General features: G+C 37.5%; 1 protein-coding gene across 2 annotated transcripts; it reads left to right on the top strand.

Moving 5' to 3' along the window:
• The first annotated feature begins 19,803 nt into the window (after positions 1–19,803).
• On the top strand, positions 19,804–71,711 carry LOC121314710 (SH3 and cysteine-rich domain-containing protein-like). 2 transcript variants are annotated; one of them, XM_041248271.1, is made up of 11 exons: positions 19,804–20,519; positions 28,712–28,985; positions 40,456–40,556; positions 45,061–45,142; positions 45,285–45,403; positions 50,158–50,245; positions 63,162–63,229; positions 63,997–64,091; positions 67,754–67,805; positions 68,099–68,236; positions 70,839–71,711. In XM_041248271.1, exons 1-11 carry the CDS (start codon positions 20,427–20,429, stop codon positions 70,935–70,937), a joined length of 1,209 nt encoding a protein of 402 aa, XP_041104205.1. In that variant the 5' UTR covers positions 19,804–20,426; the 3' UTR covers positions 70,938–71,711. The 2 variants fall into 2 exon arrangements, with proteins under 2 accessions (XP_041104205.1, XP_041104204.1); XM_041248270.1 differs by having other exon boundaries at positions 19,804–20,540.
• The last annotated feature ends 378 nt before the right edge of the window (positions 71,712–72,089 follow it).

Genomic DNA, 72,089 nt, shown 5'->3' with positions numbered 1-72,089 from the left:
AGAAGTAGACAGGACGTCTGCAAAAACAGAAGAACAAGTGAATTGTACTCTTGTGCCATGCAAAGAGAGAGCATAGCAACTGAATGGACTCTGTGTGTGTGTAATTAAAGGCTAAGCTGGGTATGTAACTTAACCATCAGACACTCTGCATATAGAAATAAATCCTCCAATGGAAAGCTGTGACAGAAATATTATGAATCTTGGTTAGTCTAGAAGAAGACGAGACTCTTTAAGAACGTATTGATGTGGAAGACAAGACATTTTAAGAACGCATTGACCCAGAAGGGAAACAAAGTAGCAGCTGCAGATTGTAGAGACAGCTGCACTCGTTTACCAAGGGGTCATGCGTGTCTGTGTTTCTTCTTGCACTTCATCACCTCTACACCTGTTCTCAATCAGCAGCCAAAGTAACTCAACGCCGTCAGTTAATTCTTGGTCAAGCTGACCATTCTCCACCGCCATAACGGCAGAGACCCACCGGGTATGGTTCAGGGAGTACCAAAGATCCCTAGAGACACACCCCAGGGTGGTTGCGGAGCAGTTATGTGACCACATGGTACACTGGCTGATCCCTGAGAAGAAAACCAACCTGCAAATGGGGGAAGCAGTGGTTGTGGAGCAGGTCTGCCATGTGGTCGGCACTGATACCCACACCTGGATACGGCGCCACAACCTCGAAACCCTGGAAGACACTGTGAAACTGGCCGAGGATTTTGAGGACTCCCTAGTCTCCGCCCGGACAGGATACTGTAGGTTCCAACCCTTCGGAACAGCCGACCCTTACCTCTCTCTCCTCCACCACCACCACCATCAGTCCCGGGACCCAGACCTCTAAGACCGCCAACCCCAATTGGCCCCCTTGCCTCCTCTTCACAGAAAGGTTACCACACCCAGTTATTCTGGGCCGAGACTGGCCAAAATTCAAAGAATGAACCCTTTGCAGTCCATTTATTCAGCGGTTGTCAGGTGTGTCAGGTCCAATTTATTTTCACATGTGCTGTTTTGTTTTTTTTTCAGAGTAAAACAGGTTGAAAACACATTGTATGGCAAAACAACATCAGTACTGCATCTCCAGCCAAGCCCCACCCCTTGTTTGCTGTATTTTTCACATACCTCTTTATAGCATACTGATAGATTCTCTCCTGATCACTTGTTTTATCACCAAACTCCTCAATAATGCGATCCAAGTCATTATTTTATTACTATAACATCTCCAAAAGCTTTTTAAATGTCCGTGATAGTCTTTGAGCGCTGGATGCGGAAGCAGCTATCTCCTTTATTTGTGTCCATCTTATCTCTGTGGTGCAGCTGCTAGCTTTATTGCTCACACGCCCCCCGACATAGTCCGACATAGGACTGCAAAGGGTTAATGCAAATAATGGCAGTCTCAACCGCACACGTAAATGTGGCAGAATAAAAAGAAAAGGGAACGAATTGGCGATGTGTTTCCCTTTCAAGCTGAAATGTTTTCTCCTTTTTTTCCGTCCTAGAAAAACGAATAAAGAGAGAAGGACCACAAATATCTCAATATACTGGACATGTGGTACTCTTGGACATAGTGTGGGGCCAACATAATAACCCGTCACTAGTGCACGCTTGGGGGCAGGTCCGGTCTATTGAAGGTAAGGATGTTGATGGCGCTGGGGCGCTAGTATATCCATATCCGCTAGGATAACCTTTAACTCAATTATTGGTTCCCCTGACTTGTCAGATCGAGGTCATGAGGCTAGTGCATGATATCCCTTTTGCGGGGCACCTTGGAGCTCCTGCCTTGCTATAGGGCATTTGATACTATTAAGCGTAAACTGTGGCAGGCCCCCAGTCTCATCACACCTGATTTCACCAAGAGATTCATCCTCCACATTGATGCGTCGGACGTGAGTTTGGGTGGAGTCTTGTCCCAAAAGGTGGATGTAGTAGAAAACCCGATACTGTATCTCAGTAAAAAGATGCTACCTCGGGAGTGCAACTACTCCGTGGTCGAAAAGGAGTGTTTGGTCATTAAATGGGCTACTCACTCTTTACGATACTACCTGCAGGGACATTCATTTGATCTCCTCACAGATCACGCCCCACTCAAGTGGTTAAGCACAATGAAGGATAGCAATGCCCAGGTAAACCACAATGTGCACATTGCAGGGAAAGACCATCAAAATGTGGATAGATCCTTCGGCTCCACTCTGAGCGGTGGGATATGTGACAGAAATATAATGATCTTGGTTGTAAATCTCTCTCCCAACCTGTGAGGGCGCTAAGCAGCGAAAGTAGAGTCCATGGGAGGGGCTGGCCTGATAGAAGGGAAGGGAAACGACATAGCAGCTGCAGATTGTAGAGACAGCTGTACTTGTTTACCAAGGGGTCATGCGTGACAGCATAAAAGGGGACAGAGAATCGAAATCTATGCCTTCGCTTGGGTTTTGAAACTAGAAGGGCCGTGAGAGTCCCAGTGAAACCTGTTACAAAGAATATTCATGAGTATTTTGTTTGTTTGTGTTTGTTAGCAATTGTCTGTGTTTGTAAACCACCAGACGGCTAACACGTAACCGGAGCTGTCACCTTGGTCCAGCACAAAGTCGGAGCAACACTGCACCACAGTCGCTATAATAAATTGTTATCACCCACCATGAGCACTACTGCACGCACTCAGACTGGTGACTGTGCCCAGTATTATTGTGGGGCGGATAACATGCATTTATTATTTGGGCTGCAATCCCTGTCTTTTCTAACTCTGTGCATTACACATTTGTGTGCATTACCAGAGCCTATTGTTTGGTCACCAGACTGGGAGTTATAAATTAAAGACCCCTTTCCTAAATGGATTACAGTTTCCTGTCTGTGTTTGTTCTTGCACTGCATTACCTCTGCACCTGTTCTCAATCAGCAGCCACTTTGCCACACGAGCACATGACTGTTTGAGAGGCAAACTCACAAACACTCCTAAGGTCTTTGAAGACCTTCCTAAAGCATTATTGTGCATTGTAAACTACAACGATATACAAATTGTCTTTAAAAAAAGGTTCAGAATTATATTCATAAGGGGCTCCCTCTAATCTTGAGCTAAAGATTGTGCTGTATTCAGGTATCAATTTTTACTTTAGCAATCTGGATTCAGGTGGTGATTAATAATTCATTATTAATTAAAGATTTTCAATTTATATAAGCATATTATCAAAGTCCTTCATGAGGTATCTCCATATTCATGTGATTTCTTGCACGAACGCATCTATTGGTAAATCTGCTCCATAGCCATTGTAGGCCTTGAAATTAAGTCCCTTAATTTACTGCATTGAATAATAAAAAGAGCAGTGATTTGATTCCTGTACTATTGCAACTGGGGAGCCTCAAGACTGTCATTATATTATTTGCTTATTTAGCAGACACCTTTATCCAAGGTGACTTACAGAGACTACAGCTAGGCTTCTGGGTGGGACTGATCAGATGACACATCTTGCAGTTATGCTTGTCTGCTGGTCTTCATTAATCTGGTCCTACCTGACCACTCCACTCTGTCATTGCTACCTCTTTTACCTACATACACATTGACAGACAGGATCCCAACTAAATCTTGCCCACCACTTCACCCATTTTTCCATGCTAAACCTTCAGTGATAGTAAAAGCAACCCAAAACATAAAACAGCAGAGGAACCCTCACAATATATTAACAACTCAGTACACTTCAAGGTTTTGTATTGTATTTCTACACCAACAAGGCATGGAAATCTAGACCACTTTTATGAACTGGCCACAGCTGCACTTCCCAGATACAAAACTATAAACACTGTAAAATTGTTTACATTTAGTGTCTGCTGATTCCTCGATTTGTATGGTGAACTGTAATTAGTTTTCTTGATGATATGACTATTTCAGTTTTCAAAGTACTAGTGCTGTGTAAACCCTGATAAAGGTTTACAATAGTAAAAGCTTAGCAAAGAGGACAGAAAGCATATTGAAAGCATAGTAAAGCATAGCTAAGCATTGCGAAGCTCAGAGATTTGGTAAACTATGGTAAATGCATAGTATAACCATGAGAAAAACATGGGGAAACTGCAAAAATTACTGTGCAAATTGACAGTGGAAAAGTTTTATAAGGGTACACACATGCTATATAGACATAAACCATGTATATTATTTCAAAATAATTCAATATCTAACATTGGTTTAATAATATTGCTGATCCAATCAAACAACATATTAATTGCCTGCCACTATAAAACTGTATTATTGTAAACAATAAGAACACAAACAATCTTTTAATTTAACCTTGCTTTTGGAAACACAGTAAAACCTGCACTCTCTCCCTTATCTTTGAGCAGTACTATACATCCGTATATGTGCAACTCATTACCCTGTATGCATGCAAATTAGTCTATGTTAGGAGTTTCAAAATGCAGAAGAATCTATTCAGGTATTATTGGACAGACAGAATAAAATCAATGTCCATGTTTCCAAATTACATTTCACCCTCCTTGTGACTAACTCAATATATAGACCAGCATCCCAGTAAAACCAATAACCCAATTCAACTCAAGCAAAACTGAGAATCAATTAAAGAAACAATAGCACTTCAAGCAATAAATAATGTAATAACATTGTATAATGTAATAACATGGTAATAACCTTCTGCTTTTAGATGGCAACTTCATAGTGCAACTAAGCTTTCACAGTGTTTGTAATTTTAAAAAAAGTGTATATAGAAAAATCATATTATCTATTAATCTTAGTCTAAAATGGGACAGCTGTTTGTGTTAAAATCTAACAAGAAACACAAATACCTCCCTTTCCTTGCATGCATCTCCCTAGTCTATAAAAAGAAATATGTTCTCATTAGATCCCAATCAACCTTGAGGCAGGAAAATAAAGATGTTCTCTTAAAATATTTGACAGATCTGTCATACTGGTGCACATTATCCACAAAGACTGTTTAGCTATTACCAGAGTTGGGGTAATTAAGTAAGTTAGTCTCGTTACCTGTTCTCTGTTGTACACTTACATTAGTGGTCTTTTCATCTTTAACCTTGACGCTCCAGACTGCTCTAAGGTTGGTGCCTCAGTACAGATGACGCAATCTCTTCCAGGATGTCTCACAGCAGTAATAAGCAGTGGAACAGTCTTTCTGAGCCTTGTATTTGAATAAGGTTAGGCACTAGGAACAAAAAGGAACATAGTATCTCTACACACCAATTCTGATGATACACTTTTGAGATTAGTCTCATACTTGACTGTACATTCCACTTTTATTAATTTGTTTGCTTGCTTACAGTGGTGGTCACATTTATTGCATCACTCCATAATTTTTACATTTGCTGCTTTATCACCATGTAGTTCATTTTTCTATAGACCTTTTTTTGGTTTTTGCATTACGGGGGGCAAACCTTGTCACCTGGTACATTATTCTGACTTACAAAAATTTTCTTTCAAAAAGGATCCAAATAGAAAATAACTGTTTTCATTAGTCATAAATACTTCAATATCCTGTGTTTTAAAGATGCAACTGAAAAATAATTAATTGATCATTCAATCAATCAATTAATCAATTAGTTCATCAATCAATGAATCAATCATTTAGCTTTATATAGTGCCCCCTACACATTTAGTCCCAGGGCTCTTTGCATCATCATAGAACAAAAGCCCCATCAAATAACATGGTTTTAATCTTCGATTTGAACATGGATATGGAGGAGGTGCCTCTGATATCACTAGGGAGAGAATTCCAAAACAAAGGATCTACATGGCTAAATGCTATTGCGCCAAATGTGTTAGTATGACTAGAAGGCAGTGGTGAAGTTCTGCCGGTACTCACCGGTACTCAGTACCAGGACTTATTTTAATGCCGGTACTGGGTACCGCTACTTTTCAACTCGTCCCTTCAATCTTAATTGGCGTCGCTATCCAGATTCATCACAGTCCATGCTCCTTGCTTTCTTATTGCTGCTTCTGTTTCTGTTAGCTGTTATTGGACAGTGTTACTGTCAGTATAATAACTGCATGTTGATTGGTTGAGCTTTCATTTTGATCAGATTTAATTTTATTCTACGTCACTTTAGCAGTGTAATGTGAAAACAGCGGCATTGAGTAATATTATTTTTTTACTAGTGCGGAGAAATGATCTGAATATTTACCGCCGTATCATGTATAAAGGATTTCGCAGCCTCGCAAACAATAACAAACTTTATCCATTGCACAGCCGTGAGACTCTCAACATTGTGAAAAACTGTGAATTTCACAGGTAAACCTTGAGATTTGACATCAATGATAACCGTGAATGTTTTGTTTGTTTGTCATGTCTAATAATACTTGTTTGTTCTTGTTAGACGGATAACACAATCTGGAGCTGTCACTTAAGGCTAGCACCAAACCCGGAAAACACTGCACAACTGTTCACAAATAAATTGTATTTCACCACTCGCACTTTAGCACTCACTCTGGACTTGTGATCTGTGATTGATTGTGTTTATTGTTTCAGGACTAAACCCTGTGGATTTAACTGAACAATACACATCGTTGTGTATAGCTAGTTCTCATTATTATTTACTGTTGTCAAGTGACTTTGGATTACAATTAAAACCATCATTTCACCAGTAACTTTGTTGTTTATCATTCTCTTGAACACTGCATCACCTCTACACCTGCACACTGCAAAACACTTTGCCACAATCGTGTACTGACATGTATACATTTTTTAAGTATTTATTCATTGTCATTCAAATTGGCATTTTGTTTTACGTTTATTTTAACCACAGATCTGCTCCACTCGGCAGGGATGAGTACCTGTACAAAGCCTTAGCAGGCTGCCCTAAGATGTAGCTGACATTTAAAAATGAATTTCACTCTCTTCCCTAGCCAAGCTCTCAAATATAGTATACAGTGGTCAGGAAAACATATTTATCATTCTGTAATGCAGCTTTGGTGTAGTGTGTTTTTGTAAAAGACCTTCATGAAAAAAGAGTAGCATATAAAAAACAAAACCATGAAATCAGCTTGTCAGAATCAAGAACCAGAGTCAACCCTTTAAAGGTCAAGTGCAAGTATCATTATTCATTGACTGACTCAGACTTTAATCATCTTGTCATAGTACCAGTACAATATGTAATCAGCTACAAATGAGCCACTAACTTCTTAAATTTCAGTGTAGACTGCACAATTCAATAGCAGACACATACTATGCTAAAGTCATAACGTATCAGTAGTTTTATGGTTTTTTTTGTTTTTTTTTATGCATACACATTTAAAGTGCCCAATTATTTTATCCATGTTCTTCAAAATCTAGAATGGCCAATTATATTCCTTCGCCGTAACAACTCTTATAACAGCTCAGGAGCAGCAAGGCAATTGCTTCTTTACACTCTGGAGCTTGACAGGAGATGTCAGCAAGCTAAATGCCCCTGCAGGTGTCTGCTTGAGCTCACCGGGTGCCTGGCCCCTAAAGTCATTTGTAACACTATGCATAGAAATATAGCTTGATGATTTTGCCTTAATAACCTGTATGGTAAGCCAAATTATCATTTAGAGATATCTCTAAACATTTTATGATATTTCTAAATAATTTCCAGATATCTTAAAATAGATGGATAAATAAGATATCTGTAAAGATTTATAGATATATATAAATATCTAATAATATTAATAATATAGATTATATATATATTATATATATATATATATCTATATATATATATATATATATATATATATAAATATATATATTATTATATTATATATTAATCTGGTCAGGAGAATGTCAGGGGGCATTTGATACTACAAGCATAGACTTTGCCAGCTATCAAATCCATATGGTTTACAGATATCTAATGTCTATAGATTATATATATATATATATATATATTATATATATATTATATATATATATATATATATATATATATATATATATATATATGTAGATATCTGTAAACCATGTGGATTTTGATAGCTGGCAAAGTCTATGCTTGATAGTATCAAATGCCCCCTGACATTCTCCTGACCATTTAATCAAACTGAGGTGAGATCGACTAAGGGATTGACCACTGTGGAATACTCAGGGATAAATCTTTGGGAATAACCGGCCAACCCAAACAGAGAACCCACCTGGGATTTAGTTTTGGGGATTGCCACGTTCATAAAAGCATGAACTTGGTGACAACGGGTTTTACCCATTCATTTCCCATCATAAATCTCGCATATTGAGTTTCTGGTTTGTCAGCCGTGCTACCCTTAGAGGCTGAAGGACGACTGTAATCCTAGCCAGATGCTCTCGCCAGGTGGAGCTGTAAATAACCACATAGTCAATACATGCTGCCGCATACCCACAATGACCTGATCCATCAGTCTCTGAAAGGCAGCAGGCACACCATGTAGCCCAAAAGGCATGGTTATGAAGTGGAACAGACTGCACACCTCACTCCTGGAAGGTTCAATCACCCCAAGTTCCAATTGTATTTTAGGCTCAGCTCACTGCTACTACCCCTGCGCTGATTCAAGTGTGTGCCGTCAGCCGATCACTTCTTTTCACTCTGAGCTACAGCATCAGAGGACAAACGAGGAGACCTTGGCTGACCTAAGCCCTCCCCTCCTGAGCGGCGCTCAGCCAATTTGTGTCGTCCCCTGGGAGCTTCCATCCATGGTCAGCAGTGGAATAGCCTGGACTTGAACCAGCAACCTCCAGGCTATAGGGCACATCCTGCACTCCACGTGGGGCGCCTTTACCAGTTGCGCCATTTGGGAGCCTCTCGATCAGGTTGTTTAATTTCATGATTCACATTTAATGTAGCCCAAATCACCTCATATGGCTCCTGCCATTTAGCACACAGTTTCAATTCCGACATGGGAAGGAGCAACAATACTTTATCTCCTGACAAAAAGGTTAGAATCTGTGTATTTTTATTGTACTGCTGCTCTTGCCGGCGCTGAGCCAATTTTAAATTGTCCTGTGCCAATTGACCAAGCAAATCTAGATGATTTCTAAGTAGGAGCACATTCTTCACCACATTTGTGGACAAGCATCTGTGCTCCTCCCATCCCTCTCCCATCAGATCGAGGATCCCGCAAGGCTGTCAGCCATACTAGAGCTCAAAGGGAGAGAAACTTGTCAAACTGTGGCATCTCTCTCACAGAAAAAAGGAGGTAGGGAAGAAACATTGCCCAATGTTTTTGCTCCTGAATTACAAAACATCTCAGCATCTGCTTCAAAGTTTGATTGAAACTATTCACCAAACCATCTGTCTGCGGATGATAAACATTGGTGTGGATGAGATGTATTTTTTGTATTTAAAATACTTGCTATAATCCTTGAGACAAGAAGTTCATTCCACGATCAGTCAATATCTCTTTGGGGATCCCTACTCTGGCTTTAATCTGCACTAGTTATTTTACAGATGCACTCAATAGAATTGCTTCTGGGTATCGCGTTACATAATCTACCACCATTAATATATGCGAATACCCAGAATCAGAAGGTAGCAAAAGGCCTACAATGTCCATCGCAATACGTTCAAAGGGAGTGGAAATAATTGGCAGTAGAACTAAAGGGGTGGGGCGAACTAGACCCGACGCTATTCGCTGGCAGTCTGGGCATGTGGCTACATATTTCAACACATCATTATAAAGTCCTACCCAATAAAATCAAGCCAATATGTGTTCTGTAGTTTTATCAACTCCGAGGTGTCCTGAAAAAGAGATGTCACGTGGGAGCCTCATGATCTCTGACTGATAAGGCTGGGGAATCATTAATTGTATTACAGGCTGTCCTGTGCCCATGGCAGGGTTCACCCTATATAGCAATTGCCCTTTTATAATGAAATGTGGATATAATAGAGCGCCTTCAACTTCCTTACCTTTAATAGACCGGACCTGCCCCTTTCCCTGGAAATGAATTGTCAGGCCATCCATTCTGGGGCACTATGTTCCTTTACACAGTGCACTCACAGGTCGGGAGGGAGATTTCTCTGTCATAAACTTCCCGACCTGTGAGTCCGCTGTTTAAAGGGACTCTGTCACAAACCTCAAAAAGAATTGCAAGATGATCAGAAATAGTAAGGTCAGTATCTTTGCCGTTGAGGATGTTGTTCACATCAACCAAGAGAGGTGGGGAAGACCGGTTGTCTCTGCATTGGTCAAAGGCCGCCAATGCACAGTTTTAATAGACACCAGTGACTTCATTACTTCGTTCTCCAGAGAAACCCTCTTCGTCACAATACTCATCAGGGAAATTAGTGAAATTAAAAGCATTTAAGATGCTGGAACCCAGGGAGTCTCTTCCCATTACATTTCAGTTATGAAAACTAAAGATAAAGTGGAAATGCACGCTGTTAAAGTTACCTAGTGAACAGAGTATGAATGGTGCAGATTTTATGGCTAAGCTGAGCTTTTTGAGATGTCATAGTAGGATTTTATTGAGGTCTATTCAGAGATAGCCGCCCTGCTATTTGGAAATGGACGCAATGGAAATAGATTCCGATTCACACACAGGCTGTAATAACATTGAAAATGAAGAAACAAGTGGATATAAGCATATACTATTTCATGAACTAAATGCATTAGGGACGTTTTTTCCTTATTACTGATAATAATGGAATGAATAGCTAATATTTTATTGATAAATATTTATTGTAAAGTCATAGTATAATGCATTTTTATGCATGTTTATACATATCTTTAGAATATATATATATATATATATATTATAGAAATATATATTATATATTATATATATTATATAGTATAATATAGGATAATATATATATCACAAACTTTTTTTTCGCTTTTGAAACACTTTGTACAGTTTCTGAATCACTTTAGACTATGTTCCCTAGTGTGTTATTGACAAAAGGACACCATATATTGTGTGAAACATTATTGTGTTGAAAAAAAAAGCGAAAACTTTGTACGGTTTCTGAATCACTTTATAATGTTCCCCAGAGTGTTCTGAAAAAAGGACACCATTTCTAAGATGCTGCTGTAAGAAATAGATTTTGAGTGAATAATTATAGGAAGAGAGTCAACTATAGCCAAAAAACGTCTGGTCTGGGGGAGCATCCCTCTGAAAAGGCTTGGTCCTGAAAGGGTTATACTGCAGCTTCTAATTGAGTCTGTAATTTCTGCCAGTAACAACTTGGGCCGTAACGTTATCCTGTCACATGTATCATATTAATCAACTGAAACAATTTAACAAAATGGAAACTGTTTAGATGACGTGAATATTGTGTTGTTTCAGGTGACTCATGATGGTTGTGCAGATACTGATACTTCTCTCCCTGGTGACAACCAAAGCATCTACCCAGCAACGGGGTTATGGTGGTCAACGACCAGAAGCTGATCCTCCACCAAAGAGCGGACTTGTCACCTCTCCTGTCCCTGGATGGATAGCCAACAGTGTTCAATATATGCATATTCCTGTTGTGCTAAATTTATCCAATTGGCATTATTTAATGTTTGATCAATGTAAAGTGAAGATCTGAATTATCTGAATGTAGTATGATTTAACTGAATTGTTTCTGTGCGATGTAGAAAATCATGATTTTGGTAACCTGTTTAATACCACATTTAAATATGCTATGAGGGGATGGCATCTTGGAATAGGCAGATTACAGGATTGACAGGTAAAACTCAACCAATTAATATGGAAACAAGCTGTAGAAGAGGAGCAGTGGCAGAAGGTCTGGTCCAGTGTCACCTGTGCGCCTCTGCCCTCCCAGAGAAAGGTAACTGTGCTTTTTCTCTTTATTAGATTGCTGATGTGTTTATAGTTTATGTAACTGCATTTTCATTCTGTATACTGGAGTCCTGTAACCTACTGTGTTGGGATTAAATAAGTCTTTACATTTTACTAATTGGCTGTAATATTTTATTCCCAGGAACTATAAGAATTATAAATTAAACTAACAAAACCCAGTCTTGGTCAATCAATCCTAAAGCTGTCAATCAGTTGCCAAACCAATCAATTCAATCCTATTTATTATTTTTCCTATTCCAATTTCAATTTAATTACATGTTTTTGTTTTCACATTTTGAGCAGTTAAAATGCAATTAATTACAGTACATTTAGAAACACTCATTAAGATCACACAGGTGAGGCTAAGTAACATCACAAATGTTGCAAAACACCAACAGGAAATCAAAATGAAATATAGAGAATGTAAATGTGTATGCCTGTGGCAAAGTGGTTTGTAGTGCACAGGTGTAGAGGTGATGCTGTGTTCAGTACCAACAATCCAACAACAGTTCAATGATGAAAAACGGCTTTATTATTTGCTTTTCAATAATAACTATACACAGCGATGTGTAAAGTCAGTAAAACCATGGGGTTCAGTCCTGAAATAATAATAAAGCACACTATACAGACACAGTCACGGATCCCAACAATGAGTGCTCCTTGTGTAAGCGATGAATTATACAGTAACAGTGAAACAGTAGTGCAGTGCAGTCCGGGGTTGATGCTGGCAAGACAGCTCCCAGATAGTTTAGCCATCCAACAATGACTAATACCAACAGTTAATAGACAGACAGTACAACACTAAACACTCGTGGTTATACGCCTCTCGGTCAGTCCATAACCATAACAGAGGAACAGATTGCTTGGCTACATCCCCTGATATACTTTCTGTCCCGCCCCCTTCGGTAGAGAGTGCAATCACGTATCCTCCAATTCATGACTGACACATCGCCTACCGCATTAGGGCGATGACTTCTGGTATTGTGGCTCTGCCCCCTTCCTGGATGGCCGACTTCCATCTGACCCTAGAATGAACTGTCAAACCATCCAGTCAGGGACACACTATTCCTGTTATACAAAGCGCCCTCACAGGTTGGCAGGGAGATTGCTGACTCGGATTCATTCACTTTCTGTCACAATGCCTCATTGTGGTAACTTGTTATAAAAAGAATAATGCATATAAAGTAAATACTGTAGTATTAATGTTATAGTATGTGATAGTATTGTGGGCCTTTTAAAATAACTGCTGTTGGTTTGTTCCCAATAATGTACCCATGGGTGAAACAAATGTCCATTACACAGCCAAATCTGTAGTGTTACTATTCCAAGGCTATAGTGTTGTTTTAACAGTAAATGTTTGAATTTCATCACTTACCCACAGTTTTGTTTTCCCCTTGCATGAACAGAAGCAGAGGTAAAAAAAAATATATATATATTAAAAAATCGATTGTAGTTATGTAAAAAATTTAATAAAAATTGAAAAAAATGCAAGTTTTATGTCCCACAGAGTGGTATTAAGGTAAGACTTGTACAAGGTGCATTTATTTTTCACCAGAAACCAATGTAACTGTTAAATATATAAGTACATTACAAGTGTTTGTGTATTTATGTAGACAAAAAAAAAAATATGAATTTACATTAATTTACCTCACTCTTTTTACAGTAAATATAGGAAGCATTCCAACGTATTTTTTTGTCACTATCTTTGAAATCCTAGTAGCCTACTTCGTCTTCAGTGACAGGTCTTTTCCATTGGTAGGTGTTGGCATCCTGGGCATTTTGTTGATTAGAGCAATACCAATAACACAGCTTGCTGTGTTTTAAGTGGATGAAATTGACATGAGTATGAGTTTGATCATACTAGGGGCAAAAGGAGATGACAGAAACGTGGCATTTGAATTACTTATTTTTAATGAAGTGTTTAAATCATTGCAATGTTAAATTGACCCATGTTTTCAGTTGTGGAAAGACATTATTTGTTTTATTGTTTCGTATAATCAGAGGTGTTCTAAATTGAGACTAAGGGGTCTCTTTTTGCTGAAGCACAACATCGTTTTCGCCTATTCTTGGATGTTAATTTTTTTTTGTTTTTGCTTTTCAATATATTATGAGCATTGTGCACCCAATAAGAAACCAGTTTGCCTGTCACCTCACTGTTGCTACTGATTTGAAAAATTCCAAATTCTTTTTTTTTGGTCTGAATAAGTGTAATTATTTTTTTGAATGATAGTACGATGGCACATGGGAGTGAGAGGCCTGTGAAAGTAGAAATGGCTGATGCAGTAGAGTCTATGCGTTTTTGGCGCAAGTCCATACCTTGAGCTGCAGCTGATTTAAATACTAGGAATGGGTAGAGGATGGATTAGGAATATACCACCAAAGCAGGCTCTACTAGAGGGAGTTAAGAGTAACGTTTACTATCCCAGACATTCACAGTGCTGCATCAACAAGTGAATAGTGTACTTTAGGGTTTAAAGTGGCAGATATTAAGGTCTTCTCCAACCTTCTGCACATCTAAGTCAATGAGTCTGACTAGTGAAATGGGGAACCATGGAGTTTCTGGGGAGTTGTTATCACAAATAATTGTGCAGTTGTGGCAATAAATTGGTGAATCAATTGTTCCCAGTTAATTAACAATAGATTAATTGAAGATGTGAAGTCTCCAAAGTATGTTAGCTCCCATGTTCCTAACTATGGCAGTTCAAATGAGAACAGTGGTAGTGCTGGCCATGCTAAGTCACAAACACTTGATTTGTCAAAAGCTAAACTGGTTGTGAAATCTGATGTGAAGGAAACACCATCGTTCCGTGGTGATGGAAGTGATAAATGTAATGTTTCTGAGTGGGAGGAAATAATGCAAAACTATCTGCTGAGGAAAGATTTAGATGTGCAAATTATGGAAAAACTAATGGGCAAATCAAAAGATGTTGTGACAATTGCAATCAGAAATAGCAATGTAGATTTGCAAACAAACCCTGAAGCTATCTTTGGCATACTGAGGCAGAATTTTGGTGATGCAATTTCATCCACAACTCCTCCAGCTGATTTCTATGCCACTTTGCCTCAATCAGGTGAAAGTGCATTTGATTATTGGATTAGGGTAATAAATCGATGGGCCTTGCGATTGACAGTTTGCAAAGGAAGGGTAGGAAAGTTTATGACCCAAGATTAGAGGTTGCAATGCTGTTTATTAGACACTGCTCTGATCCACAGCTGGCCAGCACTACTAAGACCAGACCACTGGACAAGTGGACAGTTCATGAAGTACAGAACATGCTAGACAGCCACCAAAGGGAACTAAGGTTAAAATGTAAATTGCATGATTGGGGTGCGTGAGGCGTGTGAGTAAAAATGGATTTTCCAGACAGTGATTTACGTGTAAAAATTAAAATTTTATTTCATATTACACGGAAAAAAAAAGAAAAATAATAAAGAAGGATGTGAGGGAGGGAGTGCTGGAGTAATCAAAAATAAAGGAACGGAAGCCTCTTAGTCCTCTTCGCGCTCTGCTTAAATCCAAAAATAAAACAAAAAGGAATAAAAACAGAAAAGAGCCAAGTTAGTAAGGCCTCCGTTCGTGACACAGTCCAAAACTCCCACGTACTTCCCTCCAGCCTTTTTTCCCCCGCCTCTATTCCTTAGGACCAACCCCGAACACAGTAGCACGTTCCCTTTAGTTTGCAAACCCCGCCCCGGTAGTCAGTGGATCACCAATCCCAAACTGACAGGTATCCTTAATTTCACTTGACTCCAGTGGCTGGAATTTACATACTCGTACTTCCACCCCTCACCAAGGTGCCACCCCTCAAAAAGATGACTTTTGTCATGGTCACAAGACCTTGGTAAGGGAAGTCCCGAGTTGGTTTGATGCCTTCTACTGTTGGGAGGCTGAATTGCAGACCGAAACCCCTTTGACTCATCACAGGGTGCAACAAAGATTCAGAGTAATCTTGCTGTTGAGACTAGGCCAGTCAGCAAGCAATTAACAGACAGGGCACCAGAAGAGGTTAATGTACAATCAGAACAAGAGAAGTATTCACAGCCTAATGCCAGGCAGTCCTCCAATGAGGATGGCACACTGACTAAGTTAGTTGAACTGCTCACAAAGGCTCTTTCAAATGGAAATGACAAAATCAGATCTCCAAACCAAAACTGGAAGTCCAGACCAAGGCATCATTGTTAGATTTGTGATGGAAGTGATCATAGCACCAAAGCACATTGTATGCGTAACAATCTTTTTTTCACATGCTTCTCACCAGACCAGAGTGAGATCGGGAGAGTGGCAGATTTCTGAGCTTGATGGCCAACCTGGTGTGATGGAGGGGAGATCATATTCCAGACAGAGAGGAGATGGTCAAGTTGAGGAAGACAGCCCCACAGTGAGCATGTGTTATGGGGTAAGCTCAGACAAAGCCTCAATATCAGTTGGTAGCACTGTTGTGCTTTAGCCTTCAGCTACTGGACCTGTTAAAAGAAGCGTGCTGGTGGGTCGAGTTGTAACACCTTTATGGGGAGACGGATGGGTATCTGTAAAAGTAATTAACCCTTTAGATGAGCCACCAACTTTGAGACGCAACTCAAAAATTGCAGATGTCCATGGTTTTATTGCTTTAGAAGACTTTGACTGGGGACCCAGTACTGACAACTAGGTATGCACTGAATCCAGGATTTGGTTTTGGATTCAGCCTAAACACCTACTCCGAATCCTATACAGGCCCAGCGGCAGCATGAAAGTTGTGGGGTGGGGCATCCACTTATTTAGGACGGGTTAATTTTGGAAAAAACAAATCAGTAAGCTTGTATTCTCTACTATTTTACTTCACTGTGATGACAATAAATAAAGAAATCATATGACATAACATTATGAACTATCCACACAGCACGAATTACCACAACTCTTTCCGGAAAAAGTTTTTTTTTTCTTTTAAATTATTATTATTACCGCATAAGCAACAATGTGGTGTCGAATACAATCATACAGTGAGCAGGCGCTGTACAGAGATCAATAAACAGATTCCCACACATGACAAATTACTGCAAAATAACGAATGTACATATAATGCTTACTTTCACCTGACTATTCAATACTGAATATAAAAAGCACACTCGCTTGTAAACAATCCCACAAGGTGACTATACAAAGGGGTTTTCCAAACACCAGAAGCAAACAGACATCTTTTTAATAATAATAATAATAATAATAATAATAATAATAATAATATATATTATTATTATTATTATTATTATTATTGTGCTTCACAATGATTTATCCTAGATGTTTTATTTAAGCGATAGTGCCCGTCTTTCTCTCCTGAATCTATATATGAATAGAGCTATATTTCTCAACTGTCCACGTCTCGCTTTGTTGTTGTTGAAAGATGCTTTGACTGTGCTCCAGTCAATCTGTGATTGGCTTTCGTCAATTGGTTGGTTGCTTTCGTCAATGCAAAGTATTGATTGGCTGATTTTTGTGGATAATAAGATTAATTTGGACCAATTGTGTCTTTGTTTAGTATTTACTGTCCAATAAATGTACACTACACTTTAAAATACAGCAAGTCAAAAAGAAAAAGCTAGAACTTGCATGGATTGAAATGGAAGCTGATTGGCTGAGAGTACTGAATTGTTTTCCCATAACGCCGAGCCTGATCCTATATCCACTCTGATGCATATCCATTTTAATACATCTCTGCAATGTGTGCAGTTCTTCTTTTAGGGCATTTAGGTAATTTGTTCTTCATAGCTCTCAAATAGGGTTATCAACAGGCTCCAGAATCTCGGGACACTTTGAGCCTGGTCAATTATGTAAAACAATTATATAAAACAATTCAATTAATTTAACGACAGTTCACACAATTCACACTCACTTTACTGAATGCATTGCAGTTTAGAGAGGTGAGTTACAAAACCTGACTTTCCTTAAAGTCCCGGAGCCTGTTGGCAACTCTACTCTCAGATCAGGTGACACAGGTTGAAACGTCATTAAAGAAAATACTGGGTTATGGCAAAGATGCAGCTCTCCTTTCATGTAAAGGTAAAGTAAACGGTTCTGTATTTTTTTTTTTTATTTAGTAGTCTCCAATTAATTTTACCCTGTTTTTCTCCCAATCCAATTGTATTTAGGATCAGCTCACCACTACCACCCCTGTCCTCTGAAGCATGTGCCATCAGCTGATCACTTCTTTTCACTCTGCAGGCATGTCATGCAGCCAACTCCGAGTGACAGCATCTGAGAACAAAGCAGCTCTGGGCAGCTTATAGGCAAGACTGCTGGCACACATTCCACGAGAGGTGTGGCTACGCCATTGGCCCTCTTCCGAGGTGCCTCCATGGCTGAAATTTGAGATGCGGCTAGCTGGGCTACCCCCGAGGAGGTCACTGAGGGAAGGGGGCCTATTGGCAGCTTTGCCATAGGAGCTCAGTGACGCCTACCAATAGGCAGGAGTGTATCCCATAACGATGATGGTGGACATCTTCTCTTTCAGAGAACCAGGTTTACGGTAGGTAAACTAGCATTATTCGCTTCCGTCGCTCGCATCCAGTGTGGATACAGCTAAACAAGGTTGTAAAATAATTCATTGAACCTGTTAAGAAGCAATTAACTAATTTAGGACCAGCTTGGATTATAGACCAAGACTGGAAAGGATCTCGAGGGCCAGATTTGAGTACCACTGCATCTTACAATGCTGATTGCATTTGTTGTTCTTGGCTACATTTTACATGCAATTATATTGACTCTAAAATAGGGGGCCAAATGTCACATACGTCTGTGCTAATAGAAACTGTGACATTTGAATCATTACTACATTAATGACACAAGCTTTAAAATGTTTTAGAAATGGGTGAATGTTAACCTAATAGAAATGCTAATTTAAGCAATGTATATTGAGCATTGTCCAGTTGTTCTTTGTATTCTGTACTGGAAGTGATGGAATAAAGCCAGAATATCTTGAGGCTATTATGAGGAGAAATGTTGTGAGTATCATTCTCTTTTCTGAAAGTATATGTACATCTTATGTTTTTTAGTTTTCTTTTACATTTTTTAGACGCTTGAAAAAGCTAGCCTTTTCCTGCAGGCACAACTTTCATGCAGGACAGGTTTTAGTGTGGCCACCTCTAATATGAAAAAATAAAAACGCTGATCATTTAATACATTACAGTGTACTCTAGGAACATATGAATTGCCACAATACTATATAGTGTTGAGTGTCCTACAGAGTGTTAAGGAAAAACGACGGCCAGTGGCACTCAGTGTTGATTTTAAACAATGTGTAGTGTTCATACAACACTGAAAGTGTAAAAAAAAAACCTAAAAACTATCACGTTTTTTGAAAGTGTCACTTTAACACTATGCAGATTGGGACAAGATATTCACGGCTAGTGTTGATTTTAACTCTATTATAGTTATTCCAACACTGGCAAATTTGCTGTGTACACTTTATACCTACTTCATAACATTGTCCCACACATCATCTGTAGGACTGATGCAGTATTATTCTTCTACATTTGTATCTTTGGTATTATGTGCTTATTCTCCCATTATATTACTCTATAATGATTATTTTCTTGTTATATGCCTTCCACAACAGAACACTAAATTGTAAAACCACCTAAGTGGAAGTGTTAATATATATATAATAAGTGGAAAAGGTAATATATCTCAATATTTGTAATATTGACTGTACTACAGAAAATACCGGTATCTAATATAAACTGAACACAACTACGGTATATGTTAGCTTACGTAGTAATAAAAAAAGATACGTATAAAAATAACAATTTAAAAAATCGACTATAAGTATTTCTTGATCACTTCGTGTAATATATGCTTTATGCTGCACAGTAAACAGATAATAAACTATAGTATTATTCTATGTAATACCAATACAGTTATATATACTTTGTTTTATCTTAATATTATGTAACACTATATTCCAGAAAATACTGTGGTACTCAATTGGGTGTGCTGAAGTTTACAGTATTTGGGGAGGTTGTCGTGCTTGCAGAAGGTTCTTTTGCCGGTTTCCAAAGAAACAGCCCCTCCCTACTGAGCTATATCATATATTTGGCAGAATCACACAGGAAAAAAGTCGCTGCCTTCCTGAACTGGTCAATTTATCAGAATGCAAGCTCAGTGAAGTGGGTAGTCGCTGGAGTTGTGAAAACCTTGATCGCACCGCACAGAAGCACTGGTAGGATTTCTAAAATAAATAAATAAATAACATGCAATAACAAAACCAAAGCATATCTATTAAAAAGAAAAAAAAAGAAGGAAAAAACATAAAATACGTGAAAGGTATAAATAAAAAGCGACCCGTCACTGAACTAAAGTGTACCCATTGTGTGTTTCGAAAACAGTAATTAAATAAGACAGGATTGTGAAAACGCTTAACTTTTTTTCCTCTTTGGAAGACGAGTTTAATGAAGTAAAAAGAAAAGATAAACATAGAAGCAACCCATTCCAGTGGCTGTGTGAGCGTCTCTCCGCCCAAGAAAGCAGGCTTCTGAAGTGGGTAGGGAATTTCGTCTTCAATGAGATGCTTTCGGGTTTAAGTTGAAGGCATTGGAACTCAGCAGTTAAACCTGGTACAGTACTGAACTGTTGGAACAACCACAATGTAATGTAAAAAGGACAGAACCTCGTGGACGTTTAAGAAGGCGAGGCATCATAGAACAAGTCGGTGTGGTGATTGGGTTTTGTTTTTCAAAAATCAAAAAATGATTCCACCAAGCAACATGTTAGAAGATGCAGACACCATAGAAAAAAACGAACATGAGCAGACGGAGCAGCCAGAGTCACCGACATCAACAGTAAGTCAACAGGAATCTAAGGTAACGTGTGTTTTCCCTCAGCCAAGCTCCCCCTTTTCAGGACACAAGGATTCCCCTTTGACGTAAAACATATTGTTAATAATAATTATGTATTCCATATACCGATAAACAAACTGTGTTTAATTACAAATATATGCAGAAGGGTATATTGTAGGAGTTGTGCTTTCCAATGTAATAGAGTACTACATTGTATTTTTGTGCCACATACACAAACACGATGCTTTTAAATGTTTGTGCTACGAAAATGCTTATATACCGTATATATATATATATATATATATATATATATATATATATATATATATATATATATCTATTCCGGGCGAGTGCCCCTGATGGTCACCAGTGCATATGGTGCGCCCAGATAACTCTGTTACTATAGACATTGTGTACTAACTGACATGACCGTACGTGTTTTTTTTAAAAAAAGTTTAATGGTTAATTCATCATAATGCATTTTATATTATGTACTTGTGAAGGCGCGGTGTCAGATTTTGTTTAGCAAATTTGTTTAAAGGTTCCAGAGATGGTGGTGTTTTTAAAAGAGCTTATACGATTTTAAAATAGTTTTTACATATTATGAGTGTGCTGTATACCCCATGTTGGAAATGCAGATATATTGCAGATGTTTACTATACAATAATATTAGTATAACACTATTTTTCGCCACCAAACTTTATAAAGATGTAATGTACTTAATGAATAAGTTAAACTCAATAATAAAATCTGTATAAAAAGAATACGTTTTTTAAAGTGTCAGTCAGTGGTAACATGGTAATCAAGCTTCTCAGAGTGCTCATCGCAGATTTTAAGGTGGGGGAAACTCTTGCACCTACAGCAAACAAACAGAACTACTGTCTGCTTTCTGATACCATAGCATGGCTGTGCAAAGAATAGCTCTTGAGCTCTATGGCTCATTGAGCTTCACAATATAGCTCTTTTGAAGTATGCCACATAAGATTTAATGGGTTTGAACTGTGAGGATAATATGTAGCCTTGGGTAATAGCAAGTAAAGTCACAATGCAGCAAAACTAATGTTTAAACATTGTTTACACAATTGTTGGTATGTGTCTACTATGTTTATTCTTCAATCAATAATAGTTATTACCATATTACTGTGAAACTATAAGCCACATGTTAAAACACATGTCATAAATCTTTAATTGGTAAATATTGCATCAACATATTTTAGCTTTATTCTAATTGGTAATGTGATATTAGATTGCATTAACTTTAGTGTTTCAATAGGTGCAAATTCAATGGGTGCTAAATACACTTTGGATTATATTGTAGTTAATTAAAGATTATGTCACAAAAACGGTGGTAGTAGCCTCATTAACATGCAAATCACACATTTTAATACGTTCAGTTCTGATGAAGAGAATCTAGTCCAGGACTGAAGCATTTCAATAGATTAAGGTTTAATTACCAAAAAAAAAAAAGATGTGCATGTCTCTTTTGTAGCTTTTAGTCTTTTTTGTGTTATTTAATGATATAATGGGGGTTATTTTCAAAGGAGATCTGCTGGAGGATCACATTATTTCGATCAGTTTTTTTTTGTTGTTTTTGTTTTGTCTGCACCCCTGTTTTTCCCACCGATTTCAGTATTTTCTAAAGCGGTGGAAAACACAGCGGGACTCTATCTACTAGTTTGGTTCATTAGTTATTCTGACAGTTTCTTTTGGTGGAATACGTAATGGTCTAAGATCTAAGATCTGTGTAAACTGTAAAATGTAAACTTCCACCAGTTAGCTTGCCAGCTTCAGCACAGTCAGCATGACTATCCGCCAGTAAAAAACAATGACAGCAAGCAGACCGAGTCTCCCTGGCATTCAAGGAGGATCATATGTTAGAAGCAGCTGTGTATGTGTGCATGCGTGAGTATTACGACCCCAGGCTGAAATACAATCCCATTGCAATAAACACAATTCACTTTACTTCAAGCCTATATTATTCTCTTTACCTCAGCACTACCGTCTCTCGCTGCGCCTCTGAACACACTAACCCTTTCACCACCCGTGATCACCTTATTTCTATACCTGTGGCTGGAGCCTCAATTAATTATTTAAACATGTATTCAATTGACAGCTCCAGCCACATTCCTACATGTGTTTGCAGGGAGGATTTTAACTCCCTCCCTGCCACCCAATACTCCCCACATAAACAACCCCCTGCCTCAGCAGTCTCCCTGCCACACTGCCACACAATGACAATGAGTTTATTTTAGGTATGGTCATTTTTTGTTAGTCAGGGCTGGAGTTTAGCTTTTGACTCCAGAGTAAAAACTAAGGCAGAGATCAAGGTATGTGCTTATAATAAGGATGATTGAGTTGTGAATTTGTGGAATTTTAATTTAACAATAAAAACTACTGTATGATTATTTTAGCAGCAACAGTAACCCTTGCAAAATCCTTTAATGTCTCTATAGTATCATCATATAAAACTTTTAAGTTCATGTGTGGCATTTTCTCATAATCAAACATGGATACTGCAATGACTTAAGGGCATGAAGCATATTCAGAGAGATATAAAATTTAAGTTAACTTTGAAATGAGCAGCCTGGCAAATGAAAGTGCACAGTCGATCTGGTGGTTGACAGTCATTTAAACGAATGAGAGCATTCTAGCGCTGCTTCAGCCAATGAGATCTGTCAGGACAGGATGAAATGACTGAGGGTGAAACTACACTAGCCTATTAAGGAACCACTGATTTGACTGACAGTGACCCCTAGCCATTCAGAGCGGAATGGAGACGGGACAGACGGCAAATGTAAAAACTACACAGACGAGATGATTTTTTAAATAATTATTTTTGGTAAGAAAATAAAAAATAGCGAGTGGTTTTACCGACGTTTATCGTATATAATTGTATTTCAGTCAAACTCATATTTTTGGGGAATTCGATGTTTAACCAGCTTTACTGATTACAATCGAAAAGTAGCAAGCCTACTCATAATGCATCAGAGTAGAAAAATGCAACATGTCTAAGACTTTTGCACAGCAGTGTATATATATATATATATATATATATATATATATATATATATATATATATATATATATATATATATATATATATGTGGAAGGGTGGTGGGTAATTCACTGACACAGGAGACAGACAGGTGAATTTGGCAACACCGCACAGGTGCCCAGTTTTATTTCAGGGTGCTGTTTTTTCTTTAGTCCCGCAGATGGCGCTGTGGGTCCGTGGTCTGATTTACCAACGATGGTAAACAGAACCACGGGCATACCAAGCGATGGTACACAATACCGGCGCCCTTGCAGGTGCTTCGAAACAATAATTCAAAACAGAAGGCACAAAGAAACAGGGAAAATAAAACAGTAACAAAAACTACAAAGAAAAGGTGCTGCACTTTGCAGCGATATCCCGGTCGCCGCTGCCCGTGCGACCCGGATCACCGTCCTACACTGCCGGCTCACTAGCCTGCTCTGATATACTAATCAGGGGTCTGCCCAAGGGTTCCCCGCCCTCAATGTCTCGCTCTGAACCTCCGTTTCTTTCTCTCCCACTGGTTCTCGGTCGTTGACCAGCGCTTCCGCACTCTCGGCGCGTTTAACAGGGCAGATCTGAGGAAACAACAGAGCGTTAATTTATAGGGCTAACAATCTCCCAAGACGCGCCTCTCAGCCATTCAGAGAGGGGGAAAGTCCACACACCCACTTTCCCACCTCCCCGTGTCACTGCCATGACTCACAGGCGGTTGTTGGACGACTGCCGCCCTCTTCCTGCAGCCCGTGAACACGCCAACAGAGTCAGCACAGATCTCCCCCTGTTACAATATATATATATATATATATATATATATATATATATATATATATATATATATATATATATATATATATATATAATTTAATGATTTATGTTTTATCTTCTTTCTAATAGTATTTTATAGCCATTTCAGGGGTAATAATAGCAATTAAAATTATTTCAAAATCTATTACTGGCATGCACCTTCATTTCTACATCTGGAGTTGAAGGGGTTAATAGTGGGTAGGGCTACATAATTGTCTCCATTGGCACTGGCAGGGATAGCCAACATTATCAGACTTTATACCATGCTCAGAATGTAACACCGGACAGCTGCTTCTTTCAGGGATGATAACCCTGTCAATAGTCAGGATATTTACACAGCATACAACATGCTCTGAGGCAGAGTGGGTTGAACATCCACTGGAACTTGTTATCATGCATCTGCCACAATGGGTGCTGGACAGGAGGGTAAGCAAACACTCAGCACCCTCAGCCAGTGATAAGAAGCCAGTAAACTATCAATGATGCTCTATAATGACTGGCTTGGGTGAATATCCTCTTTTGAAGACCAGTTTTTTTTTTTGTTTTGTTTTATCTGTTAGCATTCTGCAGGAAAGGAAAATGCCTTTTTATTGATTTGTATTTACCTTTCTATGGTATGGTGTTTGCAGTGAGTTTGAGTGGCTCTTGGTTTTGTTGCTCCAATATTGAGTGATTACAATTTTTCTTTAAATCAGTTTTGAGCTTCAGTGTCTGGAGAATTTTATGTGCTTGGACTAACAGCCTTCCTCATTCCATTCAAATCTTATGACAATGTAACCTTTCAACTTTGACAGCTCCACCTACTCTCTCTATTTAGTTATATGTAGAGTGCCTAACAGAGTTGAGAAGTCACATTGTCATGAATTTTCAAAGCCAGGAAATGACAGTTTTAGAGATGAATGATAATGGGACTGGTTACAGTAAAAATAGGGGTGTTCAGATATTTGGATTTTCCTAGTAATTCCCTTTAAGATGTTTTATGTTGTTAGGTTATCAAACTAGCTGTTTGATTCCTAATATTAACCTAGCTGCATAATTCCTAATGTTTAGTGTTTATGCTTTTGAAAAAAAAAAGTACATTTACAAAGTTTGACATACAAAATAGTTTCCAGTGAATCCGTGTCTGGTCTTTGTTTCATAGTCACCTGGAGCAAGAAACGAGAAGGATATTTAAATACCCAAACCTGTGTCTAAGCTTTTTTTTTTATTTTTTTTTTACTAGTTTTAGTTGCACTTTAAAGTAGGACCAAAACTACATGGTAATGAGTCATAATTTATGGCAGTGACATTAATCATTGCACTGATTAACAAGTGAACTATTAAGTGTGGAAAAGTGTTCCATAAATAAACAGTTTGATCATTCGAGGAAGCAGATTTCTTAGTCAGATTCCACACAATTTCATCTGGAAATCCAAACACAGCATTTACTATAGTGTTTTTGTTCAAAACCTGGTTGAGTTCACCATGGCGATGTAATGACGAGCAGGCAGATTTGATGTTAATCCAGGCTAGAAGGCAGTATAGAGAGTTCAGACATGGATTGTGGGTACAAGCGCAGAGAACATTTATTTTAGTAGTCAAATGCTGAAGCTCTTCAGTTCCATTCTGTAACATAATATATTTAGTTTTTAGTCACTTAGCAAATGTTTTTATCCAAAGTGAATTACAAAGACCTAGGTGTGAACTATTCAGAGTCAGGTACTTATCCCACTAGTTAACCCACGTTACTCCGGATACACCCGAGGCATGTCTGCATAGCGCTCCGCCCTCCTCGCAGCTAGCAGAGTACGACTTATATATGGCACTATATGAACTATATACTGTACTGTACTTAGCGGTACAGTGACCAATTAGTAAAGGGCTATTACAACGTACTAAAATGGTTTTTTTTTAGAAGGGTCATTGAAAGTGTACCCCACCTCCCCTAAAAAACACAATTTATTTCAATCTAGTTCAGTTTATCAGTATAATATTTCTTAAATGCTCAGAACCCAAATGTTTTTTCTATTTACAATTAGGACTAACTTATTTTCTATATTCACCACCCCTGCCATCATTCTTCTATTGATTCAGGTTTGTCTGTATATATGTCTCTCATTTTTTAAAATTTTACTAAGGAAAACCTGCTGTTGAAAATAAAAAATACAAATCCTGTAGCCTATGTTAATACTTTTAATTAAATACTGGATATAAAAATCATCAGAATCTCTTTATGGACAAATTCTTAGGTAAAAAAAGTAGGTTGTATAAAAGAAGAGAGAGAAAGGATTACAACATCTCTCAGTAGCAGTGCTTCTTCTCTTTTGCAGCTCAAGATAACAGTCTGCCAGAAAAATGAAGATCGAAAATATATTTTCAGTACAATAAATAATTGAGACAAAAAATATTAAATTATTGCTCAAACCCTGCACCTTGTCTCAGTTTAAAACATATTTCCTCAAGTAGAAATATCAGTCTTTTTTGTTGTTGTTTTTTTTCTCATATTGCTGCGGTTTCCAAGACACCTAACTCATTGACTTCCTCCTGCAGTGGCCTCTGCTTATAAATAATGTATTGTCTAGGTCCTGAAATGTTCATTTGGAGAGCATGTTCATCCCCTGTACCTTTGACTCTTATTACTGAGAGAATTATGAGACAGTCTTGACATTTTTATCCCCTTGTTCGGTAAAACACTTTGATAGACAAGCAGTGTACCGTGCAGTGTGCTGAGACAATTTCAGTAATTTGTACATTAAGCAGCATCTCATTTTTTAAGACAAAAATATAACACTCCTCAGCAGTCATTACCTGTAGATAATTAACTTTGTTAAATGTCTTCAGCTTAGGACACTTAACTGACGCCGCTGTTAATTATCTAGCAGCTTAGCAGAGTTGAAAAGTCACATTGTCACATGATTTGAATGGATGAATGATTTGTAAAGGATGAGCAGGATTATAATATGTATTGTTAATGCTTTATTGCATAAATTAGTGGTACATTTAGGTCAAAAATAGACGTGCTGTTTGTTCTGATAAGCTGAGAAGGACTAAATAATTTATAAAAATCAACTAAACTCATGATACACCAGGGTATCGTGTTTTTTTTTTTAACTTCTTAAATTTGAAAATAGAATGTCCCTTTGCTCAGTTTGTTCTTTGATTTACTTCAGTGGACATGTATTTTCTTAATCTTATGATTACTAATTAGGTTTTAGACTGAATCATAATTACTTTAGACTGTTTGTTTTTTTCAAACTTGTCAAAGAATATTTGTTGTTTACCAGTTCCCAAATGATCCTCATATTTGGACTTCATAGAAATTTGAAAACATTTCTATGAAGCCCAGATTGTGCTCAGATCAGGAGTGCTAGATCAGTTGATTAATTTAAGTCAAAATTGAACACTTACTTTTTTAGATTAGCTTTTTTAAACTGAAACTGAAAATTCTTCTCTTTAATTCCTATACACATTAATTGTATTTAGATTTTCATCTGTACAGCGCTTTGATATACTTTTTGTATGAAAGGTGCTATATAAATAAAGTCTTCATTGATTGATAGAGGAACAATGAAGAGTAACTTCTCCTTCTTACTTGTGCATTGCATCCTGTAGCTTTGAAGGTTTTTCTTCTGTGAATTTATAATACTGGAAATTGAATCACAGTTATTTTTTAGTTATTAGTAGTGGTAGTACTGTATGCATACATCCTTATTGCCTTATCATGGACAAACGGAGAGATAATATTAGTGATCTGAATAATTTAGTTCTGTGCAATGATATTTTTCATAAACATTTGTGTTTTCATTAAAGTTGCCTCTGTTGTCTTGATTAACTGTTCCTCGCTAAATTGTTGCAGGATAAAAGTCTTGTTTGACTGTTTAGCCAATCCAAGAAATTTCATCCATCACTTTTGCCAGATAGTCCTTTTGATTTTCTAATTCCATGTTTCCTTCAAGTGCTTTACCAGGTGTTCCCTTGGTTCTGAATCATCTGCCCAGCTCAGCGTATCTGTTCTTCTATAAAGTAAAAACGGATCATCCACATAGGTACTCCAGAAATGTATTGTATTTTGTTGTTGTTGTACTGGAATGGTAAAGCAGGTTCAAACACCCAGAATTAGGCACACTGTATTTAGTAAATAAATGTCTTTAAAACAGTAGAAGTGTGACTGATGACCGTTTCATGCAGCTCTATTGGACAGCTGGTAGCACAGAGCATGAATAGCCATGTAATTACACTGTAATAACTGGGTAATTACCAATTTTCCTGCTCTTACACAGTAACATTTTTTACCTGATATAATTACTGGCCTTTAAGCGATGTTAGTCATTGTTAATCTGGTGATGTTCCAGACTGATTTGTGATTCCTCAACAGCTCCAGAAGCTGAAGAAATCCCTCTCCTTCAAAACCAAGAGCCTGAGGAGTAAGAGTGTTGAAAACTTTTTTCAAAGAACTAACAGTGACATGAAGCTGCAGGTGGACTTGTTATCCAAAGTGAGCACCAGCACTGGGCAGCTGTCCACGTCGGGGAGCCTGACCTATTCACCCACCAAGACCCAGAAGCAAGTGGACACCAGGGCACACAGCTTCATGGAGCACATATTCAAGAAGCCAACCTTCTGTGACGTATGCAACCACATGATTGTTGGTAAGATAGTAACCCCCTGAACCAATGGTTTATAGAAACTGTAGTATATATAAATAAATGTGTGTGTGTGTGTGTGTGTGTGTGTGTCTGTGTGGTGTGTCTGTCTCTGTGTGATCGTCTATGTGCTTGTAACTAGCGTATATAGGGTATATTGTTTATTTAGATATTGTTCACCCACAAATAACTTAAATGATATGCTGCGTTACCTTTCTATGATGTCCAACCTGAAGACATATTTGATATTTAACCGAGCTGAAACTTAGGCAGAATTTAAACATTTTATTGGGAGAAAACACAATACTTTTGTCATGAACAAATACTTGAAATTGTTTAAGTGCTTTTTTTTTTTTTTTTTTTTTTTTAAAGATTGTTTGGTAAAATACCAGAAATTGTGTATTTTGGTCTTTGTCATATTAATTAGTGGCTAATGATCACTAAATGCTTGTGTTTAACATGTTTACTTGAACTATCTTAGATTAAGTGTAGGTTGCCAATACGTTTGTCTGCGACTGTATTTGCACTGACACATCCACATCTACACAAGGGAATCACCACAGCTCAGGTGTGGACCTAGCTTGATTTTATAGGCTAACAGTTAAACTTTCCAAGCCGGTAGTATTTTATTTCAGGGGCAGAAGATCACAAGTTTTATTATTCCCAGGAATTAACCATCTATGAAAACACTGGCATTGTTTGGATAAACTGCCAGGAAAATCTGTTTGCTGTATTTATTTATTATGTTATGTTTACATGTTACTTCCCTGTGACTAGCTTTAGAATATGGGCCGTATTCTTGTGTTGTTCACAGCACTGCACTGACATTGTGCACAGATAATCAAACAGAATGAACACACTATGGAGTTCAAATATCTCTTAATGTATGTTAATTGTACTCCAATAATTACAGCCAGGGATAATTAATTGGCTAAACATATTAAGCAGAATTAGCTACTGCATATAATGTTTCATGAGGCAGGAGTAATGTCTGTGTTTTAAATGTTTTTTTTTATTATTTATTTATTTTTATTTATTTTTTTATTTTTTTTGTATATACAGAAGTTAGCACTTACCAAATGACACAAAAACATTTGAGGTAATAAAACACAAGAAAAATTCCAATCGAAATCTCGCAGAACCAAAACAAACCCTTTTCGCCCTTCAAAAAGCAGCTGTCACTTGTTAACTACAAGGGGGTTGAGAAGGAGGAGTGGTTTGCTATCGCCCGACCAAATCTGCTCAATTCCAGCTATAAATCACATCGCAAGACTTTCACAGCACCGGATTTTATAGTCAACTTTGATCTTGTCGAAAGCTATCATGTATTAAGCAAATTGCAAAAAAATAACACTAAACATCTGATACTTGTAAACAAAATAACAGTACATGCCTCAACGCTCCAGTGACCTCATATATCGAACACTTGCACACAACACTGAATAATTTAAAATTAATAATTTACAGTATCAAATATTAGTGTATGTCTTATTAGGCTTCCAAGCCAAAGGCTGGGAAGCTTATTTTTATTGTTAGTTTTTTTTTTTTATTATTATTTTTTCTTCCCAAAACTTTAAACTAACAACCAAACGAGCAAGATGGGCCGAATGGCCTCCTCTCATTTGTAAACTTTCTTATGTTCTTATGTTCTTAATGATCAGGTTCTGACTTGGCAGGTAACAAGCTGGATAAATGGCTGTCAAAATTTTGTTGCTGCGTCCTTGCAGTTGGCGCCGTTTAAGCATTTTCCGGTAAAACAGAAATCTTCTTCTTGGGAACCGGTGAAGCGATTGATCTGACACTTGGCATATATCATCAGCATCCAAACCCACATCAAGCTGGCGAAGCAGAAGTTTCTGCGATAAATTTTAATGTCGAAATGGCTGCCACAAATTTTAACGAAACGTGCCCTTAACAGCAAACTGCTGCTGTTTGAACACTGTTTGACAAACAAACACCAAACTTGGTAGTTATTGTTCCAGTAACAATGGAATACAACTATGTCAAAATGGTTATGTTTTATAAAACAAGATGGCCACCAGGTGTAAGTTTACGTCCGAAATTTAAAACTGCCTCAGTTGACAAACGATTTACTTGACTAACTCGAAACTTCACAAGCATCATCCTTGACACTGTAGCAATACAACTGACTTTTAAGAAACTGGTGTTAAACTGAAATGGCCGTGTGACGCATTTGTTCTTGAAACCTCCCGAAATGTTCTTCTTTGGCACAGTTGAAGTGATTGATCTGACACTTGGCAGATATTATCACCATCCAAACCTGCTTGCAAAGCAGAAGTTGCTGTGATACAATTCAATAGTAAAATGGCTGCTGCAGATTTCACTGAAAAGCACCCTTAACAGCACACTGCTTTTATTTGAAAACCCTCTGACCAAAAGACTCCAAACTTGGTAGTCATTGTTCCGGTGACAACGGAATACAAATATGTTAAAATGGTTTCGTGAAACAATATGGCTGCCACTCCTACATCCATGACACTGGACAGCATTTCATTCGACTTCTTATTGTATAATAATATGTACTGGTACTGAGCCTGGCGACAGTGTTACGTTGGTTTTTTGATGTTCTATCACCCTAAGTTTTATTTATTAATTTTTTGTGCAGTTACTATACATCCTTGTACACAACAGGGCTCTGGGCAGCACCATGCCAGTTGGTGGCACAGTGCTAACACAAGCCAGGACACTATGGATTTTTACAAAAATTAATGTAAAAAATTTGGCATGCTTTCATAATAGTGACAGATAATGCAGCACAATGCTGCAGATGTTGCCAAATGTCTGTGAGTGTGTGTGTGTTTTCTCACGTCCGTATTTCATTAAATATATTTTTCGCAAGAGCGATCAGGTTTTGGATTGGTGCGTAGGACTAAACAAATATATAAAATGTATACCACGTTTGTTAAAAAATACATTTATTTATTTATGTATTTATTTATTTTTTTAGCCTGAATGAATGGACATATATTTATTTATATAATGAACCTGCATACAAAAGGAACTCAATTGCTTTATCATTAATGGTAAACCACATCTCCAACATCAATATCCAAATAATGAATGGTTTGCTTTGATGTCGAGTTCAACCAATGTAGAAGCTAAAATTATGAGGTAAGGTGGTTTGAAAAACTATGGATCTGCAGCTGTAATTACTGTCTCCTTTAAAACTGTGAATTTGTATAATGATTTCCCATGACTTAACTAACTGTTACAGAGGGGGCAGAATGACTGTTGCACATCTCTAGTGGATTCATTAAAACAACAAAGAAACCTTCTAAATTTCAGCTTTTTCGCTGGTTAAAAAACATTATAATTAGGTGTCTGTGTCCAGTTCAAGCTTGGTCACCAGAGCCTTTATCAACGTCCCTATGAAGGTCCTCAAATTAATTATTTTCAAAACTTCATTGAGCGAGGCATTGATGCACAGAGAAATAAACTCAGCTTCATAAATACAAGATCAATTCATTCTGATAAATTTTAATCCCAGATGATTTCCCAAACATAAAAGCTCTGGGTGTGTTGAATGCACACCATAACTTATTCAACTTATGCAGTCGGTTGAAAGAAATGGTCGATACAATAAACAAGGCAGCTTTTATCTTGCAAATTAGTAAAACAGATTTTGCTAGTTGGGTTTTTGAAGCTGTCCCTGTTGCAATTATAAATCCTCCTGCCCTAGAGATCTGAGAGATGGCACATTAGCTTTTCTTCACAAAAAATAAAACAGAAACAAAGAGAAAACATAGTTAACTAAATGTCATGTTGGAAGTAATTTGTGGAGCACTTTCTCCTTGGATTAAGGACTTTGTTCAGTAGGATAAATAAAAGGATGAATTTCCTGGTTATGGCAGTCAAGTTGATTTATCCACCAACGGGAACCAACAAGGCTACACAGAGGACTTTCATACTTGTTTGACTCTAAGCTATTTTTTTGAGTAAACATGCTACTACTAGTGCAGTACTTCAGATGTTTTAAAGGTACCATAAATTTTAAGCAGGGGGATTTAAAGGCTCATTACAAATTTGCATGGCTTATTAAAAGCCCATTTTCATCCAAGGAATGATGAAATTCTCTCCACATGTCATTTAGAGGAAATACTATCCCAGGGGTGCAAATTCGGCTCTATGGTGCTAGTTCTAGTACCAAGGTACCTCATATAGCGCCAGCAACAGAAGAGTCTGGCACCAGTAAACATTTTTTTTTTTTTTTTTTTTCTTAGCAACCACAGATGATGACATTTTCTCATTGGGTCAGGACTACTCACATGACCCACCCACATTCATCCACATACACAGGAGAGAAGGTTTGTGTCATGTGGGAAGTTTAAGCGCAGAAACTGGTCGCAAGTCTTCACAGTGCACTTTTTACCTAATTCTAACACTAAAAACTCATTGAAGTGCAGGGGGAGGAGGGCTTTATTAAGGTGGGGTTTGATAATTTAGCACCAGTTTAGCACCAATTTTCAAAATGATTTGCACCCCTGCATCCTAACAGTAATATAATGATCACAGAACAGCATGCAGTAGATACAAGTCTGTTCAACCTATTTGTGCTTAACTATCCAGTTAAGAAATGAACATTCAATCTCCCCTGGCCTGACCCTCTTGATTTGCTAAACCAGCTCACATTTATTTCTGGCTTCAAAGTTTAGCTTTTTGATTAGTCCTGATTTGAATTAGTGGTGGAGATTCATTCAACATTAGGAAAACACTGAGGACCAAGAGGCCTATTTCATAGATCTAAACAGCAGTGCATCTGTACTGAGAATCAAAAGAAACTTACCACAATTATTACCACAACACATTTATTTAAAAAAAAAAAAAAGGCATATAGACATAGAAATGTTTTTGGTTTATTTTTACTCACTCGATTATTCATCCTTGACCACTACGCGCTTGAGTGACTATGACTGAAGCATTTGCGCTTAATCACCTAATTAGTGAGATAGTTGATTGGACACTGGACGTGGAGTGATTTCAGCTGTTGAATTGCAAACTTGAATAAAAGCAATAAAGAAAATTACAGAAAAACACCAATATGCCACGTCTGTCAAGAGAACAGCGCCTTTGTGCAATCGGCATGTTGGAGACTGGACTAGGGCCGCATACTGTGGCTTGCCATCTTGGGTGCTCACAGCCAGCAATTTCAAACCTGGTGAGATGATATAACCAGACACACTCTGTCAATAATAGGCCACCAACTGGGAGACATGTGGCTTCTAAGGCTCAGAGACCACTGAACAGGCAGATGCTTATCCAAGCACTACAAGAGGAATGTGCCAGGATACAAGAAGAAAACATCCTTTTTTAATAATAACTTTCTTTTGATGCTCAAATATAAGTGATAAGTTTCTATTGATGCTCAGTATACACTCTTGCCCTCCATAAAAACCTATTTGTATTTGTATTTCTTGTCTTTAAAAGTATATAAAAGTACCACAGTTGGTCATATAATTAATAATAAAAAAGTGAAGCGGTATCCAAAATGATGGAGGAAAAATAATAGATTTGAAAGACTATATATGGAACTGGATAAGCCTGGTATGTATGATTTATTGCCATATGTGTTGAAATACCATCAGAGAAGACACTCCTAATTTCCACATCATGTTGACAAATATGTACCATAGATTGGTCAATAGCCATTTTTAATAGTTGTATAGATCAGGCATTTTTCAAACCTGTCGCATCGCCTCTGTGTCGCTTCTGGTGTGTATGGTAATGTTGCTGCGAAGTATCTCTTCGCCAATTAAAAAAATCACATCACATCTGGTGTGTGGCAGCCTTAAGAGTCGTATGCAGATGTAAGTATTATTATCTCCATTATACATAGTTTACAGTTTTTTTTTTATCGGTTTTAAAAAAGAGCTGTTCAGTTTTTCACAATAAAGTAAAGGATTCTATATTAATGACAGGAGTATATATCTGAATGATGTTGTTTTAAGGCTCTGCTGCAGTTATATTGTATTGAGTGATGTTAATGAAGGGATTAATATAGCAGCTACAGACTAATTAGTATATCATATTATGAACCTGATTATACATTGTTATTTGCATAATGCAGCAGACACTAAGCTCTGTTATTATTATTATTATTATTATTATTATTATTATTTATTATTATTATTATTATTATTATTATTATTACAATCCAATTGCCTAATTAATGCTTAATGTAATTCCAGAAATTTTGCCAAAGCAAAATGTACATTAATTACCTATTATTATTTTCAGTTTTGTATTTCCTAATGCAATTCAGTATAACTGGCCTTCATTCACTTGAAGGTAAGTATAAGATGATTAGAGAAATGTCTACCAGAGAGAATCAAAATAAAGACATAAACCTAGCTTAAAAAAAAGGCATGCGTATTATAAAATATTATAACAGCGCGAGAGTGCTGTTATAGGTAAGAGTGGCTTGCAGAGCCTTTTTTAAACTCAATTTTGAGGGGTATGTTTTCTCAGCCATTTTCATGTGTGCAATGAAGACCAGGAACTGATCGGAAGACTTGGTGTGGCAGGAGAGATGGTAAACTGTCCAGAAGTGGAGATATGATTTTCAAACTGTATTGTATGAATACGAAGCAAGGGTCCGGGGGGCTAAGGAATTAATCAGGAGCCTACTGGCTAAAGAGAATAGGTGGTTGGGAAGGTCATTTTATGGAATTAAGCTCTGGAAGTCTGGACCTGATAGGTTGACTGGATTGGCGATTGAGGCCAGTTTTTGAAGCGTTGGATTTTGGAGAAAGCGTCTTGTGGTTGGAGTCAGGGGATGAGTCTGGAAGGCAAGAGCACTTTGTGGCAGAGGCAAGAACAAAATAAATATTGACCCAAACCCCCAAAAGTGTGTGTGTGTGTGTGTGTGTGTGTGTGTGTGTATATATATATATATATATATATATATATATACACTACCAGTCAAAAGTTTTAGAACACCCCCATTTTTCCAGTTTTTATTGAAATTTAAGCAGTTCAAGTCCAGTGAATAACCTGAAATGGTACAAAGGTAAGCAGTAAACTGCCAGAGGTTAAAAAAAAAAAGTTTAGGTTACCAAAAACTGAAAAATAATGTACATTTTAGAGTTATACAAAAAGGTCTTTTTCAGGGAACAAGTAATGGGTTAACAACTTACAGCTGTTCTGCAGCAATGGAAGTAAATTAAGCCTTGAAAGTTGATGCTAACAATTCCTACAGGTGTCCCAACTTTTGTTGATTACTTACAAACCCTCTGTCTGTATAAAAGCAGTGTTGGAACAGACTGTGTTACTACACCCTCTTAAGCATTATTTGGACAGTATTGTACTGTAGGAAGTAGTATATTGCTATCATAATGGCGAGAAAAAGGCAATTAACAAAGGAAGACAGACAGACCATTATAACCCTTAAAAGTGTAGGTCTTTCCTTTAGAGAAATTGCAAAGAAAGCCAAGGTGTCAGTGAGTACAGTTTCCTACACCATCAAAAGGCACTTGGAAACTGGAGGAAACTCTGACAGGATGAGGTCTGGCAGACCCAAAGCCACAACAGAATCAGAAGACAAGTTTCTGAGAGTCAACAGCTTGCGTGATAGGTGGCACACAGGACAACAGCTTCAAGCACAGCTTAACACTGGTCGAAGTAAGCAAGTCTCAGTTTCAACTGTGAAGAGAAGACTTCGAGCTGCAGGTTTGACAGGTCGAGTGGCAGTAAGAAAGCCATTGCTAAGATGGCAAAATAAGAAAAAGAGGCTTGCCTGGGCCATGAAGCACCGCCAGTGGACTACTGAAGACTGGAAGAAGGTCTTATGGACCGATGAATCAAAATTTGAAATCTTCGGTTCATCACGCAGGGTTTTTGAACGCCGTCGAGTAGGCGAAAGTATGGTTCCTCGGTGTGTGACACCAACTGTCAAACATGGAGGAGGAAGCGTGATGGTCTGGGGCTCTTTTGCTGGATCCAGAGTCGGCGACTTGCACAGAGTGAGTGGCACCCTCAACCAAAACAGCTACCACAGCATTTTGCAGCACCATGCAATACCCTCTGGTATACGCCTAGTTGGTCAGGGGTTCATCCTACAGCAAGATAATGACCCAAAACATACCTCCAGGCTATGTCAGAACTACCTTAGAAGAAAAGAACAAAACAGTAGGCTTCAAATCATGAAATGGCCAGCACAGTCTCTAGACTTAAACCCCATCGAGCTGGTTTGGGATGAACTGAACAGAAGGGTGAAAGCAAAGCAACCTTCAAGTGCAACACATTTGTGGAAACTTCTGCAACAGTGTTGGGAAGAACTTTCCGAACATTATTTGATTTCCATTGTAGAAAGAATGCACGAGTGTGTTCGGCTGTTGTATCTGCAAAAGTTGGCTACTTTGATGAGTCAAAAATTTAGATTCAATTTTGTTAAACAAAACGGTTCCATGATTTCTTATTTATCTCCAATTGTTTATTTGTTGTATACTTTAATTTCAGAGTACATTGAGACATTAAACTGCGTAAATTTCAATAACAACTGAAAAAATTGAGGTGTTCTAAAACTTTTGACCGTAGAATGTGTGTGTGTGTGTGTGTGTGTGTGTGTGTGTGTGTGTGTGTGTGTGTGTGTGTGTGTGTGTATTATATATATATATATATATATATATATATATATATATATATATATATATATATATATATATGGATTATATGGATTAATCTAAAATTTAATTATGGACTAATCTCGCTGCTCAGCAGAGAGGAAAAACGGCCATACTAGCAATATTCTGTTTGGCCGAATAGATATCCGAGAGGCTGGTGAAACTCAGATAATGACTGCCAAGGATATTACTGACCAAACTCAGGTAATGACCACTGCCAAGGGCATCACTGATCAAACTCATTACTTCTGTTATAAACCAAACTCGGGTAATGCCGCTGCTAAGAGCATCACTGACCAAATTCAGGTAATGACCATTGCCAAGGGCATCACTGACCAAACTCAGGTAATCACTGCTGCCGAGGGTATTACTGAACAAACTCATTACTTCTGTTATAAACCAAACTCGGGTAATGCTGCTGCCAAGAGCATCACTGACTAAACTCAAACTTATTATTATTGACTTACCCACACCATCACTCAATTATATGTCAAAGGTGAAATAGCTTTGTGAAATGTGAAATAGCTACTGAGCTGAGCAAATGTAAGAAAGCAAAAAAAAAAAAAACAGTCAAATCTAACAGAAATAGATCCCTATGTTGACAATGAATGCAAATATGTGATGTGCAGATCACCTGCCCCACATCACTTCTAGATTAAGAGTTGAAGATATACACTACTGTGCATAAACCAAATGATTCCAAAAAGGCTCCTGTTTGTCTTTCATCTATAAAATAGTGAGATCTGTTATATGTTAATCCCTTTTTACACTGGAAACAGTTCCCTCATAACCTTGGAACTGTAATTCAGTCTTTTCCATAAAACCCTTGAGGGACTGGCTTTGGTTAAAAGGATACTATTAAGTTTTTTTTCTGTTCCCCCCAAAAAACAGCAGTAAGTAGTTTGCCAGACCTTGCAACAGTATGTTAAGTATAAAAAAAAAAAAAAACAGCTATGAATTTATAATTCCAAATGTTGGCTCCATTTCCATCTGAACTTTTTTTTTTTTTCAAAAATGTTTGCCTTTTCTACAATAAGGATTATTTTCACTGTGATCTCGTAGTTTTTGCTTCTGGGCGCACATTTCTGTTAGTAAATGGAAAATTCAGAATTTAGCGATTTTTACTTTCAAACACAATGTCACAAAATTGAAGCCTAGCTGTGCACATACTGTAGTAAACCAAAGAAAATTAAACTTGGTTGTGACGATACTGTTTGGAAAATGTTTTATAAACTAGTATTAGATTTGCACTATTATTGAATTCTTGGTAAAGACAATGTAATTGACTAGTCTTACAAAACAAACACAAGTTTTGTGGGAAACTATACATCTATACAATGGAGAAACTTTACAAACTGGTATAGAGACAAAAATCAATACCAAAATATGGGTGGCACTAGAAAGATAAAAGTCAGAAGATGGAGGTCCTTGCTAAAACAGTTGGCTTTGTCTGTTTTGCCCTAACAAAAACATTTTGAAAAAGACTATTGAAATACCATTATAATACCAGTATTTTACAATGAGAAATGCTAGCAGACCATTTGTGGCCCACTGTGTTACCAGCAATGGCAGCAAAAGGAATTTGGAACAAATATTGTACAGTGATCTTATTAGAGTAGCGATCCAGAACTGATACCGTTGGTTATAATGTGTAAATGTTACCACTTTAGTACTGTAATGGATTCCCCCTTGACATACAGAGTGCATACTGTACCACTTGACTGCAGTTATCTCTTTAGTCCATTGCAGCACTTCTACCAATGACACATACCTTTTTTACCTGGCTTTGTGTAACAGTGAAACTTAGAACTGAACCACTGAAGTGCCAACGCAGACCATTTCGCTGGCTGAGAGCAAGAACATTGGGCCCTATAATACACTATGCCATAACAATAAGACATGACTTAACTTGAAAAATAATCTAGAATCACACTTTCTGTTATTACACTCGTTTCATAATTTCTGTGTTTTAAAATACAACTTATTTTCAACACAGTTTAATAAGGAGACGTGGAAAATCCATTGTAACCACAAAATTCAAAAGATGAAGAAATATGTTATGGCTGGTCCATATATCAACACTTTCGATTGTAAGTTAAGACGTTCTTGATCTTAGCCACTGATTTGGTGTGAATATTTGAAGATGAAAAGCATGCCTGTATCTTTGATCTCAGAGGATATCACTGGCATATTGTAGTGATGCTTGCCTTTTCACTGACATGCGGTATTTTTCCTCAATGTTAGTACTCCAGATGCACCAAGTATTTTTTTTTACACTGCAAAGTATTTAACATATATGATATATCTGTGCATATCACCTCCATATGCAATGACAGACTTACTTTTAAAAAAACATTACAAACACTGTGGCCAAAAGTTTTGCCTCATCCTATATAATTAACAAATTTAGCTTCATAAAGTCCATCGAAACCTGACGAATAATGTTACGTTAACATACTTAATTACAAACTGCTTTGTAGTTTTCCGTATACTTCACGAGAAACTGAGAACAACTGAAAAATGTGACATTTCGAAATCTTACATAAATACTACTATTATGGCTTCCGATTGACTTTTGCAATATCGTTTCTTTGATTACATGACGTTAAATAAAATATCTAAATTATTTGCCTAGTTTTTAATTATGTCTCAATCCTAAAATTCTAGGCGATGCAAAACTTTTGGCCATAGCTGTACCTATGAAATACATTAAGAGTGGTAACCAATTTGTAATTGATATGAGTTAAGTGAACATCTTTGATGTTTTAGAGTAAGTGCAGACCCACGAACATGGAAAAAATTGATCACTTGCATTTCAATGTGTATATTTTTGGCAGGCACCAATGCCAAACATGGACTGCGCTGTAAGGCATGCAAAATGAGCATCCATCACAAATGTGCAGACAGTGTTGGGCAACAGCGCTGCGTGGGCAAACTGGTAAGTGATTGACTGCTTATTTTCTCTAGCTGTGTGCTGTCTGAAAATAAAGTTAAGCCTCACTGTATGAAACCTTTTTTACTACTGGATTCAGAATGTATTTCAGTTTCAACAAACCATCTTTCTTTTTTTTAAGTAAAGATGATCTTCCGAACCAATTATATGTTTTTATTACTGGGGAAATTTTGCAAGATTTAATTTAAATGCAGCATTAATTGGTTTAGAGTTACACATGTTTACCATAGCAATCAATCCCGACAAAGCCTTAGATCATAGTGTCTTGTATGACAAACCACTGCTGATAATGTAAATGTGTGCATTGAATGATCTACAGTACAGTATGTATGATCTCACACATACTTTACCATTGATCCTATGTAATTCTATCAGTGCACATTGCACAGTATCAGTAGTGGATTGACACACATCAAAGCAGTAAAAACATATAATTAATAGTTTAGTAATGCTTAGATATCAATTACATATTCCTATTTTTACATTGCAATACTATGTATTCAATCTGAAGTATAGATTACATCCAAATTAAAATGTTAATACATATTTCCCATATTATGGTAAAACAATTATTAATCATTAATTATTTGAATGGTATTTTTTTAAACATATTTACAATAATTGTACTGGTATCAAAACAGGTTGCACAGTAAGTATAGCCAAGCTTGATAAAAGCATTGCAAAGTATAGCACATATTTGGTAAAATCATGATATATATGGTCAAATAGATTTAAAGAAAGATTAAGCAGGGTGTGGAATTAACACTTTATTCCGTGTAAATTTCCTATGGAAAATGCATTATGATTGAAATGTAAGGTTTACTATGGAATGGTTGTATCCTGTTTGCAAGTCAGATAGAACAATGGCAATATTATTCGAAACATATGTGCCCAGCCATGACATGACATTGTCAGTACCGTTAAGGCTATTGCATTATTAAATCTCTGTCTTGCACCTGTCCCTCTGCATTTTGATGTATATCTGTCCCTATTCACCTTTCTCACTCTTTCTTCATGTATGCCAATGCATTTTGATCAGTGGTCTAGGAAATTGCTCACAAACATGCCAGACTTTGTACATCATTTATCTACAGCACCTCTCTGGGGAGGTTGTCAGTCATGACTCTGCCACTTTAATAACTTCTAGAAAAAATCCTTAAGATATCACTTGTTGTTTTTTGCAGCAATTTTTCTACTTGTCATCCAAGATGTTGTAAACCTCTGGGTATTATTGTGATTTTGATAACTGAATATACATACCACCAGTCAACATACATCACTGCTGAAATCCATCAGTATGTAAATAGTAACAAGCAAGCTGTGTTGTTGTCCTGCTGAGGCTCTTCAAAGGACGAACTGACCCATAATAAGCTGCATACTATTGGTTACCTTCATGAAACAATGTGAAAGAAACGCAATTCTCAAAGCAGGGGTCTGTGAATACACATGCATAGTGACATTTGCATCTGTCACAATTCATATTGCTTGTTATTCATTAAAAGAAACATGGAATTAATACAATTGTAAAAAAAAAATGTTTAAAAGAAAATGACTAGGATTCAGTTTTAACAAGAGGCCTGGTTCTAAATGTGTGGCATGAGTTTGCTGGTCTCTCAACATAGTCCTCAGTTTACACATCACAGAGCCACTACACAATTGACAGTCCCCATTGTATTGACAGCAGCAGTAAATATACATGTATACTGCGTATATAGACAGGCAGCCATAGTGTGTCAACAAGCTACTATTTCTATTGCACCAAAACGTTGTTGTTAAAATCCTAGTTGCCATTAACTGCTGGAAAAGTAATGTTTGAACCGATTATTCTAGTGGGCTATCCCTTCGTACAAGAGGATTGAATTATTCTCTCCTGTGAGATAAAAATAATATTAATCCCTGGTAAAAGGGCTGAAACAAACAAATACAGAAATAAATAAATAAACACACGCACATACACACACACACATACATACATATACTGTGGTAGAGAGGCCGGAATAATAATAGATGGGAGATATGTCAGCTCCAGCGCAGTATTTTTCCTTTCTGATTGAGACTGGCAACACCAGTGCTCACTGAGTTAACTAGGTGAAAATGGATAATTACCGTGATTGCCAGCTGTATATAAGCTCTCCTTGTTTCACAATCGTGTGACATGTGAGGCTATCTGTAAAAACTGCTTAAAAGAAAAGAAAGGATTGTGTGTGGAGAAACCTTTGGAGAAGATACTGTGTGAATACATGGAAAATATACAGTGCCAAGAAAAGTTTTGTGAACCCGTTAGGATTTTCACATATTTTACATATTTCAAACCTACAATGTTATTAGATCTTAATCTAAGTCCTAATAATAGATAAAGATAACCTGATTAAACAAATGACATTAAATTTATTTATCGACAAATGATTCAACATTCAATATCCATGTGTGAAAAAGTATGTGAACCTTTAGATTCAGTAACTGGTGGCACCACCTTGAGCAGCAATGACTTCAACTAAGCATTTGTAACTGTTGGTCAGTCTCTCACATCGGTTTTGAGGAATTTTGGCCCTTTCCTCCTTAAAGAACTGCTTCATCTCGTTTACATTTGAGCACTTTCTTCTATGGGGTTTAGGTCCGGACTTTGGCTAGGCCATTCTAAAACACGGAATTTCTTCTTTTGCAGATCTGCTTGTATGTTTAGGATCATTGTCTTACTGCATGACACACTTTCAGTTCAGCTTCAGCTCACAGATGTATGGCCTGACATTCTCCTCTAGAATCTTCTGATACAATGAAGAATTCATGGTGATGGCAAGCCATCCAGGTCCTGAGGCAACAAAGCAGCCCCAAACTATCACACTCCCACCACCATGCTTGATAGTTGGGATGAGGTTCTTCTGTTAGAACGCAGCGTTTAGTTTTCACCAAACATAACATTTCTCATTGAGGCCAAAAAAGTTCTACCATTGACTCATCTGTCCAGAGAACATTGTTCCAGAAGTCTTGTGGATCATCTATGTGAACTACAGAAGTGCAGCAATGTTCTTTTTAGAGAGCAGTGGTTTCCTCCTGGCTATCCTTCCATGAACACCATTCTTGTTCAGTCTTTTTCTGATAGTTGAGTCATGAACACTCACATTAGCCAAGGCGAGAGTGGCCTGCAGATCCTTGAATGTTACTCTAGGGTTCTTTGTGACTTGCTTGATGATTTTCTGGTTTGTTCTTGGAGAGATTTTGGTAGGACGACCGCTCCTGGGTAAAGTGACTGTGGTCCTGAACTTTCTCCATTTGTAGGCTGACAGTAGATTGTTGGAGACCCAAATCCTCAGAAATGGTTTTGTAACCCTTTCTAGACTGATGAGCATCAATAATTGTTTTTTTGAGGTCCTCAGAGATTTATTTTGATCGTAGCATGACGTGTTTCCACACACCTGTATGGGGAAGACCAAACTCACAAAGTTTCTGATCTTTATATAGGGTGGGTTCTCCCAAACTCACCCCTGAAGATCTACCTAATTATTTAAACACCTGATTCTAATTATCCCCTTAATTTAGCTGATAAAACCAGGGGTTCAGTTCGTTTTTCACATACCCTGAATCTTAATTACTCATTGTTTGTCTAATTCATACATAATTTTGTTTCAAAAGACATGGAATTGGTTAATATAAACCCTATTGGATATTTAAGAAAAGAAGGCTATCATGGTAAAACTATGGAATTTCCATAATTATCATTGGGGTTCACAAGCTTTTTTTCGGCACTCTATGTGTGTTTGTTGAACCGGTAAACAGGGTAGCTGTGAGGTTCTAACTTTTACCTTTAATGGACCTACCATAGAGTATCTTTGCAGGAATTAACTTTTCTATAGCCACATTCTTATTTTCCCCATGTGTATCGCTTCCTGTGCATGCTCGCATGTGCATTTTTCTGAAAATATAATCAATGGTATTCCCATTCTTACCTCTGAGCATGATTGTCAATGCTCCCCTTTCCAACGTTGAATGTCTTTTTATTATTATTATTATTCTTTAATTCAGGATATCCTGACTTGTCTATACAGCTTCCTATCCAGTACGACACATGGCGTCATTGCAGCTAGACAATTAGCATGAATCCGAGCTACATGACATCCATACCATGAAGCAGCAGCCACTTTTATTTCTCTAGTATTGTCTTCAAAATATTTTCTCAACCCAAATTTAAGCAGAAAAATCAAGTAAAGATTTGTATATTCCAACCTGAAAAAAAGAGGGAACCAGTGATAATGTTTCTAGTTTTCTAGTGGTAGATAGAGTTAGTAACATTGTTATTCAAACTTTGGTCCTTTAAAAATAATTTATAAGACAATAAACAAGTGTGACATTTAAAAAAACAAAGAATGAAGACACAAGCAGTGTGTTTTGATACGTTTATTTAGCAGTATGCTGTCTGTGTTGTTGTTGTTGCATTGATCTTGGCTTTGATGTACCCCCCTCCACGTCCCACCCCACCCCACCCAACCCCAAGCCGAAGGGATTTCAGCGTTACTACAGCTCCCCGCTGCTCATCCAGGAACAGTTTGGCTGTATCAAAGCAGTGATGCCTATCGGTGAGTATTGATTTTGTTCTGCACTCCTGTGTGCATTCCCAGTGGGATATGTGCATGTCTCATTGCTCAGCAATTCTCTGCTCACTTGTCTGTTCTGATTTGTCTCTCCCCTTGCCTGCCCCCTGACCCCCTCCACTGCCAGCCTGCAGTAGTAAGGTTGACCCAGTGTACGAGACTCTGCGCTTTGGGACCTCACTGGCACAGAAAACGAAGAGGACTGGGAGCACTGGGAGCGGGTCTGAATCCCCTCAGCGCAACTCTGTAAGTGAATCTGTATTTTACATTTGTTTATAAATGTTTTGATATCCTTGTTAATGTAGTTTGTACTGCTTAAGGTCAGACATAGTATATTACAGAATAATATATTACTTTGATACTATATTATTGTAATCCTATTAAATTATGTAAAATCCTGTTAAACTGTGTAAAACTACAATATGGAAAATGCAATCTGATATATGTTAACTTTAAAGTGAGGTTCAGGGGTGGGAGCTGGAGCTTCTCTCCTCCTATTCTCTGCCTATCAAAACTATCTGCCTATTTAAGCGACGTCACAATCTCTGTTCTCTCTCTTACGTTTGCTTTTTTGCCCGAATAGAGAAAGAGAGAGAAAGAGAGAAAGAATATTAAATGAATTATCGTGAACGAAACCTTGCCTGTCTGTCTTCCTTGATTCCAATTTTGAGTACTGAACCTTTTTGACTACTCGGTCTGGCTTTTGACCTTTTTTGTACGACTTCCCAGTTTGGCTTTTACCTAGTTCCAGCAGGAATACACGATTTAATTAAGAAACCGACACCGAACATGGATTTACCTACCTTGTCTTCTTCCGAACCTGAGGATTCACGATACCTCCAGCGCCATGTTGTTCCTTTGTTGCAGCCCCTGACGTAGAGCTTTCCCAGCCATGTTGCTCAAAAAGGAAAGGCTGTCAGATTCCCAACCCGGAGCGACTTTTTTCAAAGACAGGCCAATGTCCAAACTGCTCAAAGCCCTTTTCGACAATGGAATCCATATCTAGTAGAATCAATCTTTTTCCATTTGCTCTGTGAGTCTTTTTCAGCAGAGCCTGTTTTTCTACCTCGCTCTGCCCAGTCTCGCTCTACAGCGCTATCCCCACTTCAAGCTGCCAGCTCTGCTCACATCATCACCCCAGCTCCACTCAGCCGGCAGCAGCCAAAGTAGCCATGTCAGAACTGCAGAGAAAAATTTTCGACGGTGTTAAATAATTTATGCAACCTTTTGCAGACGCTTTCTCAGCCATAAACACCCGTTTGGATTGCATAGACGGACGATTCACTTCAGTAGGAACATCAGCTGCCGTTGTAGTTTTTCTGCATCCACCCCTCCTTCCTCCTCAAGCATTACAGTCTCCGCTCCCCCCTGCCATAGCAACCCAGCCAGCCCCTGCTTCAACTTCAATTCCAACTATCAACATCCCAGAATTCAACCTTGCTTCAGCTTCTCAGTCTGCATGAGCTATTACGTCCTGGCATTTGATGACCTGGTGATGGAAGCTATGTGCCTATCAGCTTTCTTCAGATTTCTTAGTGCAGAACTCACAGTACCGTCACTATCCGGTTTCCCAACCATAGGTATTCATTCTTGTGATCTTTCAATAATTCCTGATAATCATTTCATTCTGTTCCTTCAATCATCCAAGACTTGCGCTTCATCAAGGTCAGTTTATTCAGTTATCCAAGATAAACTCCCATCTCTGCCCTTATGCTACCTTTCCCAGGTTCCTATCTGTCAAAAAACCTTTCAGTCTCCTAGATCCCCTGTTTATCAATTGTTCCCATAATATTATTATAAGACACTGGTTCATAACTTACCATTCTTCTCTTTTCTCCAAAGCAGGTCTCTCTCCCCAGTTCTATACCCAAGACTCATTTAGGATCGGCGCAGCCTCATCAGCAGCAAAAACCAGTGTTAGCCATCACCTTGACTATGGGTCGCTGGTCATCAGCAGAAGTCCACTCCTACATTCGTTCTCTTTCTGCAGACATCTTAGCAGCTCACCAGTATGCCCAGATTGGGGGCATCCTTTCCGCCAGCACCAGAGGTTTCCTCCTAACAGATGGGGTTTTTCCTTTCCACCGTACAGAGGGTTTCACTTGTCCCATTTTACTAGTCATCTCTCTCTTTGTCCTCGGTTGTCCCTCTTCCCTGTTTTATGTTGCGCATTGGCACGGGGTCTTTTGTTTGTCTTTACAGGTTCTTGAGGGGAGCTGGTGGTCCATCCTTTTGGTGGGGTTAGTAAGTCTCACTCCCCTGGCCTCGAGTCAGCCACACTACTCGTGACTTTGTTTGAAAAGGGAGGTCCTTTGCCACAACGAGTCAGAGGGGACCACCGGCCACACTGATCTTTCGCAGCTCATGTGCTATTTTCTTTTTTTAATTATTTTATTTTAAAAATTTAGTAGTCGCCAATTGCTTTTTTTTTTTTTTTTTTTTTTTTTATAATTTCCTCCCAATTTAGATTATCCAATTAATTTTAGGCTCAACTCACAGCTACCCCCCCTGCGTTGACTCGGGAGGGCAAAGACGAACAAACGCTGTCCTCCGAAGTGTGTGCAGTCAGCCGACCGCTTTTTTTTTTCACACTGCAGACTAACCATGCAGCCACCTCAGAGCTACAGCGCTGGAAGACAACACAGCTCTGGGCAGCTTACAGGCAAGTCCACAGGTGCCCAACCAGACTACAGGGGTTGCTGGTGCTGACACCGTAGCCGACCTAAGCCCTCCCCCCTTGGGCATGGCTCGGCCAATTGTGTGCCGCCACCTGGGAGCTCCCGTCCATGGTTGACAATGGAATAGCATGGACTCAAACCAGTGACATCCAGTCTATAGGGCTCATCCTGCACTCCATGCGGAGTGCCTTTACCGGAAGCACCTCTCGATAGCCCCTCATGCGCTATTTTCTTGTCTCACCCAGAGACTCTATTGTTTCTTTCTCACTGTACCAGTAGGAGCAGTGGTCTTCTACAATTCTTAAATACTAAAATCCAAATACTAACAAAAATTTATCTTTCAGATACCCCCGTGGGTGCACTCCAGTGCCTGGCATTGGAGGACTTGCCTCACCTCTTTGACGGTGACTCCTGGAGACAGGCATTCTCTTTCCTTCCTTCTTTCCAGGTTATGAACCTTTCCATCCTTTGAGGGCATGGCCCGGTCCACGAGGCAACGCCTCCAGGATCAGAGAATTTTTCTGTTTTTTCAGAGGGTCTCAGGGCCAATGGGGCCGACCTCTGCAATACAAGGTTCTTGCAGTATAAAGTCCGGACCCCGTTCTTTGCCCTGGCTCGCAGGCCACTAACAGCTCAAAACTTCCCTGGCCAACAGGCCACTAACAGTTCAAAACAAGCACTCCTGGCCTGCAGGCCATCATCATTCCCTGGAGGCTAAGCCTCTAAATACTAACCTATAAACTTTAAAGTGAGGTTCAGGGGCGGGAGCTGGAGCTCCTATCCTCCTATTTTCTCCTGCCTATCAAATCCACGTCACAATCTATGTTCTTTATTTTCGTTTGCTTTTTTCCCCCTCCTCCCTCCTCCTCCTCTATATTTCAATTGCCTCATTGCCTCTGTGCTGGTCTCCTCCACGGGGGGTTAATAAGTCTCACTTCCCCGGCCTCGAGTCAGCCGCAGCTACTCGTGTCTTTGTTCAAAAAGGGGGGTCCTCGCCACAGAGAGTCAGAGAGGGACCACCGGTCACACTGTTCTTTCGCAGCTCATGCACTATTTTCTTGTCTCCCCCAGAGACTATTGTTTCTCTCTTACAAATACTAACAAACTATTTTTCAGATACCCCTGCGGGTGCACTCCAGTGCCTGGCCTTGGAGGACTTGCCTCTAAATACTAACCTATTCTTCACACAGCCCTAGCTCCTGTCCATGAAACATATTTAAAAAGCAATAACTGTTGCAATCAGTGAAAAGACAATGGGCAAAGACATATACTGTAATATTATTAAATATCTATTTTATATAAAAAGATCTGCTGCATTGCTCTGTAGTCTATGTATTGCAGTTGTGCTTGTGATATAGTTGTTTCACGACCCCACTGAAACCTTTCAGCAACCCCCAAGGGGTCCCAACCCCTAGTTTGAGTTCCACTTCTAGAAAATGTCACCCTGAGAATTCTGGAAATCAGGAGAGTGCTATTCCTGGAGTTATGCTATTTACTTCACATGTTATCACCAGTTACCAGAATGCCAGAAATGATAATTTCTCATAGTCTAGAGCAACTGAGACTGAATTAAAAAAGATGTATTTATTGACTTAAGTCAGCAGGGATTGCTGACTTATTAATCTTAATTTAGTAACTCACTTTGATAGCACAAGTACTGGATATTTATGATACAAGCCAAGCTTATATTTCTGTGATGGGAGAAAGCAGCACAATCATAGCAGCCCTGATTACCGCTGTTAATATAGGAAACAAGGAAACTGTTTTCTGTGTGTATGTGTGTGTGTGTGTGTGTTTTGTTTTAGTTCTCGTCTGAAATGTAGAAACTGGTTAGCTAATATAAGAGGCAAAACTACTTGAATCCTTTCGGGAGGATTGTCACCTGTAAATGTTTATTAATAACGATAGATCATTATTATACGTTACAATGAGCTAGAATAATGCATTCCTGTATATGCAGATATTACTTGTACTGCATGGTAGCCAAATCGGAGCATCGGTTCTACTCTTCTCAAGGAGCCAAAACAAAAGTAGGAAAGAATTACAATATTATACAGCCCTTTTTGTGTTCCCATTAAGAACTAATGTGTGAAGCAGCAGTCAATATGGGCTAGATCAATATTGGCTAATTGACCATGGCGATAGTTAGATGCCCTCAGCCAACGGCAAGAAATGTTTTGTGTTAGAAGAGTTAAAAAAATAATGAGATAATGATTGCTCTGGAACCCAATTGGCTGAGGTGATCCGTGAAGTTTATTATACTGATTATTTGGAAGATTCAGCACCACCGATTGGTTAATTAACTCCTCGGTGTTCCTACAGACCTCTGACCTGGCTGAAGTACCTGAGGAAACAGATGCTCATGGCAGCCTTGTAGGCCCCACCAGGAAACGCTGTGACAGTGACAGTGGTGAGTTGGTGTGTCATTGATATTTAAGATATTTTAACAAGATGTGCAACATTTCAGCACCAGAGATGTTCTCTCTGCCTTTCAGGAGTAGAGGAATTAACGACTGAAAATCAGACAGGGTATGGACAACAAGGATAAAATCTATGTTCCGTCAAGATGGTGTCAAACCAATACAAGACACATCATCTCTCAAGAAGATGCATGATTTGAGGTTCTGTTCTGAGGGGTCAATTGGAAAAGCTCCTCCAATGTTGCACAATGATATGCCATTGCCTGAGTTTCTCAGGTTTTACACAATTGAGAAATAATTGGCAAAGTGGTCAGCAATGTTCAGTTGTAGTCTCTTCAGACACAGTCTTTCTTTAACAAACGCACAGAATACAAATAAAAACAAAAACCTAACTCTGTTTCGGAGAACTAACTACACCATTGCATTCCCTATCTAACTCAGGGCAGGTTAGTACTGTTAACCTGAATAAGAAAACAGCTTGGAAAAATAACAACCTCTGCCTGGTAAACAACATCGTAATACAGTGCTGGAAAAATAGCATGGCTTGCATATTAATGAGCCACTTCACATTTTATTTATTTGTTATTAAACCACTGTGACAAAAATGAGTGACCTTCCAACCATTTTCTGTAATATATTTGGAAATGAAACCCGAGAACTGGTACAGCACCAACTTTCGCAGTGATGAGAGTAGTCCACCCGAAAAAGAACAAAAAAAGTTCCACAGGAACTGTCAACAGTAGACACAAAAGATTAAATGAGGCACAGCTAAATTAAACAGAAGAAATAAAGTTGAAAACATAGGTTGTTAATGTATTAGAATTTTATGCCAGTGCAAGACGTTCAACTGGTGACCAGTATAATTCAGTCTCCAGTGGTAGACACTCTGAGTGCTGAACTGAATACATGTTTAACAGTAGAAGTTTTAACATCTCTGTTGACAACGAGTTTAAGATAAGTCGGTAAAGACCAGTCCAGTTGCGCTGGCATCTTCCCCCCAGGAAGATTTTCTGCAAGCAAGAGGGGACCCCCAGCCAAATCTACCATAACTCATCAATTTTTCCATTCTGTACCCTCTCAGTTCACCTTGAGAATGGTCACCAGGAGCAAGAGGAAGCAATAATTCATCTTTCAAGATATGAACATACTAAAACACAATTGTCTATATAAAGTCAAGGTTTATTTTTTTGTTCCAACTAATAAGGTGAATCAGTTTAAGTTAAAAGTGGACTGTTTTGTAGACAGCTACATTTGAAGAATATAATTTTGAGTAGAAAGCATATTGCTGTATGTAATAGGGGACGTTACCTGTCTGGGTCATCACTGAATAATAAATGAGTCAGACACAGAGCAGTAGATGTAAACAAACTACACAGGTGTGCAGATGTAATTAACACACAGGCCCCAATGGTAGGGTAGGATTTAATAAAGAAAGCAAAACAAAACAAAGGCAACAAATTTGCCACAGATGGCGAGCACTAATCCCACTGACAGCTCAAGTCTTTGGGACTATGGCCTTGCAACAGCCTCGAACCCTGGCGCTGTTGTGCTCTTAAATAGGTGTAGGCTCCTTGGGCATGCCCCCTAGCCAATCAGGACCTGCCGATCAGCTCAGCTCCGGGCAGGCCTTCCTGTCACACTGTAGAATACAACCCACTTCATAAATTTAAGAAAAAAACTACCTTTTTTCCAGTAGGTATATTGTATCCAACATTGGGTTTTTTAGTAAACAAGTGGAAAGTGATTACAAATTTAAATTATTACAAAGCATTCTGTCCCTAAACTTAAGTCAGCTAGAGAGAGAAGCTATTAAGGAGCTTAATGACAATAAGAACATAATAATTAAATCTGGAAACAAATGAGGCTCTAATAATAATAGCATAGTGGGGATTATGTAGCTGAAGCTTTGACAATTTAATAGCAAGGACTTTTACGAGCCTCTGGCTAAAGATCTAACACTAAGATTTAAACAAGAGAGAGAGATGTTATCTGGATAAAGCTGTGGAAAGTAACTTGATCACAGTCAATATGATTTTTTTAAAGTTTCCTATAACACCTGTTTTTTTTTTTTTTAATATGTTACCAAAAATACATAAGGATCAGTTTATTTCTTATTTAATCTCGTGTGCTACGGATGTACCTGGTACATCCAAAAAAATCGCTTCCCCAGTGCTAAGGACGTATGTGGTACGTCCAATTGAAATACATGGTAAAAGAATGAATAAATAATCTTGTTTGCCGTTTTTTCACACGGGGTCACTCAATGAGGAGTTATTACATAACATATTCAGTCGTTGACTTTAATTTCACTATATTTCACCGACAAAATATACTGATGTGACGCAGTTGTTAAATGTAAGTTTCAGCCTTTTTGAACGCAAGCGGTGGCTGTCTCTGGCTTGTCCTGTGAAACATCCCGAATGAATTTAAACAATCTGTGTGTAACTTTCATTTTCTTTTCAATGAGGTTGATAATGGAAAAGTTTCCCTTGATTAGTAGCTGTTATATCAAGCTGTGCTTCATGAAATCAGCTTTGAAGTAACATCTGACTTTGTCTGCATCTTGTTTTGTTGATGTTAACGGTAGATGCAGGAAGTATGTTGATACTTCCTGCCCTGACTCTGATCACATGACACCACTGTAATGTATCGAGTGTGTAGGAGGTACTAGTTGCAAGTTTTTTTGTTTGTTTTTGTTCAGTGGCATAAAAATAAATATTAGGAACCACATGTTTTTTGTATATAGTGTGTGTGACACCTTGTATCTCAGACTTTTGTCTGACTGGAGAGAAACCATTAGCATAAAGGTGCACATTTTTGTTATTTTTGAATTTGGGACACTCAGAGCAATTCAGAACCATTGTCATTTTAACAATGGAACTAATGCTGTCAGATTCACAGATCCAAATAGAAGATAAAACAAGTGATTTGTGCTATGTACAGTGGCATTACCTCAAATTGCTGAAGGATTGTGAGTAACACACAGTTGACATGCTTGGTCATATTACCCATTTCTAAAATCCTTATTGTGTGCAGTTTCAAAAAAATGTATACTTATGCCAGGGTATCTCATTCTTCGGTGGTGTTCTGGGCACATGAAATTGGAGTGGGTGCCATGGACAGTGGGCTGCATATTTCGAAATGGAAAGGTCAAAGTGGCCTGGTGTCAGTCTAGAGCATGCAAACCCCCCAAAACCAATGCAAATATTTCCACATAGGCACAGGCACATCCAGCAGCTTAAAATATTCTACATCAAACATTTGCATAACAATGACTTAATGTGATGCATGTATAATACATTTTATGAAAAAGCAACATTTTTCTTTACAATAATAGATGTATTTTGTGGTCACGTGGCCAGATAAACCACAAAAATTTGGCACCAATAGAAAGTCTGACAAAAAAAAAAAAAAAAAACAATATATGGTTTGCCAGGGGTAATAGTCCCAAAATCACAAAATACCTGTAGCACAGGGCCTCAGCAGAGAAGGGGTTAAAGACAAATGCTATTTACAAATCCAAGGCATTGCCATGGGTGCGGCATTTGCCCCAAAATATGCAAATGTATATATGGGATATTAGAAAAAAAAGTATATTAATGACACTGCCTCTAACCCCTTTTATGGAATGTTTAGGTTTTGAAAAGATATGTTGACGATGTGCTGTTAATATAAAAGGGATCTGAAACTGATTTCTTTTTGTTGATTATATAAACAGTACAAACCAGAATTAAAAATTTACTATGAAATTTAGTCAGAGTAAGATACATTACCTAGATTTATTAATTCAGTAAACAGTGATGGTTCCCTTAATGAATCTATCTTCCATAAACCAACAAATAGAAAAACAATTTTGCATGCAGACAGTTATCACCCAAAACATTTGATCAAAAATATACCATATGGTCATTTTTTACGTCTAAAAAGAATATGTAGGGATATGTCTGACTTTGAAAACAAAGCTAAAGGCATGCAAGATCGGTTTCTATTTAGGGATTATAACAATTATAATTTTAATAGGTCTGAAACGATAGAACATAGTGAGCTTGTAGAAACTATAAAGACTAATGATTCGGCTACACAGGAAGTGTGTGTAAGCACTTAAGTACAGTGTTTCTGGTGTCTGAGTCTCCTTGTTGACACACACCCCTTCACAAGGACAAACTAAAATACATAAAAAAATATATATAGCAGAGCATAAGGCTCCAATACAAAATAACAATATGGACTGTGCAATAGCCAGAAATGTCAAAGCTATGAATCATGGCTCTGCCTCAAGTCTAAAAAATGTATAGGACTTGAAAGCGTCTCAGGGGTAGATGTATTGAAGTGTTGTGCCTATTGCAATAGTCGCAAAAGAATCGGAAGTCTAGGGTGAAATGTGCTAAACATGCACAATGCTATTAGCGACTTTTTAGGGAATGCTTTGCAACAGCAGTTTTTTGGGGTTTTTTTTGCGGTTCAGCCTTAGATGAATATGTAATTATGGGCGTTCCTGCAAGAACTATCAAAAATGGGGTGTAAATCAGGAAATTTGTAAATCAGGGTTCTCAAATATTATAATGAGATATGCTAAAGCTGCCGACAGTTGCAACACTTATAATTGCATCAATTTGTTAAGAACTTTTGAAGCACATTTTAAAGTCGCAATTGTTGCTGGCATTTCCCAGTCCACTTATTTACTTGCGTTACAAGTTGTGCTCAATGCATTTTTGACATGAACACCCAAGTACCTGATTTTCACTACTTACTTACAAGCCTTGAAAACAAATTTCTATGACATTTCTGGTTTCCCCAGTGTGTTGGAAGCAATAGACTGCACACATGTGCCACTAACCCCTCCACCTCATTCTGAGCATCTGTAGAGGACCATGATCTATTTCCTGTTAATTGTCTAGGCTACTAAATATTTTGGTGTTAAATTGGAGGGTCTAGTTTTGTACACCTTATTGACTGAATAAAACAAAATGCATTAGCATACATTAATTAAAAATAATTGGTGGGGTGTATATTAAAATGGTTATATATTGTGGGCATTTATTGTTCACAAATGCACTTATTATTGGTGTATTTAATTAAAAAATGAACAGCCTTGATGTCATATGGTTGTTTTGTGTTATCTATAAAAAGTAAATTGATTTGGCTAGTTAAACAGGGGTTTAACTTGCTTAATTGGGTTTTTGGACTTTTTAGATTGACAGTTAGATTCTGGTGGTGGGTTGTTTTAGAGATTTATATTTTTGGTAGGTTTCGCATTACCTACTTGGCACCCAAATTGGTAAACAACCGTCACACTACTATGCCATGCGCTTCACCTCATTACAGTGAATTGTATTTTCCGTCCGCTGTTTGTCCCACGATTGCATTAGAACAGCATCAAAATTGCCGAAACGCATTTCGTGAAATAGCACAACAGATAAATTAAACGTTAACCCTGTATTGCTGTGTATTGTTGATTGTGGTCTGTAAACTCTCTGTCAACAGATTTTCCCTAAGAAAAGTTTACCACAGTAAAATCATAGCAAAATATAAACTCTGTTAAATCCATACAATAGCCATGGGAAAACTGCAAAATTACCATGCAAGTATTTACCGTGGTAAAGTTCTATCTTAGTTCTTTTTTGCTTTTTCAAAGAAAGGGTGGAAACTGCAGAGGAGCCAAGCATATGGCTTATACACTGTGCTACACTACCATCTCTATGTAATTATTTACATGTTTAGACTAAACAGGCTACCTGTCGCAGGCCTGATCAGTTGTGGATATTTGAAGGGGTGTAGAATGACTAATCAGTGATCTCCTTATTACCAACTCTTACTAGGATAAGGCTACAGGATGTGTACTGAGATGGCGGCTGAAAAGAACTCTGTGAGCCCCAGACCTTAGTCAGCAATCCTGAGCCTGATCTCACATTACCAATCAGGTTAAGAATTTAATTTCTGTTCTGGATTGGATTTACCAGATTTTATCAGTCAAAGCCATAAGAGATGATTATATTTTCAATTAACAAATTGCTAATTTCGATAAAGATGCAAAGACTGTATAGGTGTTTTGAATGTTTTTGAATATTAGCTTACTATTTTATTTAACCCTCTATACCCCAGAACAACCTGTGAGCGCCCGTCCTGTAAGTTAATAATTACCAGCGGGCATGTTTTTTTTCAGGTGCTGCAGTAATCATTATCGCATCAACATACTTAAATCATTCTTCCGTGTCCACAGAAGTGATTCACTGATGACCTGGAAGTGGAAATGACTTATGTTCACATTTGAACTTTTGAAGCTGTCTATGTTTGAACTATATTAAGATGGAGGGGCCTCAGAGACGAGAAGTGTTTTCTGTGGAGACTGTTGCCGAGATGGCTTCAGAAATTCATTCTGATGAAGAAAGCGATCCCAAATTATTCTCGTCTGCCTCAGACATGGATTTAGATGTGCTACAAGAGTTTAGAAAAGTGAAATATCACTGCTATACCAAACTGTACAATGTGCTGTTTATAAGTAATTGAATCATATGCTTTATCTTTTCATTATAGTGTTCACCAGCATTTCTCAAACTGGGGGTCCCTCTCAAAAAGAGGTCACAGACTGTTGTAGGAGGGTCACATGCTCACAAAAAATAGCGCCAATCAAAAAAACATTTTAAAATGTTTTTTTTGTGTTTTACACTCTTTCTCAATTTGCCACAATCCTTGGACAATGTTCTGATTATTGCCACAATCACTGGCAAATTCAGTTTGGTTGCAAGTACTTCCAGCTGCCAGGACTCCATCTTGCTCTCTGCGAAAGGTGAGACACAATTTTTTCAGATAATAACATGTGTTTCTTAAATGTCTACAAACACCTGATGAAGAGACTTTGAAAGTTAAGAAACAGGCGTTATTTACATATCAGAGGAGTTTACAAGTAGATGGTGTCACAGGAAATTTGTAGACCATGAAAAAAGTAGATATCGACTTTACTGCGCATGCACAGATTTTTGACATTAAAGGGAGGGTTCACAGTGCCAGTTGGCATTTTCTATCTGTGAACTAATCGTTGAACACCCTGTATACCGTATGTGTTTGTGGCTGATCGCAGTCTTTGTTTTAAACTTGTTACCATACAATTGTAATATATAACAAACTGTTTTAAATTTTACATTTTTTATCATTTAATCATAAAAATCATTTAATCATCACTTTATCTTACCACCCTGTTTACAAAGTTACATTACTAAACACCAGGAACTGTAAATTTTTTTATTTTCCCTGTTACAAATATTAAAATGTAACCCTCTTTAAAAATCTGTATATATTTCTCAAATGTATCTTACATGGACCAATTAGCGTCCAGAGTACTTTTGGATAGCAACTGTTTTCGGTTATCTGTTTAAATAAATCCCATGGACCCACAAAGTTTCGAGAACAAAAAAGGAGACAGCTGCTAACAGATCTACTAAATACTTGTTCATAATTTGTTCTGTAAGTTCGATATTCATAGACTCTTAAGACTCTTAAGTATGTGATTTAGAACAGCTTAAATTTACGTTTCTATAAATTCCTTTGTGGATATTATTTCAAATTATTGTTTTCTGGGTAATATAACAAGGTTTTACCCATCTAGCTGACTTTATTTTCTGTAACTAACGGGGTCGTATTTTTAGTAGAACTGTTAATGTAGGCTTGAAACAGGACATTGACATTACAGTTAAAAGCCTGCTTTCAGACCACTACAAAAGGACTTTTGTCTGCTTAAAACCTGGAAAATAATAACGCTAGCATTCTTCACCGGCTTGGAGAGGATTTCAGCATTGTTCCAGTTAATTCATTGGTTTTCTACAAGGATCTAAGCCTGATGTATTTTTGTGTTTCTGTGACTGGCTGGGAACGGAGCTACTTTGGAGCATGGAGCTGTGAAGTGATCGGCTGCTGTTTAACTGGCTCCAGAGAGAGGATCAGAAGGGATCGCTTGCCAGGGGTTCGCATGAGTTAACAGGGTTTTTGAAGTGATTTTTTCATATTGAGTTAAATTTAGTTCATTAAGTCCCTGTTGAACTGTAAATACATTAAATACGGATTGAATAAATAACTATTTAGTTTAGCTTGATGCCCGCCGAGGCAACTTTATAAAAAGACTTTCACTTTTATTTTTTGGTATTACTGTTAAAGTAATTTCATTAAGTTCTCTTGGGAACTTTGTTTAAACGCAAAGGAGGCAGAAGAGGACTTTTGTTTTTTTGATCGGGACATTCATTTTGTTTTGTTTTCTTGAAAATTTCAAATGGAATCAGCCTCATGCTGAATTAACGAGGGCTGCTAATTTTTCTGTAGATATTTGTTTGTTGACATAGAAGGATTCCCCCTCAGTCAGAATCAACTTTGGAATCAATGGATCAGAGAGATTTAACCCCCAAAATACCCCAGTTACTTATTAAATTTGTGTTACATTTGCTGTATGCAAATAAGAAGCTGAAATGCGCTATATGTGCCATGTTTGCCCACTGTTTTCATATCAAAATACGGGATAAATACCCATGGATGACATAGAGACGTTCCCCCTCTGTAATAATCAACTTTGAAATAAGTGGCCCAAAGTGAATTCACCCTTGAAATACCTCAGTTACTTGGGTATAATACACATGGGGGACATAGAGAGTTTCCCCCTCTGTGAGAATTAATAACTGCCTGGTTAATTTGGTGATGTTTTATTTTTGCGAAAGAAAAAGTAAACTGTCCAATGAGAGCTTTTAATTCATATTTTTGAATAGTAAAATAAAAGAAAGGGTTTTATTTTTGAAGCTCCACAATTGTGTGTTTTGCTTTATTAATAGTACTGTTTAGTCACTGCTAATATACTATTGTGTGGGTTTAATATAATTGTATTGTTTTCTATTTGTTTATCATTGAATTGGGGGGTTGCACTGTATTTTTTCCTGGGTAACTGCATATAGTGGCACCTTTGTGGCACCTTTGTTTAAGTGTGTTGACATCATCCAGGTGGAGGCTTCACGCAAAACAACAACTTTCATTTAATATAAAATAGGGGATTTTCAGCCAGTTCACCATTCAGCCACAGAGGACCAGGGTCATTTTGTTTAACGTCAACTTGCATTCATTCCAGTGTTAATTCCCATTAATTTACATCAGGCACCCAACAAACACTTTAATCCTAGGTATTGTTTGTCTGTACTCTGCAGGCAGAGGGGTCAGGGTGGGGTTACAAAAATAAAATGAATTCATGCATTAATTTGTATATGTGACATGCATTTATAGTGCAATTTATTTTTTATGTGCAATTACATTTGTTAAAACGTGCTATCTTTTTATAAAACAGAAATGTGTATGACCCCTTTTTAATACAGTTGTAATGTAGTCTACTGTATCAATATTTAAACCGTATTAATTATTCTCGTTATATGTATTACACGTGTATGACAATCAAATTAGCTTATTATCTTGGATTTAAAACAAATGTGTGTGCAAAAGGAATACATTAACATTTAATCTGCAGCACTACCCTGCTGAATTATTATTTACTGAACCCTAATCAGAAAAAGTTAGTGCATCTCTTATAAACACTTAATGCAAACTTAATGCTGCAGATTGAAGCAAAAATTAAGTGTTTGTCGAGGAAACTATATAACTATATAAAACTATAACTCAATTTTTTTTTTAAATTATATTTATTTTGTGCTAAAAACAAACACTGAACGGTACAATCGATCTCCTAAAGATAAAAAATAAATTAAACATTAATTTACTTGACACCTAGATATATAAGATGACACATTGATGGCAAAATTTAATCTTACAGAACAACCATCTTGAAGCAGACACACACAAGTGACACAAAATGACAAGCTTGTTGTTGATTTAAACACTTCCACCTCTGTGGGTCTAATATTATGCCATGGTTTCATTTGTAATCAGGTTATTTATTTTACAGTTGAGGTGTTTAGTCAAAATAAAAGTGCATTTTATGTTAGCTAAAAGATATATATTTTAAAATGTATTCCTAAAACCCGTTGCTACTGTCTAGCACCGAAAATCCCCTTTCTATAAATAGGATCTCATGGGTTTAGATGAGTTAGGAACCAAACCATCTTTGGAAACGAATGTTATGATTATTTCAGTATGGCCCACATGAGCCAGAGAACATCCAATGTATTAATAGCAGCCGTAATCGTAGTCGTAGTTGGTAATAATAGTATTAGTCACAGTCGTTTCAAATTCCTTCCCTTCTGGGGAAATAGTGGATTTCATATACGCTATCTAGTTAACCACAGCAATGACGTGTAGTTGAATAAATTCAGATAAAAGCTGGTGATTTATCTTTTTTCAAAGCTTACGGTTTACTGGTATTTACAGCAGAAAAGCAGAACTGTACACATTTTTTGGAAGTGCTCATTTTATAGAAATTCAAAACTGTCATGGAGAAGGCTTGTTTTAAATGTAATTTCATTATTATTATTTTTTTTAATAGATAATGTTTTAAAGTTTACTGGGATATATATTAAACTTATGTCACATAACTATTCTGTTAAAATGGCTTCACTTTAACTAGTTAGATTTTATTTTATACATGAAGGTTCTGAAATGTTAATGTGTGTCTTTAAACCAATTTCATACAACAACAGATAAGATATATTTAGTTTCTTGGCACAGCAAAAGAAAATATTTTAGTAGTGATGGTTTATTATTTTACAACCCTGTACAATTTTCCTTGTCATAAATAGTTTCGAGGTTTGTTTCCGAAAGCTTCAGGTGCTATTCGTTACAGGGTTAGCAAGATCTTTTATTTCACCAGAAAGTTACAAATAATCCCTGAGAAAAATAACTGCAGTTATCTTTCGCAAGAAATAGTGGAAAATTGCAGCTTGAGTGAACATTAGTGATTTGTATGGTATCAGCATTTTCCATAGGTTGCTTTGAATACAATATATAAACAGTAAAAAGCAGCTTTTTACAATTTTTTTTGACATAATTTCGCATTCTGGGGTGGTACATGAGAAAAATAAATACTAGTCTTGCCTCAGGTATGCCTTTAATGATTAAAATAAGGATCTTTCCAAGGTCACGGGATTAAAGGCAATGTTTTTTGCCAGTCATATTGTGTGTGTTTTTCATCATTCTGAAATGTGGCTATTAGTTTGGTGGTAGCACTGAAGAATGTCACATAAGTGACTGAAAGGTCTGTTTTTTCCTTAGCACTTACACACAATGTAAATATGTGTGCTTCAGCAATCAAATAACGAGTAAGTCTTGGATATGATTTTTTAACTACTGGTGTGCGTGTCCACCTCAACTTTTTTGGTTTCAAATTTAGCATTCAGTATTCACTGGTAGCAATTCTGTCATTTTTCAGAATTTTCCACTCACCTGGACCTTTGTGATGTGGTGGCGGCAAAAGCGTGTTTAACCTTGTGGTTATGTTTCTATTTATTTAAGAGATCTTCTTGCTTCATACAGTCTCGCGCCAATCAGACACATACAGCAAATCAGCAAGCTGTATCAGTTTGATTGATGGAAACAATCCTCTCAGGAAGTAATTCCCGCCCACGGATAGGTGTGTCCTAATTAAAATCCTAATTAAAAAATAAAAAAAAGTTACCAGTACTTTTAATCTTACATGTTTTACGTTTTTTAAGAGGTGTATAAAAACAAGCATTTCACAAACCATGTTCGCTTTCAAGTAGGAGGTACCTGAAGTGAAGAACAGTTTTTCATGGTAAAAAAATCACACGTGTTCTTGTGCAGAGAGTACAGCATGAATTCAAGCAAAAACAAACAGTATTAAAAAAGGTATGTTTGTTGTTGCTATAGACCAGTGGTTTTCAACCACTGTGTCTTTTGGTTTTCATTCCAACTGAGTTCTCAATTACTTAAAACTAAACCCTAATTTAACTTATAATTAGCTTAATTAGAAATGTTTAATTGTTTTCAGCTCTTAAAAAGTTGCAGATTTCAAGTTATTTATAACATTTTATAGTTAAGTTGAAATCTCCAACGGTTTAAGAACTGACAGGATTAAAAAGTCCTAATTAAGCTAATTATTAGTTCAATTAAAGGTTGAAAACCACTGCTTTAGACCACGCTTGGCGGCATGTGAAAAAAATGTTGAAAGCGCATTTTTGTTTGAATTCGTGTAGACTGTAAATACACAGGTATGTCTGGGTTCGCTTTTGTGTTCCAATTTTATTTACTGTGAAATACAGTCTAAAAGTTTGCTGGATTTATTTATTTATTGATTTATTTTAGCAATTTAATGTATAGTATTCTGCTTATAGATTTATTGTATATAAAATTGCCATTAAAAAAGAATGCTAGTTATTTCACGTTTCTGCCATTCAGATCTTTATGAAATAAGAAAATAAAACAAGGTTTGTATGGCTTTTTTAAACTTCATAATTAAGGCGCTAGAACTAAATTTATGTAATTGTTCATGTTTTGGTCACAGTTGAGCTGCAGATTTTGAAGAGCTCGCCATGATTTATGTAGGACCTTAATTATTTTCAGTATTAACTTATGAATTGTGTTTCGGTGGGAACAAAATAGCACCGAGGAAGCTTAGCTCCTACAATCTTCAAACGCTCCCGCCGCCACTACATTACAAAACAGCCACCCTATTTAGCATAGATGGCGCTTTTCCGGTTTCTTGGCAATTTGGTTGCTACCTAAAGGCAATTCAATTTTTAATAGTGCTAAGTGAAACGTATTTAAATAATTAGACTAAAATGATGCAAATTCGTAAATGCCCATGCAAGGCATTTCAAATGATAAAGTGCCTGGACATCAAAGACTTCCACAGATTATAAATCAGATTTTTATTTTTTTCAGAAACATTTTTTTTTTTTTTATTAGAAACACACAGACAAAACATTCGTCTACTTGACTAATGAATTTTGAATTTATTTTTCTTTCCTTTAGTATTTACTTCACCAGAAAATGGAACAGAACACTTTCACACTGAACAAAAGAAGCAGGAAGACTCCCCCGTAAGACCTCAGAGTTCTGTGATTCAGCTTCATGCAGCAAAGTGGTTTCATTTCCCTGATGAAGATCCTAATTAGATAGCTGTCATTTTCATTTACCAAACTACAGGAACAACTGCCTTACTTGTTAAGGGGGCATGGGTACCTTGTATGTCTGTAGAGAAGTCATGTTAAAAATAAAAAGACCAAATTCTTTAAAGATCAGCTTGGTAATTTTAAGGGTTATGATTATTGAGGGCACAGTGGTGCTAAAAGCTTCTGGAACAGGAACTGCAAATGATACAACATGAATCTGAACAAGAAGAATACATTGGTTAAGATACAAATGCCCATACAACTGTGATACTAAGTTGCTCCTTGTTTTGGCAGTGTTTTTGACCTTCAGCTCTGTCAAAAATGATTATGAACTGCAGGAAAGCTATTTATCTCCGCTCAGACTTTATGTTCCTCTGTCTTCTCTGGAGTCTAACAGTGAGCCTGTATCAGTTGCGTGCCAACAGTAGCTTAGCCAGCATTGGCTGTGCTCCAGAAATGTCAAAAAGTATCAAAAAAAGTTCAGCAATAATTGGTGAATATTAAATTCAACTCAGCTTTATATAAAACTAATATTCCTTGTAATTTCCTCCATTTACATCCAGTTATTGCTTTGGCCAGAATTTCTGTATAGTTAAAAATCACTTGCAAAGTTATTAAAACATGTCATCTTAGTGGAAGTACAGAGTTTATTAATGCAGTGCATCATTAACATTGTGTAACATTCTCTCTTTCAGGCAAAACGACAACAACATAAGGATTTATTACAGCAGAACACCTATGTTGCCTTGTTCAAATTTGTACCGCAGGACAACAAAGACTTAGAAATGAGGTCAGTCCAGATGTCCCAATAAATACTATGTAATGACAAGGTCCTAGACTACAATCTCTCATACTCAGGCAGCAAAAAGAAAAAAACAGGTTGTCGTTTAACCAGAATAAAAACACAAGGCTATAACGGAGATCTGACAATTTTTATTCTAACCTGACACAAAAGAGGCAGTTTGTGTTCTTATTTCCTAATCGTAGGCTTATCTTGGCTGACCAGCTTCCATGGAACATAATACGTTTTTGTGTGACAAATGAATGTCTGATTTAAGGTACACTATCAAACAGTCCAATAATACAGGCCACTGCACATTTGGAAAACCTGCTCTAGCCACACGAGTCAGTGCTTATCCAAAGTCTCAAAAGCAACGCTGAGAGAATTGGGTTTGTCCTGAGCATTATAGCCATGCTGGCATGCCTCATTGGCTTTGAACATATATAAATAATTGAGACAGCAGTCATTTGACCTTGTGCTCATTAAGTTGTTCCCGCATACTCGCAATGAAAAGTTTTTGTAACTTTTTTTTTCGCTTTCAAATATATATATATATATATTTTTTTTTACAACACAGTGTGAATCCCAGCTTCTATGATGATACCCATACAACTCAGAGCAACATTGCATGAATGCATATGTGGAGATGTGACCGTGATAAGCTATGGTGCTTGCATATTTCCTCTTATTATCGTTGACAACATTAACACTAGGCTTGCTAGTTGTCTGCAAAACCCCTAAAAAGCATCCCTGATTAAAACTGATCCCCTAATCTTTGTGATAAATACATGATTATTATTTGCTTTATTTTAACTTTAATCAGTATGCTGGGTTTTATTTTCAACAACTTAGCTTTGGAAAATCCTGGTACATTTGTATTTCCTGTGAAATAAAAACAAGAGTGAGGGATACTGCAGGAGGTGGTTTACCATGTGGACTGACATAGGGATTAGCACCAGAATGAAGGAAGCCTAGACTTTATTTTGCTACAGTGTGCTGTATCTGCATATCCCTAAATAACAAAAAAGATATTCAGCATAGGGATAAGGTTTTTAATGCTAACATGATGCTAAAATCATTTTATTAAAAATAAATAAATAAATAACAAAATTGCATCATTTTTTTTTCCTTCAGACTCTTAATTTCACTTTTTTCCATTTTTTCTGCTAAACAGTTTATGTGCTTCCTAAATTTCAAGTAATAGGACCACACATCTTACACCTGATGATCCTTCTGCTTCCTTATGTCGGCCCAATAACCAGTAAAATTAATTATGTATCAAACGTGCAGTTTTACTATAGGATAAGCTTCATCAGAGGCAAAGTGGGGGACAAAATCAAAAAGACAATTCTTTTATGATGGATTTACAGTTGCAAAGTTCAATCTGAAGAGTTGGAGTGTGAGGAACTTTCAGATATACCATTGCAACCAAATTAAACTATAGGGTAAATCGGGCAGCCAATTTTCTATAACCTCAATGTGCAACAACAGGGGTGCTATATAGACCCCCACCTTGTCAAACACACAGATAGACCCAAGCCCATTTCTATATAAAGAGCTGATTCAATAATTCCCAGGTAGCGCAAGGTGCCTGGGAGTGGTGTGGAATGCTAGCACTTGATATGCTGAATTTCAAATAAATTGCTCCAGGAAGAACGGAGTTGAGTGGGTTGTAACAATCAATTACACTATGTAACACAATTTGTGTTCCTGGGTAGTAAGTGTTATTTCCTAATTGCTTATGCCTCAAAAGTATAGAAAATGGCTATTATTCCCCACAAACTTTGCTTTTGTGACCAGGACAGTGATATTTCAAAATATCACTATTTCCAATGGGAAAACGAGCAAATGTGTGTCTTTTCGTTCACATAAAGTCAGAAAAAAACAACATATGAATCCAAATTAACATGTATTTATACTAAAGTAATACAAAAATAAATACAAAAGATTTAGAAGCGAGTAGTTTTTCGAGATTTACGATTATACTGTATTTATGACCCGCTTCCAACTTGGACCCGCTATTACGGGACCCAACCCGAACCCGCAATTCGCTGCATCACCGTCTTCTTTCCCGCGACCCAACCCGCTTTAATAAGATTGCAACCCTACCCGGACCCGCAAGTTTTTTGTCCTTTACCTACTGCCTGCGCCAACTGACTCTCTCACACTCTTACATTCAGACATACATACCTCTACCGTTCTCCACAGATTGAGTTTATACAATAGGCTATGCAGTGTGGTAGCTTTTTCTAGTGCTCTGCATATATTTTAATATTGTTATATTAACTCTAGTTGCTTTACTATAAAATACCTATCTATTCCTTTCATGCCACCAGTTGAAATGGAACTACACCTGTGCTTTCGCAGAGATGTTCTAGTTTTGTGAACTATTATCCACTACATGATATAAACCCTGTGCTATCTTTTGTTTCACTTCGTTCACAAACATTTTTAATATCACCAAGCAGACATGATAAAAGGATCTTGTGATGTATCAAACAAGTGAGAACAACACTGCTTACTTAGTCAGCTGACTCCTCCCTAATCACCTCCTGATTCAGTGCAGGAAATACTGGTACATTAACTTTCTAATACATTATTTGGGAAAGGGTTACAGACGAGTACACTGAAAGAACAGAAAACATTTTTGGTGATAAATATATGTATGAAAATACTGACTGCACCTGTCAGTAACTGAAATAAACTCCTTAGCAATGTTAGTCAAGTTCAGTTCAACAAGAAGCATCATGAGAAGCTTCTCTAAGCTGTTGATATTGGCAAGCTGAGGAACAAGAGTGAATGGAATTCAGAGAGCAAAAGATCCGATGATGAGACAGCCTTAAACACCTCAATTGCTGCCAAAGAAAAAAATGCAGAAATGTAGTTCTAGTGCCTTATTAATTAAGGTAATTTAAAAAAACATTTATTTCACAGTAAATAAAGTTGGAACACAAAAGCAAGCTTACCAGTGTATTTACAGTTCACACCACAAGCATACATTTCAAACAAAAACGCGCTCGTTAAATTTCAGATACTGCCAAACATACTTTTTTTTTTAAACTGTTGCAGACTTTTGTTTTTGCGATTTTGCTTTTCAATGATTTGGTTACAATTGAGCTGCAATTTTTGAAGATCTCGACATGATTTAGGTAAGGCCTTAATTATTTTCAATATTAACTCACAAATTGTGTTTAGATGGGAACACTAAAAATAGCATTGAGGAAACTTCACCCCCCCCAATTGTAAAAAAAAATCTTCTGCTGCCAGTGCTCTATACTAACATTTTACAATTTATAATATTAGGTACAATAAATTACACACTAGACACATTGACATTCTGCATTTAAATATTGAAGGAGGAAATGTCACTCCCACGGAACACATTGCATTAGCATTTTGATGCATTACCTAATGCCTCATCTAAAGATACAATAACAGCTTTAAATGGAAACTAGAAACCATGGTCGGTGCAGGCTGATGCTGAAATGTTTTTACTCATTAGCCCTGATGAGTGACATCTGTGACTTTCTATTTCAGGAATCTCTGTCACGCAAAGGCCAGCTTCCACCAGGACTGTAATCTAAAACAGTTTTACATTACAAATGTGCCTTGTCTAGTGTATTCAAACCAAATTGTCTTTGAATTAAATAGTGTGTTTCCTTCAATTACAGACCAGGGGACAGAATTATTCTACTAGATGACTCTAATGAAGACTGGTGGAAGGTAAGAGATAGAAGTTCTTTTAGGTAATTGATTTGTTTTATAGTTAAAAAATGGGATATTTGTGTCTTATTCAAGTCCCGTATTCTTATTCACTTGTATTGAAAGAGTTCTGTAGTGTTGGTAAGAGCAAGCGACTGCTTAATACAGGAGACTGTAAATACATACTGCATTTCCTTTATAGGTAAATCAATTAGTCTTGGTTCAAATGTTTTAAGAATTGTATATACTGTACATACATGAAGTTGGCATTTTATGATGTGAAATATAGTCTTATCTTCTTCCAATCTCTATAGGGTACAATTGAAGACCGGGTTGGATATTTCCCAGTAAACTTTGCACACCAGGTGAAGGCAGGCGAGAAAGTTTATAGATGCACAAGAACTTTCATCGGCTGCAAAGAACAAGGCCAGATAATACTGAAAGAGGGCCAGGTGTGTACATTGACATGCTTACAGGATATACTGGAGTAGGACACAAGTGCAAATAACACAGTTAATAGAGTCACCATGTGCAGCCAGGGCACAACTGATTTGATTGAGTCTGCAAGGTGTTTAAATTGCTGTAGACCACGTGAATTAACATGCCCTCCATGCAGTAGTGCCTTTACTAAATGAACGACCTGGTATCCCTTAGCCCTTGATTTTTGTGATCTCCAGAAAAGTTAAGTACGCCAGTGCAAGCAGAACATCTAAAAATATTGCTAATGCTGTGAGAGATAAACATCAAAAGACTTTAGTTTGCAGTAGAACGAGATCAGAGTACAAGTATCAAAGTCTAAATTCAACAAAAGAATAAATCACTGTGTAGGAGTGTGGCAAAGTGCCCGCCCCTGTGTGTATTTTGTGTTGTGTGTTAATGTTGGTGTATAGTCATTGGTACACGGGATATAATCGGGATATATAATATATATCTGTGTAACACGAGTGTTTAAAATGTATATTTGTATTTATGCACGAGGATTGCACAACACTTCACTTGCAAGTAAAAAGTAATAATATGTGAGCACGGGGAATTGCACTTTATTAATTCACATGCAGTTGTACCGCAACTCCAATTGAATGATTGATTAGCAGTTGAGTCTCGGTACAGCTGCATAAAAGCAGCATGTTTTTACATGAGTTCGTTGAATGGAGAACGGGATTGGAGACGGAGGTAATAACGTAACGTAAATAAGTAAATATCTGCTCACCGTGTTTTGTAAAGTCAGTTTTATTTGTCTCTTTTGTTTTGGCGAATGTGCCGTGTCCTGTGTGTTTTTTATTTATTACAACCGTTTATTTTCTGTCTGTTCTGCTCACTCATTACATGCTGAGCGAAGCCATTCGCTCAGCTCCACCAAACTCCACCTCTCTTTTTGTTTATTTCCTGTTTCTGGTCTGACATCACCCACTCTGGCCGTCTTTGTGACGAGGAGTTACAGGGCTACTGGATGGGTTACTTTGAGTGGTTCCAGATTAAATTGAAAAGAATCTCAGCATTTGAAGAGCTGTGATCCTGGGGGGGGGTGGGGTATCTGCAGTTTCACCACAACAAATTGAAACAGTTTTTTTCAAGTCATTACTAAGCAAGCCATTAGTAATTACACATTTAAAAGTAAGCCTGGAAAGGGTGCAGTAACTACAGCAGGCATAATGAATTACAGTATATGCATATTTTGTATCAAGTCATGTGATGGTGGGCTTTGTGATGTTGAGCATTGTGTAGAATCGTTAGACGACCCGTCATTTACTTGTTTCTCTTTTGTTCCACTGCTCATTGGTTTCTTTGCTCAGTTCTTTGCTGTATTGTTGAACACAGAAGTGCTGATACAACAAACATGCTCATTTTGTTACTAGTACTAATACTAGAGTAGGTATTGTAGTGACATAAAAATAACAATTTATTTTAAAATATACAGTCTATTACACGTTTTTATAATTAGAAACAGAAGTGTAAACATACAGAACCCATTGCAGTGTTCTGTAAGCTATATTTTGACCCCAGTTATAATCTGGCAGCATTTAAATGTGGAGGGTGACATCAGGAGTGATATTAAGTAGGTTTTACTGTAGTTTCCACCTCTTGTAGTATCACCCACTCTTTTATTAAGCAGAGACCCGTTCTCCAAAGAGAAAATTGAGTGACATCCATGGGTCAGAAGTTGTGACATCCTGTGGCAACAATGGCTTGTGGGTGGCGTCAGACCAGGAAGTGAATGGATCCACACACATACAGTACTGCGAGTGAAGCTCTGCTGTGTGTGTTTATATCAAATAAAAGGTTTAAACACAAAACAAAACACTGATACAAAGTAAATGGCATGATGACTAAAAGAAACAGGCAAAACAAACACTTAACAAATCCCAAAACAGGTATCAGTTGTTTGCTTTCCTTATATTACTTTCTCACGTTCTCTCCTCTGCACACCCAGCCCTGAATGAGAGATTTGTGCCTGTTTTATGCAGCTGTGCCAGGACTCGATTGCTAATTAGTCATTCAATTGAGTCCAGGCACAATCTGCATTATTTGTGAAACACCCATGCCCCAATACAAATATACATTTTAAATCACCTGTGCTACATAGCCCAAACATAAAATACGCACAGGGGTGAGGGTACCCCGCCACACATCCTTTCTGACATCACTGTACACTCCCTACCTGCACTCATGACTAAGTAACAAGACTTGTTAATAAACAGGCAGTTCTCATTGAGAATGATTTCACACATTTCTCCTGGCTGGTAAGGGCTAGGGTCATGTTGAAGCATATACCAACTGTGCCCATCGTGTTAGCTGTAAGACTCATCTCAGGCACACTACAGTTTTAAAACGGTGAAAATTTTGAGGCTTCCCATTAATGCGATTCACTTTGCCCCTAAAATTATTTCTAAAAGCTTAGGGTATATAAAGTAGAGTAGATTCACTGGTAGTTTATTATTAGGTCGCTGCTTCATTAGTGTGTTAACATATAGCCCTTGAGCTAGAAACAATGATCACTACTACTAACTGGCCCCAACTGATTTCTTTAGTGCTATTTTTTCCTTAATGTTTCAGATTTGCGTGGCCAACAAGGAAGAAACCAATGGCTTTGTCAAAGTGTCCAGTGGGAAGAAGAAGGGATTTGTGCCCTTTGATGTCTTAGAAAACATTTGATGTGATGAAGCAGATCCTTGTGCCGAAGGAATCATTGCCCTCATTCACACTGTGTCGGCAGTTCTACTGCAGACAAAAAGAATATCGAGGAACATAAAAAAAGGCAACCAAAAGACATTGCTTGTAAAATCCTCTGAACAAAGACAAAATCTGAAAAATAAGATGGACTTTCAAAACCTCCACTTATTAGTGGTGGCTACTGTATTGTACTGTGCTGTACTGCATCATTTAGGAATGGTTTACTTATTTCTTAACTATCAATATCAGAAAGCCAAGCACAGATGAATGTGTGTCCAAAGTCTGGCCATGCCTTGTTTATAGCTAGTTCCTTACCTGTGTAGAAACTTACCTGTGTGTGAGAATATAAACAAAGTGTGTCTCCCTTGGCTGTCTACATTGTATGAAGCTTTACAGTTCTTAGGCAGCTCCTGACACCCCCTATATTTAAAACACCCTCTGTCTGGGCATTTTTGTAAGGTATAGCACTGTTTTAAATGTGAGTTGTTGAGGTCTTGCCTAAAACGGAATGCATTTCTGCAACTTGGTGTTTTTGTGTAGAGCAATTTGATATAGAAGTTATGAAATACATAACTAATTAGGTTAAAAAGATTGGAAATAAGGAGATGGGTCTCTGCAAAAAGACTTGTACCGTAAATGTTTAAAAATCATTTTTTTGATCGGCACATGTTTAGATTTAAAGGATTATAAGCGCTATAGCTTCATGGCCTTGGAGCTTGAAGAAAGCAAATAAAATGCAAGACAAGAAAAAAATTATTTAGTATGGTGTGTTTTAGAAATTAATAATAATAATAATAATAATAAATAATAATAATAATAATAATAATAATAATAATAATAGACTTATATTTGGGAACCCTAATCTGCAGAGCATATCTAAATATACCAAATGTACAGTAAATATTTGTTTTCTGATTTACACCAGAAATGGTGACAGAACCTGGCTTACTCTGCATTTCTAAAACAACATTTTATCCGAATATTATCTGAGTTAGTGTGTCAGCTGTATAACTGGTGTTGAGTTATCTGTAATGTGCTGAATTTACAAAACTGCAAAATCCTAATTCACAATTCTCTATAATACATTTAGGATCACATTGTGGTCTGCATTGCATTTAACAATGAAATATGTTC

Source organism: Polyodon spathula, chromosome 4 (genome assembly GCF_017654505.1).
Source record: "Polyodon spathula isolate WHYD16114869_AA chromosome 4, ASM1765450v1, whole genome shotgun sequence".
In the NCBI taxonomy this organism is placed as follows: Eukaryota; Metazoa; Chordata; class Actinopteri; order Acipenseriformes; family Polyodontidae; genus Polyodon; species Polyodon spathula.
Note: the sequence above shows the minus strand (reverse complement) of the source record. Positions and strands in the feature narration are given on the sequence as shown.

What these genes read in the sequence shown, in the direction of transcription:
- LOC121314710 (XM_041248270.1), top strand. Translation starts at nt 20,427, where the DNA reads ATGATTCCACCAAGCAACATGTTAGAAGATGCAGACACCATAGAAAAA. An exon ending in AATCCCCTCAGCGCAACTCT is followed by an intron (nt 45,404 to 50,157) that starts GTAAGTGAATCT and finishes GTGTTCCTACAG; the next exon opens with ACCTCTGACCTGGCTGAAGT. An exon ending in AACAAAGACTTAGAAATGAG is followed by an intron (nt 64,092 to 67,753) that starts GTCAGTCCAGAT and finishes CTTCAATTACAG; the next exon opens with ACCAGGGGACAGAATTATTC.